We start from the raw sequence: 69,986 nt of genomic DNA, 5'->3' as shown, positions 1-69,986 counted from the left end.
ATCCATCCAAACCGCTGATGGGGGATGACAACCTTGGCATTCTCTTCTGCTGCATTTGTTGTTATGCTGGTTGTTTGCTGAAGGGCTCTGTGGACTTTAGTCTTCTTTTCCATCCAGACCAGAAAAGGGCAGGCTGTGCCAGAGATAAATAGACTCTTACTTTCTTGTTGATCATGCTGCCTTGTTCTTCAGCTGTGGTCAGCAAAGGCTTCGCTTGGGAGCCCCAAAGGACACCTTTGGAAGAGAGGAAAGTGGAGAGAGACATTTTGGGGCGAGCTGGCCAAGGAGAGACCTGACCATAGGCCTGATCCTCGATTCAGGGCCTGATGCTGCAGACAGCTGGCCAAGCCTTACATGGATCTCATATGAAAGAAGTGGCCACGTGAATTCCAGGAGCATCCCATGTTCACCAGATGCTTCACCGAAGCTCTCACAGTGAGCCAAGCTGTAATTCTGCCAAGGATGTGCAGAGCACAAAATGGCATTTCCCCCAGCTGCTGGCCATCACACTGGCCAGGCTACAGCCAAAGCTGTTACACAGCAGCTCTGATCAGTCTAACATCAGCTTAACTACAGATGAAGGGATGCCTCTGCTAATCTCACTGCTGCTGCTCAGAGCAGATCAGGGACTGTTCTCATAGACCCATCCACGAGCTGCCCTCAGTCACAGGAATGGCTAGGGCTCCTGCACATGGGCAAGACTCCAAAGGATGCAGTGCTTTGTACAACATATCCCAAGTGAGGTTAGGGCATGCATGACACCAGAGAACCTCTTGTTGGTCAGAACACTGATAAGAACTAGACCTATGAGAAGGGGGCTGAGGATCCCTGCTAGGCTGCATCTTTGCTGCTGCAGTCCAGCAGGTGCCATGTAGAACTTTATAAAGCATATGAGTCCTGTTTTTTGTCTGCCTTGGTCCTCCTACCTGAGACAGCAGCACTGGTACAACAGGCAAAATCGTCCCAGTCATAGTGGCAGTGTCCCAGACACATGAAGAGAAGCAGCCCAGCCCTGGTGGGAGACTCCTCTGGAGACCAAATGCTAACACATCCCACTCTGGCCTGTGGTTTTGGAAAGGCTCATGGCTTCTCTGCATCAGAGTGAGGATCCCCTGGCGGGATGACAACAACATGCATTCACAAGTATACAACGTGCTGTGCCACACCGTGCTTACAGTGTACCTTATAAAATTTTTTCTTAGAGCCCAAAGTTAGGCAACATGCAGTGAATATAATCAGGAGTAAGAAGAATACTCATTTGCTACACATAAGTAATCCAAATGTAAGATAAAATCACAGCTTTGAAACATGTCATCATTAACCGTTGGCCAAAACAAAATCATAACTAAAATATATATCAAGTCTGGCTGGCCAGAACTCAAGGCCATGCTAATTAATAAAGCTGAGTGGTAGCTCTAAGTAAGCCATGGGCAGGGCCAGGCTGCAGCTGAGTCTGGTTGAAGTCAGGTAACTCATGCAACAAACATTATTGTAGAGCTGTAAAGATGATCTAAGCAGAAACCTATAAGAAAGTGCTAAAATATGGTAGGAATGGTTTCTACTCTGCAAAATGCTCCTAACTCTGCTATGTTGGTAGAAACCTCCTTCTGGAGCAACAACTCTTGTTGGCTCTCCCACAGTCCCCCCTTTTGCTTTACACTTTGGTGCATTTCGGTGCTCCTGGTGATGACAGAGGTACCAGAGCTGTGAGCAGCCAGGACACCAGTTTGACACCTCAGCAAACATTGATGTTGAGCATCTCTTATGTAGGGGTCTCCCCTTTATCTTTTCGTGTCACCCTGATTGCAGCATTCGTTAAGCACTCAGTGGAAGTTGGTTAGGGCTTAGAGTGCGACCACAGAACAAATAATTCATCAAGATAAATGGCAGCATGAACACAAGAATAAATAGGTTGACATCTACCATAAAAATGTGTCTGGAAATACAGCTTCCAGCCATACTGCTGTGGAGGCCTCTCCCCATTTCATGCTCCATAATCTGATGTAGCTGCAATGCAAACTCCTGTGCATAGCAGAAAGCATCTCATCTGTGCGTAGCGGAGCTGCGAGGAAGTGAAAAGTCTTGCCCTTGAGCCCAGACTACGCAGTAGCTGAGGTATTCCAGCAGCAGTGTTTACATTGGAAGAGTCAATCCAGCCTACTGCAACAGTGGTAACAAGGACTCCAGCAGCACTGGAGATGGTGTCCAGAAGTGGAGGAAAATCATATAAAGCTGCTGGGTTTTACTACAGCACTGTCACATCTAATACACTTTCTTTTTGGGAATTATGTATCTGTTGGAAGATGGAAACATGATGTACTCTAAAGAGTACAGGTGATGTACGAGGCAGATATATGGGTGTATGGGAACTGCTGAGTCACGGCCTGAACCTCTGATTGATCACCTGAGATGAGCCATGAGTCAGCCAGAGGAGCACAGCTGAAGGCAATTCACCTGTGCTGCCGGAAGGGGTGGAGCCAGGCTGCACCCCTCCTAGACCTATTTAAGAGCTGGCTACCAGAGGGGAAGGATCTCTTCTGGAGATCACCTCTCTTGGTGTCTTCTGGTGAGCTCAGCTAAAGGGTAAGCTCTTCTACTTATTCTCTTTTGTGATCGTTGTTTACTTTGCCTAATTCTCTTGATTATATTGAGATTATAACATCTTGATATCTATTGATTATACAATTATATTGTGATTATAACATCTTGATTATACATATGGGGTCTTCCCAAGCGAATAAAACAGTGGACAAACTTCTACAAAATGGTGTTTCTCTATGCCTTCTAATCCAGTTTTTGGCAAGCAAAGCTGTAGACTGTAGAAGTAGTCTTAATGCAGTGGCCTTCATGAATAATCAACTAAAAATTAGACCACCCTTTGAATGTTGTGACAGCCCACATGTGGGTTTAAGCATTTTTGGGGTGGGGGAGGTAGTGGGGAAGTTGCTTTGTTTTAGAGAGATCTCACAAACCATTTTCTGAAACCTTTCAGACCACAAATAGTCCTGAGAGTACAGGCTGAGAAATACTGTCCCAAGGACACTTGGGCAAAATAAAATCTCAGAGCACAACTGCATTGTTCCCAAAAGCTGCCGAGTTCATGAGGGAATGCTGGTAGAGCAAGGGTGGTTAGACCTCTCCATTGTTATTCACAGCTCTAATTTACAGCTAAGTAGAAAACAGTGCTCTAATTGTTGTCAGAGTGAAGGGAATATTTAAATCCCAATGCAAATGTAATCCATGCTGTTCTTCTGCAAGCATTTGTGGAAGTCCAGAGATAGATCTCCTGGGTGTTCCCATGAATTAGAGTATAAAATCAGAGCTGATACATTCAGTGCCCTGTGTGGTCTAGATGACTTCAGTTCATCAGTGACCAAAGTGTGTAAGAACTGAGGAGTGCAGTTTTTGTGAAGCGGCCAATATGCAGCAGTGTAAAAGCATATCAAGAAAGGAAAGTAGTCGGGCAACAGAAGACACCTCTGAAAAGCACCAGGCTTTCTCACGGGTTTCTTTCATTTTCTGGGTTGAGCAGAGGCGTTCTGAGAGTCAAGAACATTTTCTTTATGAATGAGAGGCACCTCAGATAAAAGACATAAAAGGAGAGTCTTACTAGAATCAGTACTCCCCGCTACCCCAACAGATTTCCTCTTCATGAATAAAGAAAAAATGTAAATATTGAGGAGTCTCCTTTTGGCACTTACAATGGCCATGCTTTTCTGTTCTTTTTGAGGAGCGCTTAAGAAGGGTAACTCTTCTCCTCTTGTCTGTAAGAAAACAAAAAAGAAATTACTGTCATCTGAAAATACAGGCATTAACTCTGAAAAGGAAAAATGCAAAAGTATGTCAAAGAAAAAAAAGAGAAAATGAATTTTTTGTTATATTCAGCTACGTGATTAAGATGACTGAATTCTTCTAAGTGAATAGAGCATTTATCATCATGACTGTCAAAATTTCCACTGGTAACCTTAAGTCTCTTTAAAAGTCAACCATCAACACCCACGCAGTTTAGGAGTTTGCAGAACAAAACCAATAATAAAGCCAGTAGGTGTAATAATCCACTGTTCCCTCTCCTCATCACTTTCTCTTTATATGTGTGTGCATGTGTACGAAACAGATATAAATCCAGCAAAGAGTATGTCCTGCTTGTCTCTGCACGTATCATGCATTGATGACTCAAAACGATATCATTCTGAAGAGAATTCATCCTTCTCCCATACCAATACTGCCACCACCTCCCTTACTTTTCTCCACCCAAGCCATCACTTCAAATATTTTAGAACTAAAACAGGTTTTAATTTATATTTGGAGAAAGCAATCTCCAGCAGGTTTGCCTGGTCAGCTGTGGAGAACATTTGGCTCCCTTGAAGTTATTTGCAATGGGGGAAAAAAAAAAAGGGATTTAACAAGCAATTTCATGTTTTGTCAAAGATTATTTTCTTGATAATGTTATACAGTAAACCCCTAATAGCTGGTTTATAGGCCAGCTCCACAAGACAAACAGACCAACTATACAAAAGAAACAGTGAGCAAATCAGCCTGGCCAAGGAAAGCTTTCCTAAGCTAATTAAAAACACCTCACGCCTGCCTTATGAGAATGAAGACAGCTTTCAAAATGTTTATCTTAGAGCTAAACTACAGGTCCCAGGTTTGCATTTGAAAAGCAGCTGAAAATTGTTGGCCACAGTGAGGAGCCAATGGCGCATAGCCAAAGTGTTGGGGAGAGGTAGATGGGCTGCACAGTGATCCAGGCACATGGGGCAGGCAGAGCAGCCAGGCTGCTCCTCAGAGAGGTGGGCAGGGGACTGCTCATCTTCTGATGTGCTGTGTCATGTCCTAGAGGCATGCTCCCCTGGCCTCCGGCTCTGCCCAACCACCCCATAGTCCCTCCTCATGTGAGATGCCCCATGGGCTCACTCCATCACCTTTAACCTCTCAGGTTGTTCTTTCCTCTATCTTCTCACCCTTTTGGATGACCATGTGGCTCGTTCTCCTTTCCTACACTTTGTCACTGTGTCTTCCATGGACCATTTCATGCCTCCGAGGCCTCCAAATTTCTGCTGCATGGCAGAAGGCCTGCTGGAGCTCACCTCACACCTCGCAGGCAGTCCCCCATCTCTAACATGCACTTTTTCTCCCAACACGTCCTTCTCCTTGCATTGCTTCTCCTCATGTTGGCTTCGCATAAGTTATTTAGGCAACGTCTTCTGTGAAAAACCAAGGTGAGAACAGAGGTTGATGTGGTAAAATGGCTTTGATCGTAACCTCACTTTCAGTCCCAAACTTTATGGAACTACCACCTCTAGATTCCAGATTTCCAGGCATTGTGGCTACTTGCAGCTATGTGGTTTTGTTTATTTTGGCACCTTTTCTTAACAAGAAGAAAGGAAGCAAAGTTCAGCTGTTGCTGAGTGAGTGGGAAGTGAAAAAAAAAAATCTTTTCCTCATTATAAAAATATACTCAGACCCTTTTCCCTGCCCTCCCCCATGCACCAAGCAACACTTCAAAGCAAAAGGCAGTCCTAAGCAGTGACGCTTGCTATGGAAACACATTCACAGAGTGCAGCACAAGGCTGGGTCCCAGAGGAAACTTTTGTTGTTGTCTTGACAGTTACAGGGATTTGGAAACCACGTAATGAGCATGTGCAGGAGAGTATTGTTGTCTCACGAACTCATTAAACCCACACCTGGAGCATTTATGTGCAGCAAACAGCCACGTGCAGAACTGCTGTCTTCAGCAACAGCCCAAGGAAGCCAAGGGTCTGCAAAGAACAAATCCCAAGAGTAAGGAGAACTTCTGCAGAGTTCAGATGGTACAGCAGTGCTCTCTTCTGTAAGCCACCCCATGGCACATCTGTCCATCTGATTGGAATTGATAGGGATATTGCTGAAGTGTGTGGGCCAACTCCTGCTCACCACGTAGGTGCTTCTGTAGTTATCTGCATGTTCTGCCAAGGTCCAGTAAATGCACGCTCCCAAGGAAAATGAAAGCAAGTTGGACTTCAAATTAGGAGATATAGTGGAACTACAGTTTTGTAAACCCATTTCACTGAGAACATAGAATAATAGGATCCAATAGATACAAGGACAATAAATGCTGGCCACTTTAGCTCTTCAGAGATATTTACAAAAAGAGTGACATCTTCATATAGGGATGAAGATATGTCTCTTATTTTCCTCACTGCATACACGCCACTGAGTGGTTCTGTTCAGCCAGGAGATGGCAAGGCCTCTAAGACAGCACGGTGATACATCAGCTGCACCAAGAATAGCACACGGCATACAAGGGGAAAAGGTTTGAAGGTCATACTTGTGAAAAAAAAAATGTTAAGCAAAAGTTTCATACTCAGTGAGAAGTGTTTCAGAGGTGGAGAACCATCTGCTGGATATCCTCCAGCAGGGAAGAACCATCAAACTTAATAAAAGATGGGCAATATCAGCTATCGTCAGTGATGTAACCAGGTCATTATTCCATCTCTGACCCCAATCAGGTAAAGGTCAGAGTAAAGGGCAGGAATGCCTATACTGAGTAAGTGGAGACACGTGAAAGTGTTGATGGTCTCCTTATCACAAGTCAAGGCTTCTAGGAACACATTCTTCTAGGAAGAGCAAAGTGTTGTCTCATAAAAAGGCAGGGTGGAGAGCTGTGTCACAAGATTGTAAGGGTGAGCACCAGGGCAATGCCTCTACGTGCCTGTGTGCTTACTACTGACCAGTAAATATTCCATAAAAACTGGATTTAAGCCTTGAAGATGCTTGCCACATGAACATCCTTGTACACTTCTGCAGTTAAGAGACAACCTTGCTTGTTGCATGATTAGCAGCTAGGGTTTAGGCGGATTTGTTACAGTAGTTCTGCAGCACTTACCTGCACAAACCAAACAAAACACAAAGACAATTTCAGCAGTATGTTAAAGGTCAGTAAGGCAATACGGGAAAAGGCCAAAATGGATGATGGCAAACAGTGGGGAAAAGGTCATGAGAAAAAAGTAAGGGAAGTAAATTGTATTAGCAGAAAAACAGGGCATGACCCTACCATTTGGCACAGTTACAGAAATCTTAACCTTTGGAAATGCTATTAGTTCATTGCTGTTGGAAAGTTGGCCAGAAATGCAACATTCAGGACTGACTCCATTCTAGGGTTTCTGCTGTGCTAAGCACATGAGCACACCTCCCCTCTCAGAGGCACACTCGTAATGAACAGTCACTAAACACTGTGTTATTCCTAATATTTTGCAACCCTAGGCAACCAACTACTGACTCTGCTCTGCGTGACACAGCCTGGAAGAACCAGATAGACTAGAATCAATTTGCTACTCCAGTTGAGTTTGATTTTACGATCTTAACACTTGTCATTTTGGGAAGGAACAAAACATTCACGGTTCCTGGGGTATGCAATGCTACTGGGAAGCCATAAATTTTAATTCAGTACATTATTTCCCTCATGAAGAGTTGCTGCTCATATGTGCTGTCACAGTTGGGGGTTGCTCATTTTTTCTTCTCTCGTTGCTTGTCCCTTCATTAAGCTGGTGAGTGCTCAGAAGCATGACAGCTTTTGTTTCTATCAGTGATTGATGTTATAGTGAGAGTTTTGGTCTGGTTCCCTTGAACAAGGAATTGTTTCACATGAGTTTTTCTGTGGGATGAGCTGGCACTCCTTGCTCCTGTCTCCCTCACCAAGCTCTGCCAATCACCATTTTTTGTCCTTCAACATCCGGCTTGAATTTAGAGTGGCAGGAAACAGAAATTTATGGTTTTACTTTTTAGAAGGAAACAGTCCAGAGTACATTCTTGCGCCCAAAAAAGATTTAGGAAAGAGAAGTGCCCAGCAAGTTTTCCAAGAGTATTTGAAGGCTTGGAAGTGGTATCCAGTTAGATTTAATGGAAACAGAAAACTTCATTCACAATACTTGCATTTCACATTAAAATTAATAAAGTATTTTAATTTATTGTGAAACCATAATCCTGTTGAGCTTTCTATGTGATATATTGATTCATACTTGGGCAAAAATACCTACAGAGCCTAAAGAGTGAGAGAAAATGCCTACCTTTCATTTTTCCCCCTCCTATTTTCTGCCTGAAACAATTTCACCCTGACAAAAACTGTGAAGGCACCTACAGAAGAAAACATCTAGTGAACTGAAGGGTGCCTACTGCAGCCTATCAGAGAAAGCAGGCAATACACTAAAGGAATGCATCCTTAATGATAGCAATTGAAGTCCAAAGGGGGTACTTTTAATGGTTTTCTATCATTCTCTGTTATGGGATAATCCTGTCTGTGAGGTCAGAAGCCATATTCAGCTCCTGTTTGAGGAGAGTCAAACTTCAGTCAGGAGATTGGCTGAAAATTTTAATGTGCTTCAGTACGCACTGGTCTTTACAGTTTGAGGACTGAAAAGACAAAAACAGATACTGAACTTGTATATTTTTTCTCCAAATCTAGGTCCCCACAGACTAATTCACATCCCTGAAAATATGTAAATTATCTTTATGAATGAATCTGGATGAGAATCAGTTTTTAATGGTCATCAATTTAATGACCTTGCAGATAGAAAAGATTGCCTCTCCCGCTTCTTAAAAAATTCTGAAATCCAGCTGACAGTGGGGCTCAGTGTCGATTGGCAAAGGGAAGTTATTATTTTTGATAGGGTTTTTTGTTCCTGCCCCTGAAGACCATAAGAAACCTGGCTACTGTCCTGGGACTTCTAGTTCAGTTATTGTCTTTGTAGTCCCTGGAGTTAACCTAATAGCCTGGGATCCTGCCTGCAGAAAACATTTGGAGAAAAAATGAATTTATGTTGTATTTCCTGCATATTTTTGATAGCTGCTTGGCCAGACTAACAGCATCCCTCTTTGTACTATGGGACAGTAATCTTTCAGCTTTTGATGGCCTTTTATAAAAGGAAGTCTGAATAAAAAGTACACAGTATTTCAAAATGAAGGCCAAGATTTACTCGGAGCAGAACCAAAGTGGAATTTACAGCACAAACGTGGCCTTTCCCTCCGCTGTGTTCTGTGCTACATTTGAAAATTGTCAAAAAGGAAACCATTCCATGGAAAACCAACTGCAGTCCCACGAGGGAAACTCAGCAGAGAACCTGGAGGATCTATCTGCAGACAACCAGGCCCAAAGCTCCCATAGGCTGAGGTGTGCTTGGTGGTGGCAAGCCACATACTGGGAGTGGAAATGCTTTTAGAAAAAAATAGCATTTAAGTACAGAAAAGTACCTGTCTTTTGAGAGACATGCTGATGCTGTGGGCATATTACACCTAAGTACTCATCTGATGTGTTTTAAAGTGCGCCTCCTATGGAAAATAATGTAAAGCCTTACAGCAATGCAACTTTAATTCAGGTGCTGTAGAATTATGAGAAATTCAGTAGAAAAAAAAGAAAACAGACCGCAAGTGGTTGACCACCACTGTTCCTGCAGAGAACTTCAAGCATCAGTTTTACTGCTTGCCCAGAGCAAGCAGCAAAAGGTTGTGTCACTGATGCACGTGTATATATATATCCTTATGGCCCTATACAGGCCTTGGAAAGAATTCCAAGTGTGAATCCAGCCAGGATGCCTGAGGCACTGCAGGAAGGATACAGAACTTGGAGCATCTTTCTGCCTGTTATAAAAATGTAAAGTGAACTTCCCCAAACAAGACATCGCTATTTTAATGTTTTCATGCTCTATACTATCAGTAGGCCTTTCTCAGCACTCCCATTTTTTCATGTGATCTATACTAATGCATTTGCAACGTTATTTCAGCAGTGTACCCACAAACTGCAGGGATGTCCTCCTTCCACAGGAATGGAACTTATGGCATTTTTACAAATTAAAACATAGCGTGCCTAAAAACATACCTTTCTAAACAAAGAGAAAACTCAAGTTTCAAACCACAGTGCTTTTAGCAAGAGAGATTAAAAACATCTCAGGCTTTGGAGGCTTTAATTTGAAAGCTGCATCAAGCCTCTTCTACGCCTCAGGCAATCAAAGAGAATTATTTGCATAGCCTACTCCAAGGGCAGCAGTGATTTAAATGTACTTTCATTAGGAAGCCTCTTACCGTGCATGGCACGCGTGGTTGCCCATGTGGAAGCATTTGCATGGTAACAACTTGCAGCAGCAGTGAGTTGTTGCTTCACACCAGCAAGCTGTAGAGCAGCACCACAGATTTGAATGCATCTAATGTGAGAAACAAGCCCGCAGGCAGGGTCTTGCTGTTTTCTGGATATTTCTCGTTTTGCTTGCCAAGTTAAAAAGGAATTAAACTAGCCTTGTACACTTCTACTAATCTACAAAATAAAAAATAAAAAAAAAAAAAAGAATTTTTCTTTTGTTCTTTCTTCCTTTTTTTGGCAAATGAACACAGAATGCCTGAATCAGAAGCTCTGCTCTCTTTGTAAAACTCACCCTTCCTTTTCCAACATCAAAGGAGTCAGAAGCTTCACCATCAGCACAGGATGGGTGCGTTTCCATGGCTTTCAGCAGGGAGCTGCTCTTGCTTTGCTCCAGGAGAAACATCTGCAGAGGTTGCTCCATTCTGCTCCAGTGCCCATCCCAGCTGGGCTGGCAGCTGCATGCACGCCAGGCAATGTCCAGGTTAGGCACTGCCTGAGAAACCTCCTCTGTCCCAGAGATGAAATGGGGTGGCACTTCAAGGGCTACAGAAATACACAGATTTGAAGTTGCTGCTTTAGAAGTCATCTCACTGTGTGCTTCCTAAAGACAAAATTTAAATTTTTGAGGGGAACTAATAGAAACGATGGCTAATTTCTTTTTAAAGAATTCACTCTAATGCTTACAAATCATGAATGCCTCAAAGTAGAGTAGCTCAGAGAAGGTCTTAAAAGCACTAACAGAAACTAAAATTTATTTACTTTCAGCACTTTTCTCAGACTACTATTTTATTAATGCACTAATGGCTATTTTCATCTGCTTCTTCTCAAAAATAAACCGATTACAGTTTTCAGCTAATTTGATGTAAATTTTTTGTGATATTATTTAGAACCCCCTTGATATATTTGTCAATGAATTTACAAGAATTACTGCATTGTAAGAATATTCAGAAAACCCACATGTAATCAATTCCCATAAAACAAAGCGTTTTACAGAAAAATAAATTACCTGTAGTTAACCCTTTCATACCTACTGAACTGTACCAAGACCATTTCCACATATACCTTTAAAACAAACAAACAAACAACTATTATGAATCTGGAAAGTGTATTTTTAAATAAAATATCTACAGTTTGCTCCTCTGTGCATGTATTTTGGATTTTTCTAAGGAAAAGCAGCAAACTCTGATGCGTACCATTTCTCTTTCTCACCCAGCCCAATCAAAGCTTTTGAGCAACTGGCTTAGCATGTGGGTAACACTGCCATGAACAACACCTGTTACAGCTCAGGTAGCATTTTTTAGGATGCGTACGTGTAATACAATAACCTGTTTCTGTGGTGAGGATATGTATTTATCAGTGGCCACAACAGTAGACAAACAGGATACAGACACAGCTGTAGGGTTTCTCTCAAATGTGGTGGATGTGGTTTATTCTAAGATAGCTTTTAAACTCACCTTTCAAGTAAATAAGCTCGAGATAACTCAGGTTGTGCCTGCCCTACTTTGCTTTCCCTTCATGCTCTCATAGAATAGCCTGGGTTGAAAAGGACCACAGTGATCATTTGGTTTCAACCCCCTGCTGTGTGCAGGGTCACCAACCAGCAGACCAGGCTGCCCAGAGCCACATCCAGCCTGGCCTTGAATGCCTCCAGGGATGGGGCATCCACAACTTTCCTGGGCAACCTGTTCCAGTGCCTCACCACTGTCTGTGTGAAAAACTTCCTCCTAATATATGACCTAAACCTCCTCTGTCTTAGTATAAAACCATTCCCCCTTGTCACTGTCCACCCTCGTAAACAGCCATTCCCCCCCCGTTTACATGCTTCATTCAAGTACTGGAAGGCCACAAATCAGGTCTCCCTGGAGCCTTTTCTTCTCCAAGCTAAGCAAGCCCAGTTCCCTTAACCTTTTCTCATAGCAGAGGTGCTCCAGCCCTCTGATCACCTTTGCGGCCCTCCTCTAGACCTGCTCTGAAGCGAATCTTTCCAGTACTACCTAGTGACAAAAGAACAAACCCAGAAATTAACAGAAGTGATGTGTGAATGAGTCCCAGTGGGCACACTGGCTTACAGATGCATGAGTTCTCCTACCCATCACAACTGCCATATTATTTCTAAAATAAAACATTCTGTGGCCTAAGAAATAGGATGCTGAAAAAAGGACTGAATAGAAAGAAATGGTCTTTCCCATCATGGCTACTATTTGATCATCTTAACATCAAATGAAATACCAAATTACACCCTCCTTTGTAGAAATTACAGCAAATCCTCAGATATTCGGATCATGAAATTTGAGCTTCTGTCTTCCTTCAGACTGCCTTTTGATTCTTTGCAGAATTCTTGCTCCGCCCTGAACATCTTTTTGATTTCTGTTTGCTAAGAATCGGGTTTAGCTCTGCCTGGCTGTCACATTAGACATCTAAAATGGGTCATGAAAGCTGAATTTGGTACAAGTTTTGCAGGTTGTAGAGTATCTAAAAAAAATTTGTTTTTCATCATTTTCTCTAGGCACTTTTCACGCTATGGAAGAAAACGCTTTTCTTTGAAATGAGACCCAATTTAATAAATGAAAGCTGTGTTTTGCCTATTCCATTCTTTTGTCACCCCACCTTTTGTTTGCAAGCTACACTGAACTCACTCTTATTTTGTCCAGGGATGAGTAGGCTCTGTCATTAACTGCTGCCACAATGGCTTCAGCACATCTGTCCTTTCTCAGATTTCCTCACTCACTTTACTTCCTCTCACAGGGATTTAATGAGACCAGTGCTCACATAGGAGAGCTTTTGGACAGCTGAGCTGTATTGGCAAGAGGTAAACTGTGGGCATTATTTAGATTGCTAACCTCTGGGAAAAGCATTTAGAAATATAGGACTTTTTTTTTTTTTAAACACGTTGTATTTTTGGAAAATAAAATTGAACTCTTGCTTTTCTGCTCTTCTCAGTAATAGTGCTCCTTTGGTAGTTTATTTCCCCTGCAGCTCTGTTCCTGCTACCTACCCCACATGGACATGGAATGAATCAGGTTTGACATATCTGGCTCTTCCAGATTTAGAGCACTGAAAGAAAGCTGTCATGCTGCATTTGAATACCATCTATGTGTGTGTGCCATGATCCCCCAGGGCTTACACCTCCATCAAGTGCTCTGTCACCCTGCCAATTATTTTCCCAGATTTGTTTCAACAACCTGACAGCTTTTCCGTCAGGTAACTTCTCCATGCCTTACGCACTGCTAAACAAACTGACTAGACCTGCTCTGAACTTCCTCAACAAACACACAACAGTCTGGCAGGGGTCCCACATCACCTCATTCCACTCAGTAATCACCAGCTTCGTTTTCTGGATTTACAGTGGTAAATCATGTGCATTTCACAGCCGTGAAGCTCTCAGCAAGGGTAGGTCTGTTAGTCACTGCGGCCTCTCTCAGTGTACCAGGAGACTACCTTCAAGTCATGGCCCACGCATGGGGAGAAGACACTTCAGCCAGGTGAGTGGTTGAAGAACAACGTCTGTTTAGCTGCTCTGGAGGAGCTGTATGTAGAGCTACATGACCAGGCGGTAGCAGTTGAGCTCTTCAGTGCTTCAGATAATGCCAGAATTACCTTCTGTGTTTCGTATCAGTTTCCAAAAGCTCTTGCCAAACCAGGAATGAGAGCTAAGGGTTTGTGCTGGCATCCATTTTGAGAAAGTTATCTGGAGAACAGCATGGGAGCCAGATAGTTTATAGAAGCTTTTTTTTTGCCCTGGGTTGGAGTTTCCTGGGTTCCTGAAAATGCTCAGGTATCAGGGCTCAGGGGAGCCAACCCAGATGCTCTGGGGTAGTTAACCAAAGGGTAGTAACTGCAATGAGATACAGCCTAACAGATGTGTGCCACAACCTACACCTGATCCAACATGATGAACACAGACATACTGTCCAGCTGACACAGAGATAGCACAGGCTTAATTATCCACAGCTTGATTATCCAGTGTTGACACAGTTTTTATGACTAAGTCACCCTTGAGACATTCAGAATCTGGAAATCCCAACCACAGATAAAAATTTCCTCGCAGCTACATAAAATCGCAGTATTTTTCTGACAAACTTTGGCGGGGAGTTTTGAGCATTTTTAACTTATCAGGCTTGCAGTGCATTTTACAAGGAGAGTGAAGACTTAGGGCATAAATCATTGACTTAAAGGAAAACAACTGTGTAACAATATTATAAGATATACAGAACAGGATGCACTTGGATTCCAGTTTCTGTTCATTGGCTCACCAGAGAGAAGGATCATAAATCAGAAATAGAGAATGAAAATCAAAGAAAAGTAACAGGAAGTGTCAAAATGAAAACCTGGCAGAAATTACCAATAAGAGGAAAAGAAAAAAGGCTCCAGATGTTTAAAAAGAAGAAAAAAAGAAAAAAAGAAAAACAACAACCTGGGAGAGATCCAGTGAACAAAAGGACAGAAAAGAAAGAAAAGCAGAAAAGAAACAAGAATTATAGCTTGGGTGGGGGGCTTTTTATTTATTTTATTTTTTTTTCCTCCCTCACTTACAGTCCAGGCCGAGGGAAACAGGGTATCTGAGAAGGTGGGGGAATTGGGGGGGGGGAACATCCATGTAAGCATCACCTCCCCTCCCCTCTTCCCACGAAGCACAGCTCTGGAAACTCTGATCCTAGAAATATTTCAATTGAGCTCACAATTCAAAAGGTTCATTAAGTCCAGCATTATTACCACGAGAGAACTTGATCAGAGCAGCCAGACCGTAACGTTTAAGGGGTACTTTATTTCCACATACCTCCACGCTGCGGAGCTCTCGGTCACATGGCGAACATGTGAAGGCCGGCCCCGCTCAGCACCAAGCCTTTTCCTCTGGGGCCATCTACCGGCCCGCAGGCGCCGTGCAAAGCAAAGCTAGGCCGGGCTGTTCCTGGTGCTTCCGTGACGATTCCTTCATCAGGCACACCGATGCAGTCAGTGATCACGCATAGCTCCTCACGGAGCTGTATCGCAAGCTGTGCTGGAGGCTGTGGTTTCTACCTCTATCCGCCTCACTCGATGCCATGACTCCGGTCAGCGCAGCTGAGAACACACGCACAACGCCCATCCGGCTTGCAAACCCAGCAAGTGGATTTATGGCTCTTGGTCAGGAAAAATTAACAGGAAAGTCCTCAACAAATGAGTTCGAAAGTAAGTGAATTGAGTCGATTCTCAAATCTTCCCATATCTGCCTTGTTTCCCTCCCTTCCCCACATACGTGTCATATTCCACATAATCACAGAACTGTAAAGGCTGGAAGGACCTCTAGAGATCATCGAGTCCAACCTCCCTGCCAAAGCAGGCTGCATACACCAGGTTGCACAGGGAGGCATCCAGCCAGGTCTTGAATATCTCCATTTAATCCAACAATGGCCCTCAACATTAATAATTATGAAGTTAAGTTACACTTAATTCTCCCTGCAGCAAAAGAACTCCACAGAACATTCATTTATTCCCGCAAGGATTTTTCAGACAAAACTGTGGCTGTGGGAATTAAGTTACCGACTGATACTTAGGAAGACAAAATCATCAACTGATTCATATTTAATTTATTACTTCAACAAATCAAGCCGAATCGTTAAGATTCCTGAATCAAGAATAGATTACATTTTTATTTGTCGTCTCATTTTAGGTTTATGTTACCAACTGGTAAATATTTGTACCATGCTCAGATTAAACTACAGTGCATTACTGTAAATTCATTTTTAAGCTGCTTAACTCAAGAATGGCTAGAAGTTTAGGGTTACCATTAACAAAAAGAAGCCCAACCAGCAACAAAACCAAGTAACCACCCTTCCCCAATCAAATTAAATACCTTTCTCCCCATTCTCATACATTTTATAGGTTATATGACTGCTTCAACCTTCATAAACCCTATAGCAAAATGAAGAAAGCCTTGGTCCCAGCACACTCCATACAAAAATAAAATGTTGCACAGAATGAAAATATTCCCACTTACAACAGAAAATGTATGCTGACCCACCAAGAGCAATTTACATTCAAAAAGCTTATTATCTTTCAAAAAGACAGTTTCCTCTCTCAGAATAGAGAGAAATTGATATGCTTTCCAATTTAAGAGCTTTAGTTGCTGTAATTTTAAAATTATGCAGCTGGACTATCATATATTTGCATTTCATTTAAACAGAGCTTTTCCACCAACACACCTTACCTGCTGGCTGTGCTAGAATTGTCTACTTAATTCTATTCCACTGTAGCCACACATTTTCTGACTCAAGGAATTGGTAAAAGCCACTTGCTACATATACAGCCCCAGAGGGCACATGCTTATATGTGAACAGTGATCTGGAAAGCTACAATTTATCAGCCATCTCATCAGAAGATTTCTAAAATGAAAATCTGTAATTTTGTTTCAGAACCCTTATAGCACTGAGGTGAAAAACAGGCTTCTCAGATATAGAATATGATGGTGATATGTATGTTAGTCAGAAATCCTGCACAATGCGGACATCAGAAGTAATACCAGGTTTAAGTATCAGTTATTCCCATTAATAATGCTACAAAGCTTTCCAATCGTCTCATATTCCTCAAGGTTCAGAAATACTTCTTCAGTGGCCTAGCAGAAAGGCCATAGGAGACATAATACATACTTTGGTGTATTTTGCATTCTACTGAACTTCATTGATACTTAAACCTCAATGCTAAGTCTTGCAAATCTGTACTGTAAAGACGCTGGAGTTCTCAGCAAAACAAGCCCTTTTTTATCTGCTGGCTGGCTGTATAACATACAAAGCAACCCTGTCAAGCTAACAAAACCCAGTGCTTCTCCACAGCCTGTAGCTAGTGAAAAGTCCCCTCGAGTTACATATCCCAAGAGAGTTCTGGAGCAATGGGAAGTAACATCCGGGAGAGTGCCTGACCAAAGACCTAGAATGAGGTCTTTACATTCCTCAGTTGTTTCTTTCCCTGGAACACTGGGAGGGTTGCTTTCTTGGGCCTTCAAATTATCTTCCTCTTTCTTCTTCTTTTCTTTTAGCTTCTGTACCTTGTGCTTGAATATGTCACGATGCTTGGGTTCTTGAGGACCACAGAAGAGTCTGTCCTTGCTTAAGTGCAGTAAATCATCTTCTGTTGGGATGCAAATCATGGCATGTAATTCAGGGTTCCCCTTCCTCAGGAGAGACAAGTTGACCCATACCAGAGCCCTGGGATAGCTCATCAAGATTGGAAAAAGGACATCTTCAGTCATTTCCTTTCCTCCAAGCTGAGAAACAAGGCGAGGCCGCCGATCTTTTCCAGAAGTGGGGTAACACCAGGCTGATAACTGCATTAGTAATTTCTCACTCCTATTAACAAGTTTTAAAAAGAAACAAAAAGATAGTTATTAATAAATAGTACAACAGAAATGCAGAAAGTCACTTTTTTGATTAAAGAAGCCTTAGGGCTTCCTGTAACCTTTCAAGCTGATGTCTCTAACTCTCAGCGTAAGAAGAACACGGGCAGGTGAAATTCATGTGTTAGGAGGCTACTTGTTCTGAAGACATGAATATCACTCAGCTTGTTAAAGCTTGTTTTGATCACAAAAGCTGTATAACCTTCAGTGACACAATTCAGTTCTGAACTGCCAATATTTCTTCCCCTGATGACTACTTAAAAATGAAAAGATCTGCATTCAGGCACTTTCCAAACACTGTTGGCACCCACATATGTTACAGTGAAATACATGAGATTCTATCCTCTCTGCAGACCATCTGAGACAATGCATTAGAAAAGGAGAACATGTGCTGATATGCACTGCAAGTTTTAAATCACAAATATGGCCCTCTAAACTCTACACACGTAGAAGCAGACAGAGCACATCAACTCCAAGAAGGTGCTAAATTCAGCCTGTCGTATTTAAGACAATTCCTTACTTCCTCTACTTATGGTGTTTGTTTGAGGAAACTAGGACTTCTACTCAACAGTAAAATTACTTAATCTCCTCCTCAGTGTATCTGAACCAAATCTTTCTCTAAACAAGGCTGAGCCATTCCTTTCCCCAATTCAATTACTCCTAATAAATAATACATCACGTGCTTGTACCTTTTGACATACCTGAGAACAATAAAGTCACTTCTCATAGTTTCACCTCTCTCACCAAAACCTTGGGTGTCTGTATCACCCTCCGTCTTTATAGAATCTTCAGAGCTTATTTCCATGGTCTCCTCTACCTCACCAGTCTCAGGGGAAGCTTCTTTCACCACGTCTGGTTTGGGGTCACAAAAGCCATGTCCTTCAGTTGCACAGTGCTCAGCATGTGGGGAAGAACGATGCACAAATTCTTCTGAAGCTTTCATTCTTCCTTCCCAGCTCTTCACCAGCTGCCCCCAAGGACAGATGAAGGGGGACAGAGTGCCCAGTTTGACATAATTCGCCCTTTTTGCAGGTGGACGTCTAAGCAATAAATCAAGTACAAAAAAGATTTATATCCAGCATTCTTATTTCAAATTGGCACTTAGAAAGGCTAGCTGTCTACTTTGCCATTGCCGTTCTAATAGTAAACAAGCATTTAAAACAGAAAGTTAGGTATGCATTCAGTAATCTCACCAATAATTCTCAAGTTATACTTCTAGACAACGCTAATATATCTTTGCCCTCTATATCCTTTCAGTGATGCTGAATACTACTGACACTACCATCATTTTCTCTGAAATTCTCCTACTTGTTGTAGCTGGAAGGGGAACTGATATCAGTTTGTTCAGAAGACACTTCCAGATGCCCCATAAGCATGGTATTGCATTGACTGCAAGGCAAACAAAGGCAAACTTCTACCTTCTCTCTAAGTAGCTGAGAAGCTTGCCTGAAATAACTTTATTTTTTACTCAGTCTTGTAACGGAGCTTCACTCTGGAAATACAAGGTTTTAGTTCATTGATCGACCTGATTAGCAAAACTTTTCTTGAGTATATTTACTGACATAATACTTTAAAAACAATGGTGAAAGACCTTCCTGAAGTCCAAGTCTAAATGAATGCAACAACAGATAACAAAGGGACTATCTTAAGCACTGCAGTTTGTTTTTTTCTTCCATTCTTGTAATCAAAGTTAATGTTACCGTTTGAATTTGTCAAGAAGACTGCTTTCCAGTTCTTTGGCAAACTGCATTCCCGCCGGGCAATCAGGGAAATCATCTGGAGTGTGAGGTATTCTTTGATACTCAGAATGTTTTGAAGCTTCTTGCAAGCCACCAACTCGTACACCTCGATATATCTGTTATAAAAATCAACCCCCCCCCAAAAAAGCAATATTTGTATTGATTCCTGCTTCCCAACTGAAATAAAACATTAATACTGTTGAAGCCATTGCTGTAGAAAATGGAAAGTCTGTAATTTCAGCTTTCAAAAAAAAAAAAAAAAAAAAGTTAAGGTTTTCACAGTTCTAAATGATAACTTCAATAAAAACATTGCTTCTCTTTAAGCTTAAATTTTGAAAAATAATCAACTAAAATAAACAGAATTTCACAGCTTCTCATCTTGTATGTTCCAGAAACATGCTATTAACTCAACAGTCACTCTCCAACTAATTTGAACTGTACAACAGGTAACACTGCAGTTATTTCCCCTCTATATTCAGCAATGTTAAGAGCAGAAAGGCACTACATCAACTATCTAACATTCAAAGCAGGATACCTGTAAGAGTGCCCAAGATACAGTCAGACTAGCTTAAATCATATTTCAAGCTCCCCTTCCAAATCAAAGGCAGCTAAACTGTTGACAGAATGGCAGAGATAGCCAAGCTGGAAGCAGACTAGCAACTGGCACCAAATCATTTACCATTACAGCCATACGCTCTTAGAAACACAAAATCAAACAGCTATCACATCAGCTTTCTCTTCTTACCCTCTTCTCTCATTTCCTGCTTCAAACTGCCATATGGGCACAGTTATACTCAAAAGAAGATACAGAAAGCTATTGTTTATTTATTTTTAAGATTTTAAGACCAAGACTGTCATCAACCAGTTCATAAATTCTCTTTACAGTGGGATTTTGATACTGTGATGGTTTGATTACACAATGTGAAGTATGCTTAAAATGGTGTTTCAGACCAAATGGTATCATTTGTTAGATTTACTTGCCATTTGTAATGAATGTTACTTACAAAAGGAATCCAGAAAGCCATGCCCCAGCCCTTTGGGAGATAGATATCCCAGCCACTCCCCCATCCTGGTCGATCTTCTCCAGCCATTTTTCCTGGCTGCTGCACCAACAGTATAGGAATTTTAGATTCACAAGGACCCAAATCAAGCTGAGATCCAGGTACCAGTAACTGGGCTCTCATTTTGTTTAATTCCTAAGAAGGAGAATTTTCCCATAAGTTAGTAAGCTTTTCCCCTTTTCCACATATCCTTCCAACAGTAACACTCTACACTTTTGAACTGACTTTCATTGAGGCATGAAAAAAAAACCTTTAGAAAAAGCACTTCAGAACCCTTCGCCTCCCACCCCTTTAAATTTCCATTGTCCTTGATGGACGGAAGGTACTGGAACTCAAGTCCAAAGATGTACAGATGATGAAAAAAAGTAAGCATTCCAACTTGGTATTTATAGACCTGTGCACAAGACTGTACTGAGCACATGCTTTCAGACAGTCTGTCAATACAGAGGGAAAATCCAAACTATATCCAGGGAGATGAAAAGAGTATTCTGTCATGAATCAATTTCACAGAAAGCATGCAGGTACCAAGGCTTTGTCAATCATCACTTGTTATATTTCATTGTACTGCATTACAAATACATGCATGGGGAAAAACAAAACAAAACAAAACAAAAAAACCCAAAACACCAGACTGCAACTGTAGATGTCTCTTCATGTCTCTTTTGCACCAGTTGTTCTGTAAGCTAAATTGTATATTTCACAAGAGGAAGAACGTACGAAGATTGTTATTCATTACTGTAATATTGAGGAAGTATTCTGCTTTTTACACTACGACAGACAGTTTGAAAGAGCACAGAACCAATTTGCATCAAGAGAGCATTTCAAGAAATGTTTCTGCCACACAAACATTTTCTCCTTGATTACAATGGTGTCAAAAGTTTATCACCTCTAGAGGCAAAATTACCTTTTTGCCAGTATATTTGTGGGTTGTCCCTCCATTGCCAATGTAAATTCAAAGTCAGATTCAAAGTCAAATTTTGAATCTGCAGAAGTGCACTTCAAACTGTCAACAAATCACAGATGTCTAGAATGACCACAATAGTGTACTGCAGTTCAGAACCAGAGGGATCTACTTTGTCTCATCTTTTTCTTGTCAGGAGAATTCACTTGGTTATGATTGAGAAGTAAATGGACAGGGCATCTCTGTGGCACTTCATCCCTTTTAAGTGCTATGTGAGTCAAAGTGATGCAGGAAAATCCAATTTCAAATCTCTCAGAAAAATAAAACCACAATTATTCAGTTCAGTGGACAATCCACTGAAAAAAAGCTTTCTTTTAACTGGATATTAATAACTGCTATACAAGAGTATCACATAAAGGCTACAGAACAGACACTTCAACTCAGTCGTGTGCTAATACTACATTAGGAGACTGCTGCTCTTGCATTTATACAAGTTTCAAGATTTTCACTATATGGACCATTAGCCATTTTCTCCATGGCAATCCACCTCATCAGTTACCTGCTCTGAGATTTTATTTTCAGTGACGTTCTTACAGATGTCCTGGTCCCAGATAAAGCTGTGAGCACACTCAGCAGGTACACCCTCCAGGTACAGCTGCCTAACTTTATCATTATCTACAAAAGAAGAGAACCTTCAAACAAAACTCAAATTTTCAAAACCCCTAATGAGCACAATGAGCAATCAGTTAAGAACACAGACTATTTAAAATGTGATCATGGAATGTCTTACCTTAACATATGTTTTTCCAAATACAAAGCATGAGATAAACTACCAGTTACTTTTAGAAGGATTAACCTGGCATTCCCACACAGACAGACAGGTATTTCTTAGTACACATGACATCACCTTTGGCAATGCAAGTTTTAATGCCATCGTTAATATTCTGGACTTGGACCTGTCAGGAAAAGTATGAAGTTCACCAACTTTGGTAAAAATCATGAAGAACAACTTTTCAAAGTCTGGACTAAGTCTACCTAAGCAAACTTACAGGACAAATAATGCACAGACAAGAAATATTTCTATGGGTATGACTACCATGCAACACTTATGTAGCACTAGCTTCCCACTCTCTGGATTTTTTCAGGCTTTGCACTACAAGGAAGACATGTATTGTGTAAGTTTGCACAGTCCAACAACTGTGTGCTTACTGAAGATGAGTAAGACTTTCAGCTTTAAAACTCATCAATAGGGCATTAAAACTAATTCTGCTTCAACTCCTCAGTTCAAACAAAATAAACATATACCTACCTTTTGTACTCTGTGGATTAAAAGCATTCAGTACCTAGCATGCAATATCAATGCATATCAATCCATGTTTTAAGTAAAATAAACTTCACAAATAAAAAACTACAATGAAGCTGTTAATATTTCTGTGGCTGAAACTCACAGGGACTGCTTTGTCATCTAAATGGTCTTGCATGTTAGAGGAACACAATATTTCTTGCTTGTTTTTAAATAACAAAGTTTTGAATGAACTCAGGTAATTTTTCTCAGTTAGCATGGAAAAAGAATTGCAGTACAGAAGACATGAATTATTAAGTTGTCCTAGCAATAGGATAGGTACTGCCAAACATAATTGCAATAATTATGTTTGTGACCATTTGTATATGATTTAAAGTTGTCCATCCTACAAGTTGTAAAATCCTCAGAAACATTACATGTAGCAGCTTTCCTGAGTTTGACAGTGCTATTAAGATGACACTTGCTAAGCATTCTTGTTTAAAGAACATACTTTCCTTAGAATTCCTATACTGCAGAGCATGAGTATTTTTCTTCCACTTTAAAGGGCCCTTTAATGCCTGTCTGTTTCCATTCCCACAGCCCACCCAATGTTCTTCTCACCCTAAAATCTCTAACGTCGTACACTGTTTTTCTTTCATTCACATTCAACCTGGAGAATTTTACCTCTCTACAAAACATACTCCAATTCAAACTGCTGCCCTTTCATTTTCTTTAGTTCACCTTCAAAGAATGCTGGGGAAATAAACCTACTGATGAGTAAGTTGCTAATGATGCAGCAAATAAGATGCTACAGCTAGTACAGGAAACACTAAGCACACAAACTACTGTGCCTATTACTATGCACACAGAAGTCAGCAAGAACCATATTATTACCTACTTCTGTTGATGCCAATGGCTGGTGCTCAGGAAACACAGGGAAAGAAAAGAAGGTTTCATTCTGTTTCCAACAGTTGTTCTGAGATTACCTTAGCAGTGCTAAAAGACAGGCCTAAGATTAAGAGTGCATCTGTTTGAATTTTTTCCATCCCTCTCTGAGGAGCAGCAGTAGCAGAAGCAGAAACATCAACACCATTAGTAGTTTCAGAGCATATATGCAGGTAGCACCAGAAGAGCCAATGTAAGAGGCCAGATATGCAAACTTCTGCAAGAATATGTTTACTGGCAAAGACCCAGGCTCTGTGTTTGCAGAAGGAACTTTAGCTCACCTGTCTTTCATGATGCATTCTCCTCTGCATTTAATTCACTGACTGTTTAGAGGTTCCAACAGACCCCATGTTGAGCAGCAAAATGTGCTAAGACACATAGCATGTAACAGTAGCAGCAAACCAAAACAACAAAAGAGGACTTTAAAAGGAGGGAAGACTAATGCTAATTTGCAATCATGTAAGCACTGACCACTCCAGAAGGCATAAGCTGCTACAAAGGCAGTAAACAGCGATTTACTCATAAACTCTCTATCTTGCAACCTAAAGAAATTAGGACAGCTCTGGGTTAAATTCCCATCAGCACGTGCCCTTTGTGCATATGCATTCGGGAGTATGCCTAAGTGGGAAAGACTGAAATGTCTTCTGATTTCATAACACATCATCCACAGAGGGAAAAAGCACACAAATGTATTTTACAATGTTCAGAAAAAAACAAGGAGGATGGAGGAAACAGATTTCATTTCATAGATTTCATGTATGACAACCCATGGGCTAAGAAGGCTGTAACTTACCTAAACCATTTGCACATTTGACAAATAATGCATCTTCAAAGTAAACACGTTAAGAAAAGCAATTAACTTCTACATAATATTAAAAATATAAGAGAGATTAAAACAAATATGGGATCTGCTAAGATAAGCAGTACCATTTCAAACTTAACATTAATACCAATAGCATTTGAATAACCAAGAAACAAAAAAGGGAAAAACATTACATACAGCAAGAATGAAGGACTAGTCACATTACTCACACAAAGATCATCTTGCCATATTACCACAACTGAGTAAGGTTACATTAAAACCAGGATTCAGAAAGTTTACGTAATTCTAGTGCTCACAAAATGATTTGCTCAAGGGGCAAATTAAAACCAACCCAGTGAAATTACAGACCTCATCTTCCATCAGGGGACCAACTATCTAGAAGAGAAACCTAACTTTCTTTGTGGGTGTTACTGTGGAAACATTGGTAGTACTGCTGCTGTACTAACATCTACAACTTGCCAATATTAAATTCCTTTTTTTTGGTTAAAACAAACTGCCCTTCATACATTTGAAGAATTCCTTTCCTGGTATCTACTGGGCAAAAGAACCAACGAAACCAGACAGAACTGGATGTAAAAAATGATGGTAAAACTGCTAAACTGAATTAGAATATCTCTGGTAATGCGTTGCTTTTGATGAAATTCTTGCTGGATATTCTAATAATCTGACATCAATAGAGTCAATAATAGAGTGCTATGGAAGAATGCAACACTAAGATCAGTGTGCAGTATTGTCATTCCAGACATTCATCAGGAGCCTACAGAGGGGGGGGGAATCAACTTTTTGAAAGGGTTGATATGTGTAGGACGAGGGGAAATGGTTTTAAGTTGAGGGAGGGGAGATTTAGGTCGGACATCAGGGGGAAATTCTTTACCCAGAGAGTGGTGAGGTGCTGGAACAGGCTGCCCAGAGAGGTTGTGGATGCCCCGTCCCTGGAGGTGTTCAAGGCCAGGTTGGATGGGGCCCTGGGCAGCCTGGTTTAGCATTAAACGTGGAGGCTGATGGCCATGCATGTGGCAGGGTAGTTGGAGATTCATGATCCTTGAGGTCCCTTCCAACCCTGGCCATTCTGTGATTCATGGCTTACATTCTTCACCTAGAGGTGATCTTTTTGCACAGAATGACCTTCAACAGCTTCTCCTCCATTTAATGAATGGATTTTTGATTGCCTGCAAAACTGCCAGGCAATCAAGTAGGTTGACAGGGAAAAAAATAAATAAATACAGTTGATTTATAGAGGCAGGGAAATTTGCAATAAGATCATATGCCCTAACAAGATCACAAGCTGCACATACTTCCTTGTCCTGAAATAGAATACAGTGGGAAGAAATCGTAATGCTTGCATAGAGGGAACTGATCTGATTATATATCTATTCTGCCTTCTGTATGCATTTTGCACAGTAACTCATTACGCCTAGGCTTCCTATTATTAATACTGATGCATCTTTTCTTTAAAAAACAACAAAAAAACAGGAATCAAATGCAACTGAAAGCTTTCCCCAGCCTGGAAAATTACATAAGGATGCAAATCCAATATGGATTGATTTTCTAGAAGTATTGGGAAAAAAGCCCAAAAAACAAACAAACAACTTCTCTCACTACTTGAACAAATAAGCCTATTAAGGCGAGATATTGCACTGGTAGTAGCTGTCACACAGTCAATTACAAAATTAAGATAGGAACAACAGGCTTTGGAGAGTAGTAATAGCTTTTCTCTTCAACACTTAGGAATATCAATGAGGCACAGAGAAGAGTGGCAGTTACACCTCAGTTCTAAGGTTCCTAGATAAGAGAGATGAACTACCATGCCGTAAGATTTCCCCACTATGTAATGTAATAGGTACATAGGAGATTCTGAATAATCCTCTGAGTCTTCCCACACAGTATTAAGAAGTCACTCAGGTGGGAAATTACCTCCTTACTGCTCCTTGTAGAAAGACTATTCTTTTCTACTCTCTTTTTATTTTCTGTTGGAAGGAAGTTGTATTATCCTTCACTCTTCTGCCTACTTCTAACTGATCTGACAGTGCTGCATTTGTGCGACACCAAGTCCTTTAGTAGAACTCAAATTAGAAGGCATTGTCAAATTAGAAGGCATTGCATGCAGTTTACATTTTCTTATTTGCTGTTCAAGGACTTTCTCCCTCACCTGAAGAAAAGTCAGAAAAGGCAGATACAGTATTAAGTTTATGATGAAAGAAAATAACAAAACAAAACACCAACTCAACTCAGAAAGGAACCAGAAAGCAAAACCAGCTTAGCTTTTCTGACTATGTGGTTTACAAGATTTCATGCAAGCTGAAGGATAACCACAAACAGAAAGACTTGGAGATGGCCATTTTTAGCAAGTCAAAATACAAAAGGTGTAAGTAACTTCTTTCCCTTGACTCCCTGTCACATATCGTTACCTCTCTATCACAGCCCTACATCCTGGGGGAGGATCACCTTTGCTAGAGGGAGAAAAACTACTACATGGCATTTCCAACGCTTAGAAGACTTCAGCTCATCTCACCTTCTTGAACATATTTTCACAGACATGACAAGCAAAATGAATGTTGACTAATTACTTGTTTTGGTTGCTAACTCCTTTAACAGATCAAACCAGTCTCTGTAAACGAGTGCTATGTAGCTCACCTTACTCCTCAGCAGAAAGGAACCAAAGCAGAGGTCACATATGCAGCAACATTTCCAACATGAACATTAATGACGAGAAAGTAACTGAGCAGAAATGATAATAAACAGGACAGAAGCTGTTTCACAAAGAAAGGTTGGAATAGGAAGACATAAGGAAGTCTGAATAGGAAGAGTTGGTAAGATGGCAACTAAAATCAGTGTTCAATTTGGTTTAAACAAAAGATAAGGGTGTATTATTCTACTATCTTGGAAATACGCAACCAAAGAAACTTCACTTGTCTTGTTTGCTACCTGGCTATTCTGTTTCTCATACTACGTTAGGCAGCCTACGTCCAATCAACCTAAATGTAAATGCATACACTGCACTGTACAGAAATCCCATTTTATTTGTTCTTGCATATTTTTCAAGGAAGTTCAAATCCAACTGATCTTGTACTCTGCACTGAAATGAAAGTCTAAAGTCACTTATGCATCTCCTAGCAATCTAAAATGCTAATTTTGCATTTCCCTACAGCGAAATTGCAACATTCAAATACTATAAACCAAACTCTAGAACTGTTTTTGGAGAGAAGAATAGCACCTGGAAGACGACATACCAAACAGAAAGTCACTGAGCAGCTTTTAGCACCTGGTTGGCCTTGCCAGGATTCGAACCTGGATCATCTGTATGGTCAGACAGAGGCTTCCACTGAGCACAAGACCAGCTATGGTGCATGTCCCTCCCTCTCAATTGCTGTTCTAAAACATATGCAACCTGTGCAATTTTAAGCCTGTTTCTGCTACAACGAGGTATGGGGAAAGAAGAAGGAAACTTCTGAAACCTAATGCTAGAGGAAAACAACAAGAAAAAAAAAAAACAAAAAGCAGTGGAAAAGGACAGTAAGTGAAAACAGAAGTGCAGAGGGAAACTAAATTTCATGCCTTTGGCAGTTCCATGCAAGCACAGTGTAAGCAAAGCTTTTTACCTTGGTATTTTTCCGGATCTGGAATGGCTTTTGTCTTTTTTTTTGGCAGATTTACTCGAGGATCTCCAACAGTGAGGCCCAGTACTGTACCTGGTGGCATTTCTGATGGTGAACTTATCCCTTTAAAAATACACAAATGAACATTGCCATGAAACCACGAATAAAACTGTGATTACTTTTTTCTGCACTGTTATTCTGTACATTTTTGCCTGCAGCGATGTGACACCACTGTAAGCCAGAGTAGCAATTCAGAGTACTCGATTCAACATGTTTTGAAAACTCACCAGTGCTTGTTAAAGAAATTTAAAACAAAATTTTTTAAGTTTTACCTCATCTCTGCTTAACAGCCTCATACTGGATAGCTTGAATATAGTCTGAGATTTACCAGTCAGCTCCTTACCTGTTTCAGTGCTAGAAATGAAATGTTTATAAAGACAAGAAACAAAACGGAATATATCTGTTAAGAGTTTGGCCTTCAAAAAGGACTAAAGCTCCATTAAAAAAAATAAAAAGTAATGTTTCTGAAATCTTCGACATGCCACAGTGATTACTTAAGTATACGCTCAAGGGCATCACTCTCTTGATCAAACACAAACTATGCCTTACCAAACTGAAGCCAACTCAGTTGCATGCCAGTTCTGACCACTAGAACTTAAGTTTCCCCTTCCTCCCCTATTGCCCATGCCCAAATACCTTCTAAGAGCTCAAAGATAGCTGTTTGACGATGATGAAGAGATACTTTTTCAGAGTCCTTGCAGTTTTCTACCCACCAGTTATTCAGTTTCGACTCTGAATCCACCATCTCCTGGAAAACAACATCATCTAATTAACTCAAGTAGTAATTCAGTAACTTCTAATCATATGAATTCAGTCTGTTCACCTTAATCACTATGGTTGCTTCCTTCAAGTTTCAAATCAAAACCATTTTTTCCTGATGAAGCTTATTCCTACATTTCACTTTACAGTACTCTCCAATAAGCATATTCAGTTTGTATCCCAAAAGTAAACAAAGCAATCCACAATTCTTCCTAACTCTGCAATCAATGACTTTATAGAAAACCAGAGACTTCATGGCCTCCTCAAGTTTGCTGCAAGAAATGCACAAAAAAAACCCCACACCCATTAAAACTACACTGATGGAATGTGCTAAGAGGTGGATAAAACACTAAATCCTGGAGAAAGTATGTATTTGATTTAACACACAAATGTTTTCTATACCTTTTATGTCTTGCCCTATAGGGTCCTCTAGCTCGTTGAATGAAAAATATAATATGGTTTCCAAAAAGTACAAATTATTTTTGACCTCTCAATACATTACTGTTGCAAAACCCTTAGAGCCTTAGTAGCATCATAGCTTCCATTTTATTTCTACCCATAGCAGAAATCCAGATACAAACTCTCCTTGAGGTCAGCATTAATCAAGAGGCTCAATATAGAGAAGCTAACAGAGTAGAAATATATAGGTTAACCTTTCATAATTAATGTGCTTAATGATTCTTTCTATCAAGAAGTTTGCACGCTCTAGAACGCTGATATAAATTACAATAATATCCATCAGGCCATTGTCCTTACTGTTTGGATAGAAGCAGCTTTCAGGGTCTCTGTAAGGACAGAGTGTGATAATGGGCCAATCAGTCGATATCTGAGAATCTCCATTGTTTGATCACTGCAAGAGAGGGAAGTTTCAGGTGAGTGTACAATTGTACAGCACACAGTTTTCTGTTATGCTATGATCCAGCTACGTTAACAGGTTAAGGGTCACAGTTCCTAACTCTACTATGAACAAACCTGATCACAATGCCAGTAGTTTGTGAGACCCAGGAGTAGGACTGGAATGGGTCTCTAGTGCCATCACCAATTATTTTCTTCACTGGCACAGCTTTATCTCCTCCTTTGTCCTCTTTCTTTCTTTTTTTGCCAAGACTCTGAACAAGATCCATTTGTTCTTCCTCTTGATTTAGTGTTGCAATTGGCTCAGGAATACAGATCTCCTCAGGCTCTGAACACTGAAAAATTGCTTTCAACTCATTCAGTACATCCTAAAGAAAAGTGAAAAGTTTGAATTAAGAAAGTAAGCAGTTCAGTTAAATTCTAGTGGTTTTGTTTTTCATTTTGGATTATAGGGAATGATCTTCACTCTGTTTAAATCCATGGAGAGCACTGTCACATGCTGAAAGTAATACTGCTGCTAGGGACTTACTGTCACTCAAATTAATGGAAGAAAAAAAAAAGTGCGCTTGCAATTTAAGTTTAGACTATGACTACTTGTGATGACAGGGACCAAACAGCCTGTCACAGATGGAAGTGGGAAGCAAGCAAAACAGGCACCAACATATTGTGAACAAATCCTCCAAAAAGCAGCAGTAGAAAATTTTTAACAAGCTCACACCAAATACTTCAGTTGCATGCACATTCTGCACAATTTCAATAAGAACAAGACGCAGACAGAAATAGAGTGGAAACCTTTCAGAAGGTACCTGCAGCATAAGAAACAGACAATGCATGAAGAAATTTGAGTTCAACTCTAAAAAGCAGGATACCTGCTTGAGAGCTGGATGCATCCAAATCCATAACTGTCTGTTTTCAGACCCACACCTCGGTTTCCAAATGAATGTAACAGGACCAAGCATGTCCTCAGGATAGCGATCTGCTCGGTAAAGATTCAAGGAACCTTCAAGTCTTCCAGACAGACAACTGGCTGCTCCAAACGTTAATCCTGAAGAAGATGCTTATTGAAAAAACAAAATAACTTCTTGTTTAAAAAATAAAAAAAATTTAAAAGCCACTGCCATGATGGCACAGCACCACAGGGTGAGCACAGTACAAGCTGTCTTGGTTCACATGCAACTGGCAGGTTGGATATCTCTGCTTCAGACTATTCAAAAACTTAACCTTATTTCAAACTAGTTAAATCCTTACCTGCATCAACACTACATATTCGAGCAAGTTGTCTCAGAAGCTCATTCTCTTTACCAGTCAACTCCAGACAACAATAATATGATAAATCCTGAAACAAAAGGACAGTGGAAAAGTGAGAACTCTTGAAAGTGAACCTGGCAAGGAAGAGTCAACACAGAGCTTCATAATTTACAATTAAATTTTAGTGAATGAAAAACAACTGCTTGAGTCAAAGAGAAAACATTATTATTGTTATTTTTTAATTAAAGTTTTTTGCTGTAGACAGCTGTCAGGCATTTCTCATTTGGAGAACAACCTGCCCCTTGAATAAGTAGACCAGAGAGTTTACATAACAAAGTGTCTGCCTTTGGTAGCATCCTTCTCTGCAAGAAGATGCAGGAATTCACTGAATCTCTTAGCTCCTATGGCTGACGATGAAGTATTTCAGCTACAGATACCTTTTTAATACATAAAACTCTTTTTATTCTCTCTGATACTGTCCACCTCTCACAACACTCATGAAATTACTCATTTATCACAGAATCGTTTGAGTTGGAAGGGACCCTTAAAGGTCATCTGGTCCAAATCCCCTGCAGTGAGCAAAGACACCTACTCAGGTCTACCTAAAACCTTCTCCAGGCTGAACAGCCCCAGCTCTCTCAGCCTGTCCTCATAGCAAAAGATATTCCACCCCTAGGACCACTTCTGTGGCCCTCCTCTGGATGCTCTCTAACAGGTCTATGTCTCTCCTGTACCGAAGTCTCCACATCTGGACAGTATACTCCAGATGAGGTCTCACCAGCACATAGTAGAGAGGCAGGGTCACCTTCCTCCCCCTGCTTTCATAGCTAGCACTTATTAACAGCTGACACAACATTGCTTTAAAGAGACAGAAACATTCATTAGAATTGAAGAGCTGATTACTTCACCTTAGTAAAAGAACAAGGAAAATGCAAATGTGATACCTGAAGAAGGCAGTGATTTGTCATGGCTCGGTAACAAGCCCTGTAGCACTTCTCTGTAGGGCTGTTTCCTAAACAGTATCCCCATTTCTTTACCATATGAAATCTCTTTGCATGCCAAATATGTGTTTCCAGCCAAATATTTTTCCTTTGCCTGCGATTAAACTCTGCTACCAAATTTACGTGGCGTCTTCGGGCTTTGCGGCATTTAGTCTTGGACTGCTCTTTTTTCTGATGTACAACTTTCTCAGCCTGTTTTCAAAAAAGAAAACACTGAAGTAAATCTCAAAAGGAAAGACTTCTTTTGAGGAAAAAGGTTAGCATATATAAGGATACAGGAAGTACTAGCATAATTTATGCTTTATTTTTATGTTAGCTCTCCATGGCTCTCTCTGGACTGAGGATAATAAACAGATGCAAAGAGTATATGCAAGTCCATTCCACACAACTCCACCAAAGGTTAACTTGAACCCATAAACCAGAGTTCCCAGACATTCAGAAACGTACCAGTGAACTGTAAGAACTGCTGCTTTCGTGTGTAAAGCTTTTGTTCAACATCAGCATATTCCTATGAATCAACGAACACAGCATGAGGAGAACCTGAAGATGTGAGCTCATACAGAAGCAGCACGGACTCTAAGACTGGCAGATGAGACTTAAGGATACTTACAGTATTTACAGCGTGTAGAAGCCAATATGGTGATGTCAGACAAACTCCCTGATAAAGACCTGATCAAGAACAGAATTACTAAGGGTGAATGGCTGAAGAGGAAGGCTTATCTCTCAAGGTTTGACTTGTCTTTTTGAGAAAGGGCAGAAAACCCTACTTTTTAGGATGTCCTCCGGGGGCTCACAAAGAAATGGTTGACAGTAGATCACTGGTTTTAAGAATTAGAGTAGAAGAATTAGAACTAGGAGTTAGAACTAGAATTAGAACTGGTTACAAGAATGAGAATGCTAGATCACTGCCAAGCAAAGTAAACATGGAAACAAACCACGATGTAAAGACAGATGTGCACAAAATAATTTCAAAAGTTCCAAGTCACAATCAGAATAATCATTCCACTATAGATCAGGCAATATAAGCCACCAGGTAAATGGTACATAAGTGTGAAGAAAGGCAATCAGAGAAAAAAGGGATGTGGTAACGTGGACAAAAAAATGTATCTGTCTTCAAGCTTGTGAAGAAGTAAGAGACAGTCATGGTAAATTTTTGCATCAACATGGTCATATTCAAGGATCTAAGAAAAGGAAGAAAGCACAACAGAACCAGAACAGTCAACTTTGAAGAAACAGACTTCAAACACTGAAAACTAATGGGCTGAACCTATAAAAAAGGAAACAGCTCAGGAGACACAGGAGCTCTAAGAAAGCACGAAACAAAACATCCTACATAAAAACACAATCTTCAAAAAGAGAACCAAAGAGAGAGAACGTGGTTGAAGTAAAACAGTTGCAGCAGGGACCATTATAGCACCCCAAAAATCCAAGAACCATGCAAAAGTTAAAGCAAGGACTTATCAATGTGAGTACACACACAGAAGTTGGAAATACTATCATGGGAAAGTAGTTAAAAAAGCAGAACACAAATGGATCAAATACAAACATGAAAGAAATCTAAGTTATTTAACAAGGGCAGAGAGTAAACTATGCAAAATAGCCCATGCTGCCTTCCTCCTGAAGAAGGTGCTGTGGATCATCATGACTAACAAATCAAATAGAATGCCAATTGGAGCAATAAAAGCAGAGATGCAGGTTATGAAGATCCAATAAACCACACCCTTAGACACACGTGCAGAAGTACTTGATGCAATTTCTGAATCTTCAGGAACTTGAGGAAGAAGGGGCAAGTTCTCAGAGAATTCAAAAAAGGTAAAGCAAGAGGGAAAAAGAATACAAGAAATATGTAAATGAATCAACCTTAATAAGCAGAAAACTTACCAAGCAAATTCATCTGATCACTTTAAGTGTCCAGAGAAAGCGATCAATGCCAAGCATCAGACAACCACCTTGTAAAGAAAAGCCACTGAACCCTTTTTTTTTTTTTTTTTAAACACATAGAAATGCCAGGGCCTATAAGCAGTAAGTAAATACATAGAAGCATTCTGGCTAAATGATAAGATGCTACTCCAAAATGAGTTTCATGACCAACCAGGAATGGTCTTAAGCTGTATGCAACCTGTCAGCTACTCCACTGTGCTCACCCTGTCTGAGCTATACTCTGCCAGTTATGAACAAGTTGTGCTGGCTTGAGTCCTGCGAAGTCACAGCTCAAAGCAGTGGTGAGCTGCAAGATAGGCAGGTGTTCCTGAGGACTCCTACATCACCTGAGACCTTGATACACTAGCCAAACAAATGCTCCTGCAGTAGGGGATTTTATCATCATTAGTCCAGTAACTTTTCAAGACATGCAATAGTCATGAAGCAAAGAGATAACTGACAACTACTCTGAGATCTACTAAAATGTAGGTTTTGCATCCAAATGTCAGCCCAAGTTTGTGAGCCTCTGCATATAGGGAAGCTTTGCAGTCAAGCTCAGCTCTGAACGGTAATAAATGCACAGCTGAGCACTGCACAATATCTACATCCACTGTATAGCTCATCAAATGTCATAAAATGCACTTATACCTCTTTTCTGGCAACCTCTTGCAGCCGCCTGGGTAGGCGCTTAATATTGTGACTCATAGCTCGCCTTCGCATGTGCCTGGGCAGAGTCTGGAAGACTAGAGAGTTGGAAGATTTCTGTGCAACTGCTTTCAGCATGGCTTTGATCTCAGCAGCACGAGCTTGAGCAAAGGTAGACACTGGAATGAAAAGAACTCCATCAGAGCACGGCAAACAGCAAAGATTAAAAAAAAAAGGGACAGTGAACATAAATTAGTGAACTCCAGCAGAGTACCTCTAGTGCACCAGTCTAATAACTTCCTGAGATAAAACCAAGGTATCCTCTACTGTCTCTTATGGATGTAATTTCTGTTCTTCAGATATCCTGAAGCTTACCAATATGTTACAGCAAATACTGAAAGCTGAGGTATAACCAACAAGTTCTACTTGCGCAAAGTACTTCTTTACTATGGCAGCAATGTTTGCATGTATTATTGAGACAGATGGAAAAACTTAATCATGGACAAAACAGGAAGCAATGATGATACTACATACAGTTTTAAAATGATCAAACAAAGAAGTCAGAGGTTGATTTTGTTTAATACTTATGGAAGTGTACTCATTATCATAGCACTACCATAATTTGGAAAACTAATTTGCCTCTTTGCTTTCCTAAACAAACGTTCTGTTAGAAGTTCCTTTAACTCACAACATGAGCATAAACAGTTCCACTGACTACATTAAAAACAGATGGCTGTCAGTGTCCATTTTACTGGTAAACCAAAACCCAAATGCATACCCCTTGTTATAAGGAGTGCAATTTTTCAACTCAGAAGTCTGAAAGGACTCACTGAACAATAGCTGGTAATTCACTTTAGAGCACACACTTTTCTTTATTTTGTAGAAAATCAGGAAAAACAAAAGACAACACACACGTTGACCAAAACACCCTTCTGATTTTTGCTATTGCACAAAATCTAAGACGGACAACAAGCAATTTCTAGCAAGTTGTCCTGGAAACTATGATCTTTTATTATACATACAAACCTGTTATGAATCTAGGCATTTCTTCAGAAGAACTCTGATGCTCTCCCTGCCATCCTCCCCTTCCTCTGCCTCTCGAGTCTCCTCTATTTTGGTCTTTCCTGTAGGGAGGCCCAGGTGACTGATGCAAAAATTTCTGCTGTTGATACTGCTGCTCAGAACGAACATCTCCTGAAGGATGTAGAAACAAACACAGATAGCAGAAATACAAAGTCATCCAGGTACTGGATTGTAAACATAGCTTTATTAAGATTGCATTGGACATTCTTCTGACTATTTAACATATATATAACTGAAAAAAAAAGTTATTTTTCATTAAAATTAAAAAAAAAAAAACCTGCATCAAGTCAGCAGCAGATCCGTGTGCTTTTGCACATTTTGAAAACAGTACCCAATCCATACCTCCCATACTCCATTAAGCCCGAAGGGAAAGACCTGACCAATATAAACATATTACAAAGCATATAAACGGGAGGGGGAATAGCTATTTACAAGGGTAGATAGTGATAGGACAAGGGGAAACATTTTTTAAACTGAGACAGGGGAGGTTTAGGTTAGATATTAGGAGGAAGTTTTTCACACAGAGGATGGTGACACTCTGGAACAGGTTGCCCAAGGAGGCTGTGGATGCCCCATCCCTGAAGGCATTCGAGGCCAGGCTGGATGTGGCTCTGGGCAGCCTGGTCTGCTGGTTGGCGACCTGCACATAGCAGGGGGTTGAAACCAGATGATCATTGTGGTTCTTTTCAACCCAGGCCACTCTGATGATTCTGTGATCAAAATCAGCCTACATGACTGCCATCAGCAGCGACTCTTACTGTTGTCTAGTCAGAGCAAAACTTTCCCCTCTTTCTCTTATTTTTTCCCCCCGTAACTTTAGCTAGTTTTTGTATTTCTGTCTTCAGTAAAGTCACACGCATTTCTGTTGCAGTAATAAACAAAGTAAGCACGGACACGTATGTCGGTGCAGTTACAGTACGCATTCCTGGTACAGGCAGCTAAATCAGTATCAAAATTAAGCAACAGATACCTAATCACAGAATCACAGAATGGCCCGGGTTGGAAGGACCTCAAGGATCACGAATCTCCAACCCCCTGCCACAGGCAGGGCCACCAACCTCTACAGCAGGCTCCTGAGTTCCTGGGTTGCATTCAGAGAGCTGCGGCCAACGGCTCCGTATCCCGGAGGAGAGGCCGTACCTGGGGCCGAGCAGGCCCTGTTGCCGCCGCCGCCGCCGGGAAAGGACCCCGGCTCGGCAGGGAGCGTGACGCTGGCTGGCTGGTTCCTCATCTTCCTGGCCCGCTTCTTCTCCCTCGCCGCGGACATCTCGGCTGGGATACGGCGCTCAGGTGAACCGTCCCGCACTCCCTCCGACAGGCCTATAGAGCTGCACGCGATGCGCGGCGCCCCAACCTCGCGCTACACGCGGCCTCCCGAACCCCGGCGGCGCATGGGCGCCGCGCAGCCGCACCCAGCAGGCCTACATTGCCCAGAACGCACCGCGGCAGGCTGGCACCGTTGGAGGCGGGCGGGAAGGGGTGGCGTTTAGGAGCGCGGGAGGGGTGGGCAGTGGAGCGTGCAGTTGGAGCGTGAGGGTGGTTGTCGTCATGGCTTCTGTGGTGAGGAAAATCATCAGCACCGCTAAGGCTCCCATGCCGGTGGGTGCCTACAGGTACGGCCCGGGCGGGAGAGGTTTGTTGGAGGTCTATGGTCCGTCCCGATTGGTGGTGCAATGAGGTGTCCGTCGTGTGTGGTAACAGAGGAGTTTTGCGTTGCCGTGTCTTTGAGAAGCGTGGAAGGTTTCTGTGTAAGCACTGGGGGGGGGGGCACCGGAGTGCTTTCTAGAGGATTTAATAGCGGGCTTAGGCTTCGTTTTCCTGTTACAAATGCAGCCTCCTCAGTTCTGACTTTTCCACCTGTTGCACTTTAGAGCCTTACAAAAGCGTTTTTGTTCCCATCACTTGGAAGTGAAACTTTCTGAACTTCAAACCTGCTGTTCTTTGTGTCTCTCTGTCTTTGTAATTCCAGTGAGGTGTAGGAGCAGAGAAAATCCCATCACTGTAAGGGCACCTTCTGTCAACAGCAGATTGCTGGTGGGTTGCAGCCAGGGCTTGGTATTGCCTGTGGGTAGGGGAACGTCCAAGATGTGGAAAGTGAGGGTTCTTCAGCCACACATATGCACCAACTGGCTTAACCTTTAACATAGCCTTCTGCTATAGATTAACTCCCATGTCCTGTGCTTACTGGTAGTTCTTGATGAAATGCTGCTTACTGTGCAGCCTGTTGTTGAACTCGCAGAGCTAACATCAGTTAAGTTAGTGGTAAGCTTAGTGGTCACATTCCAGTATGCTTTTCAAAGTCCATTGAGCAAAAAAAATTGCGTAAGAAATAAGTGCTACATCTCAGTTCTGAGCATGGGGCTCAGTGAGGGCTTAATAAGGATGGGAGAAGTGCTGCATTCCTGGTTCTGCTACAACCCTTCCGTGTGCTATTTCTACCCTATTTTGCACTTTCTTTACTAAACTCCTCCAATTTCCAGAAATTTTATATGTGTGTGTATGCATCTGCACACGCAACTTTTAAAAAGGTGTGACAGATGCTGTACTTGTGTTAATAACTCTTTGTGTAAAGAAAGTCTGATTAACTTTTCCCCCTTATCGTCACTGAAGAGCCTGTTTCTTGATGCCATCTGTCTGAAGGGGACGGTGTTGTTTTTGCTGAGGTCATAACATCCATATAGCTTTGCACTCCAGTGTACTGAAGTGTGAACAATGTGTGACATGCACTTAACTACTCCTTATGATTCCAGCAGAGATGCACAATTGACCCTTGTTGTAGGGATACATCTGCAGCTAAAGTTTGATCCCAGCTTTTGTGCTTGGAGTCTCTGTGAACTTGGCTCATGCCTTCGACTGCAGCAGGAGTATATTCTTTAGTTAGTGTGTTGTTGAAAGTGACAGTGAATGGGGGATTCCATGGTAACCATACAAGGAGAAGGAAGTCGAGGAACAGAGAAGGCTCAAGATTGCTGAAAATGCTGATCTGGCACTAGAAGGCTTCATTGTGCTTCTCCCTCTGCCTTCCCCACAGTTACTCATGATTTGTTATTTTCCAAAGCTTCATTAGGATAAGCATGTATGTTGTCATTTGCTTTATGATAAGCAGTATAAAACAATGTCATTTTTCCAGAGAGCTCAGAATACTAAGAACTTGTTGCAAGGCTCCCTATACGTTCAATAGAAACATGAGTTGTCATCTGATGGCTTATGCCTCAAAGTATGACATGCTAGAAAAGAAAACTGAAGAATATATTTTGTGTTCATATGTACATTTCCTGTCAGTGAGACTGAGCAATTAAGAGATTTAATGAAGTGTTTGTTAAAGAGTGGCTTTCTTTCAACAGTGATGCTGAAGTGGAGCTAAGATTCTAATTTAGATACATCAGGGAGGAATTTAACCCCAGTTTGTGCAATTTCAGAGGCTTGTTCAACTGTTAGAGAAATGTATTTTCTTATTGGATGGCAAGAGATAAGAAAGGTTATGTTGACACACCACAAACACTTTGAAAAGAGCCTTTCTCTAATTCCTTTGCAAAATATTTCTACCATCTGATGAGATGTATGTTATGTCTCTTGCATAATGTTTACTAGGCGGTTAAAGTCTTTGTTTTAATCTTTTAATCTGTTTGTAGCAATTGTTGACATCTCTAAGTCTACTTTAGCAAAAGCACACTTGATGTACATATAAAAAAATTGCTTGGATTCTTCATCTGCTGAAGTAACCCAGGTCATCCAGGTTAGCTGGCAAGAGGAGAGGCACTGTTCTGGGAATGGAATTGTGCTAACTGGCCACATTCATACTAGTGGAGAAATATTGCCAGAGAATGTTTGTGAGGCTTCATATTGCAGCCTCAACTCATTTATGGTGCCTGTATGAGAATAAAATGCTGACTGTAGTGATCAGCCCTCTTGATTTTTCTTTCTTTTATCTTATTGCACTGCAGCTGAGATGTAAGGTAGGCAAAGAACCACCTCTTAAGCTGGGATATTTATTTGGGTAGATGCGAAGCTGCTCTGTCTCCCTCCCGTGCAGTCTGCAGCATGGAAAGTGTGTAGCTGTGTTTAATGTTGTGTTGCTGTGCTCAGGTCTTGCACCTTCTGGGGAATCAGTACTTATTATCTCAAGAACAGAGCTATGCTCGTGTAGTTGTGTGCTTTTACAATTGTGCCAGTCCCAGCTGAATCAAATATGTGTGGATTGAATGCATGGCCCATGTATAAGCACTGTGGTTTAGTGATGAGACTCAGTTGGTCATGTTGATGTTTGGACTTGATATTAAAGATCTTTTCCAATTTAATTTATGATATAATATCTCAGAAAAACAGATATTCTAAGTGCATTTCGTATTTTCTGCAGCCAGGAGAGTACTTTTGGATAGTTAAATGGTTTGAGGAACCTTTCAATCTGAAATGTCATTTTTCTTTTCAGCCAAGCAGTGATTGTAGACCGGACCATGTACATTGCAGGACAGATAGGTATAGAACCTTCCAGCGGGCAGCTTGTCTCTGGAGGTGTAAGGGAAGAAGCTAAGCAGGTAAGATGTGCTCTAGCAGTAATCTTTTCTGCTATGTTAAATGTGGACTTGTGAGAAATTGAGGAGACTTAGAGCATATTGCATGTCCTCCAAGGTGAGGTAGAAACGAGAAAAAATTCCTTCACTGTCATTTTTCATCCAAACAATCTGGAGGTCAGGGAAACATCTGCATGTCATGCAAGAAGGAATTGATATTTTGAGTCACTGAATCTGTGCAAGACTTGTTTCCCCAGCAGAAGCTGTGTGGGGTAGTAGATAGGATGAGGTGAAGCTGTGTTGTTTTTGCATCTAATAAGTAAATGGTTTAGTATTAGGAGTTTATTAAAAGTTACCTTTTACTAATACACTTCTTAATCTATTTTTGGTTTTGCTCTGACTGCTGAAGGCCTGCTGGGTGAGCTACAATGTAAATGTAGCTAGGTTACAATTCATGTTTATTACTTGCCCATATACAGCCTAGATGATACATACAGATTCTGTCTCATTTCTCAACAGGTGTTTAAAAATTTGGGGGAAATCCTGAAAGCTGCAGGCTGTGACTTCAGCAACGGTAAGTGCTGACATGAAGGTAGCAAACAAGTCATTATTCTTCACTTGGATTTTTTTTTTTTTAATAAATAGGCTGTTTACAAACATGCAATTGTTATCAATAGAAAGAGGAAAAGAATGGATGTGCAAGTCTTTGTGTGATGGGTATCAGTGGGATGCTGCCTCTCTCCTGAAGCTTCTGTCCATGATATTAACACTTCAGTTCAAACTGAAGCAGCTTATGGATAGGTTCAAGCTACAACTGAAACTAGAAAGCTAGAGGCATTTTAAGCATCCTTTACTCCCGATAAAAACGGGTCTGTGTCCGTGGCATTCACGTTACAGGCATGTGCAATATCTTTTTTTCTTTTGTGGCTGATTCTAATAATGGAGCCAAATTTGGAATTGGTATTGGCTTGGGCAGTCATGAGTTTAAAAATAAATAAATAATTCTTGCATAGACCATATCCTCAGATGTTTAATGGACTATTTGGGCAGCAGATATCATATGCTATACTTTGTTTTGCCAACAGTTGACATACTAAAGCTTGTTTTAATCAATCTTCTTCACCTTGGTCCCTTTTAAAAGAATTGGGCTTGTAATGAAATCTAAAATGGAAGAGCTGTTCTCAAAACAGGTCAAGAATATGCAAGTTTTATCTAGTAGATATTCAATTTTTCTTGGTGGTTCTGCAGGTGGCAGCTCTAATGGTCAATATCCGTTCACAAAACTTTTCAAAGTGTTTCAAATATTTGAGATGTTTGGAATAAAAGCAGAACTGCATTAAAGACTTTAAACTTTTGTACAAAAGAGGTACAAAATAACTGCACTTAATTTCTAGTTGTGAAGACCACGGTTTTGATGGCAGACATAAAGGACTTCGGTGACATGAATGATATTTATGGTCAATGTAAGTAGACTTGCTGCTTTCTTACCAGTACAGCTTGCAGATTTGATGATATTCATTATAAGCAGTGTTCCAATGACTCGGCTAATGTGGTCCCAGGTTCTTTGAGACTTCAGTAGAAATGCAACATGAGAACAGAACATCTGTGTGCAAGCAGCATAACAAATAAGGCCAATTAGGTGTGGATTTGTCCTACCATTTCACTAACTTTTTTATATGCAGTTTGAGCTTCTACACCTTCTAGCCTTGAAGGATGCTATGTTGTCTCTAACACCATTCTGCTGTAGTCAGCCTTAAGATGCTTAATTTCAGACTGCGTATCTTCATTTCTTTAAAATCTGTTTGTATCTTTGACAAAGCTTAGTTTCTGTGTAAAGCTGAGCTACCCTGCTGCACTTGGAAATTAAATAGCAACGCGTGGTTAACCAAATTGCCTGTAAACTCAAGTTGGTGATTAGTGAGCTAAGTTCCTTATTTATGTAGATGTGGGTTTTGGTGACTTAGCAGTGTCTCGTGTTGAATGAAGTCTTTCTAGATGAACAACCTGTGTGTCAAAATGGAATTATGTTAAGTAAAGGGAAAACAGACAGGCTGGATACTTGTTGCCACAGAGCCCTCCTGCCTGTTTTTAAAGAAAGCACTTGTTGCTGTTCTTTGGTGTGAGTTATCAGCCTGCCTTATCCCTGCAGGAGCCTGACTGTACCATTTCTGAAGTTGGTGTTAACTTTCACTAGTAGAAAAAACTAGGGGGAAACAAATGAGAGGCATGAGGAGTTGAAGAGGAGAGAGTGTGGACTGAAGGTTATTTGTCTCATATTCTTGAACTTGAAACTTGATTGCGTTTTAGGCAAATGATTTTCTACTCTGTTGTTTATCAAGCAAACTTAAATGATTAGTGGATGTTTTTGTTTCAATTGCAGATTTCAAATCAAACTGCCCAGCCAGAGTATCCTTTCAGGTTGCTGCTTTGCCAAAAGTAAGTGTAACTTACAAAAATGAACACTGAAAGTCTTTGCTTCTGAAACATTATAACAGATTTCTCATTCTGTGGCAGCTTTGTTTGTGATTATTTTATTGAATATTCTTAAGTATTTAATTTTTGCTTTTAAGTATTTCAATCTTATTCCTGCCTTGTAAGAGTTCTGAAAACATGGGAGAACCTGGCAGTATGGTGAAAGATGGCTACAACCCTAGAAATGAGGGTTTCCAATACTTCAGGAAGAACACAGTGAATCTTTAACATTGCTAAATTAGTAATGCAACTGCCAGGAGTATATAATTTCTAGATGTCACTCTTTTATTCACATCAGGTCATGTTATATACCCAAGGGCTTCATAAAATAGGTATTTGAAGTTCCTGATATGTTTCTTCATTGCTTTCTCACAGGGTGCCCAGATTGAGATTGAAGCTATTGCCATTCAAGGACCCATCCAGAATGTTCCAGCCTCTCTATAAGTGAAGACTGAATGTCCTACACTGAGCTTACCTGGAAAGGTGCTTTCTTCTCAATTGCAGCCTTATGGTCTATGAAATGCAAGTATACAGTGACTTCTGCAGGCAAAGCCTGAAACCTATGAGTGCTGTTAAAGTCTGTTGGGTTTGATTATAGAACAGGAGCCTTATTTTGTGGTGGTATTTGGGTGTTAAAGTACACATTTTAGGTGCACGTATGACAGTTACGCTGGGGTGATCAGGACATACAAAAATCATTAATTGCAATAGTAGTTTTTTAGTAAAAATTTTAAATATTGGAGAAAAATGTGAGAAATGTGAAAACAGTAGAACACTTGTCTTGGTTAGCATTCATTTTCACTTCTGTGTTTTGGGAAATTCATTTGTATTCATTTCTAAACTGTCTGAAATGCTTTCTTTGCAGAATGGTTTAGCGCTGAGACTCAATTACACTTTTCATGCTGAAGCAATTGCTAATCAGGGTGGATATTCATTTCAGAAAGAAGAAAGTGATGCTTCTTCAAAATCACATCTTCGTAGTTACAAATCAGCTTCAAATGAATCTCTACCTGCAACATTTTTCATAGTCTTTTTCATAGCCATTCAACTTTGACTGTACTGTGATTGGGGGGAGAAAAAGACATTCTAATTATATGAGGGGGAAAAGCCTGTTTAATGAGAATAAATAATAATTGCATGTTTAGAAATGTGCTTGTCTCTTCTGGGAGCAAACTTTTCTTTTCCTGATTATACTTTGGTGTTCCATTAGGGGAAAAAAAAAACAAAACAACCAAAACCAGCAAAACCCAACATCCCTATCTTGCTTTTTCTTTAAGAAATGATTCAAACCAGAAGAGTAGGTTCATTATCTCTTGCCCAGTAGCTATGGGTGAAAACAGTCCTTCAAGAGAGAAAGCTTTCAGCTACTATGGCAGTGCAGTTCTTGGCGTTTCTCTCTGCTATTGAGAGAGAGAATGAACCTGCTTGGTGTGTTTAGGCAGTACTGAGAAGTCAGGCAAGCTATCCCATTCCTCTGCATTCATCTTCTATCTAAGCAAGCAGAAATGGAGGTTTTTACTTAATTGTTTTAAAGAACTAGTTTGAAAACTAGCTGACTCATGCTAGAGTTGATTCCCTGTCTTCTCCCTGTAACTGCTTACCTAACACAATATTGGCTGTGTTTCTTTCTTGGGGTTTTTTTTAGGTGTTTTTAGGATAAATGAACAATTTCTCTTTACTTTCTGAACTTTGAAGCAGCAACCTTTGAAAAGTATCTGACTGCTACACACAAACTTTCTGCACATGAATGCTATTAGTCTTGGCTTCTCCTTGTTCTCTCTCTGGCTATACTGTCAACATCTTTTCTTTTCTACAGCTTTGATTTAAGAAGTGATCCCACCAAAACAGCATCGGACGTGTTAGGAATTAGTAGTAATGTGAATATAACTTTCTATAACTTTAGAGCAGAAGTTGCTTTGTTCTGTCAGTAAAGAATAACACAGTGAAGTGGAATTAGATTATTTAAGCAGATTCCTAATTTATATTTTTGTATGTTTCTCTGCTACAGCTTTGCTCACATATAACTGCCCTGTTGGAACACAGTTAGCTGTTTTTGTAGCACAATTATAGTTCATCTTCAGCAGATCTCAGTAATGTTGAACACGAGCTAAATTCATCTTTGTACAAGAATGCTGACAGTTATGCCTCGCAACATTTTTCAGTGTAAGATGCCTGCCTTAACTGTTCTGTACTGCTGCTTTGCTGATCTTAACACCTAACACTAGATGGCAGTTTTGATTTTTATTTTCCTTTTTTTTTTTTCTCCTTCCTGCTGGTGATTTTCCATTTGTTCTCACAGAATCACCAAGGTTGGAAGAGATCTCTAAGATCATCCAGTCCAACCGCCCTCATATCACAGTATTTCCCCACTAAACCATGTCCCTCAGCACAACACACAGCAATACAGAACTCCTTTGGGTGTCTTCGTTGGTACAAAGAATGTGAATATATCACTGCTTTTCCCAGAAAGGTTCAGACTGAGTCTGAAATATAACTGATGCCATTCTGTAGTAATGATTTAAAATCACTTTTATCTCTAATATTATCTAGCTTTTAGCTGGAGTCCAGATGCCTAAATATATATTCTTCAGGTACACAAATAGAGCTTATTTCAATTATTCAATAATTTACAGCTATAATGTAGCAGTTAACATAAACATCAGCCTTCCACAGACGTTTAAAACTTTATTTTTTTTTAAAGCAGTTGTTCTATTTCTTTATTCTGTTTTTTATTTCAAAAAGCAGAGCCATATAATTATCCAATATGGAACACAATTGTTGTGAGTACCTCCTTGGTCTTGGTTCAGCAACATATAAAATACTTAATAAATCCAGTTTTAAATGGACTTAAGGTAAGCAAAGCTTTTCTTTGTTTGCTAGACTGAGCTGCCAGCATGAAACAAAATGAGATCTTCTAGTTCTGCAAAAGCAAAGCAGTTCCTAAATTTGCATATTCTCCCAGGGTTTTCTTTTAGCTTTTTTTATCCTAACAATTATTTTCCCCACAGATTAAACAATGCAAAAATAAAGCTTGGTAGGCAATTTTAATAAAACTTTGTTCTCTGTTAAAACATGTAACAAAGCTTAACCTGCCTAATGTTCTGCTACAAGCACCTTGCTCTCAACATAGTATTCATCTGAAAGAAGTTATGCGTTGAGTAGAAGAGCCAGCCTTTCCAAGCTAGATTGCTGAGTACCTTCTGGGATCCTACCACTAGCATGTATATCTGCACAGATCCAGCAGGGTCCAAATTTAACTTCTAGAAGGCTGTGGTTTTCAGTAATTGAAACAAAATGTCTACCTTTCTAGTTAAGAGTGGAGATCTATTCAATGAAGAGTCCTATTCCTCCTAAACAGGAGGGAGAATGACTAAAAAGATGGATAGGACAAGGGGAATGGTTTTAATCTGAGACAGAGGAGGTTTAGGTTAGATACTAGGAGGAAGTTTTTCACACAGAGGGTGGTGACACACTGGAACAGGTTGCCCAAGGAGGCTGTGGATGCCCCATCCCTGGAGGCATTCAAAGCCAGGCTGGATGTGGCTCTGGGCAGCCTGGTCTGGTGGTTGGCGGCCCTGCACGTAGCAGGGGGTTGAATCTGGATGATCTTTGTGGTCCTTTTCAACCCAGGCCATTCTATGATTCTATTCAACACTTACTGTAGCACAGAATGGTAAGTGCTAGCTTGGATGAAGTTTGAGATTTAAGATTGTCTAGCTTTCGATACACACTTATGCCTTTTTATTTTGGTGATGTTTAAAATAAATGCTAAGGTACATTGTACTAGCTCTGCAGGTATATCTTGTAAACAGGTACCAGAGCATATCCTCTTCTGAGCATTCAAGCTGAGCAAGCTGTTTGATCCACAGACCAATTTCTGCCCTTGGCAATCTCTGTGATGTGCAGAGGTTTGCAGAAACAAATAACTGCATGCATTTTGGCCCTTTATGCATGGTACACATTTTAGTAGCTTAGAGACCATAAATACTAGGCCTCAGCGGGATACTGTCTTATTTCTCAAAAGAGGGATGTTCAGCATAAGTCTAGCATCTGAATTCTGATTTTGTAATTAATACAATTAACATTTCATGTTCAGCACAGTGCCAAGCATTACAAGATACATAAAGACTGACGATGACAGAGAAAGGCTGACCTGCTGAGTCACTGGTCGGGTAACCTTCCTCTTGTTTCCAATTAGCATTGCTTCTAATGACTGAAAAAGCAGAATAAGGAGGTAGGAGTGTATACTGTCACCTGTCTTCCTTGTAACAACAGTGGCAGTGAGAGTGATTCTGAGGTGAACAGTTTATCTTGACTCTCTTGTATCTTCCTATTTTATTTCCAAACGCTGTCTCTGCTGGTGCTGTTAATGCTGCTGGTCTTTACAGAAATGCCATCAGTTCTGTTTTTAAATCTTTCAATATATCGAGTCAAACTGCATCTCTGGATCTAACATGTAACTTGCAAGCAGTCAGCACAGCAGACTCCCTACATTTGGGTGGTGCCAGCTCAGGTGCTGGTAGTGAAACCAAATCCCCAGCATACAGAACGCAGCCCAGTCTGAAAAGATTGCTGACTGGCAGAAAACCTTAAGTGCAGCGCTACAGCTAAGGAACATCAGCTAAAGGAGAAAAAGCTGGTAGGCCAAGGATATCAATTAAAATATTTAATAAGGCCAAAGTCAGCTGAAGTCAGGCGTGCATATGCAGCACAAAATTTAGCTTAGAGGGGATTTTGATAATTTGCTGCTGACAGTAACATTTGTTGAAGACCATTTGTACAGTAAAGCTAATGAAAATAGCAACCTTTTCCCTTCTGAGATGCTTGACCTTTCCTTCGTGTTCTACTTCCTTACACCAGAGGGTCTTCCAAACAGTCTCCAATAAAAATAGAGTCCCTTTGCATCACTCACCATCACATGGAAGTTCTACTCTATCAGATCCATAAGACCAATTATATTGGGGGTTTTCTTTCAACATACATTCTGTTTGAAGGTTTTGTCATTCAGCTTCAGCTCTGAAATACTTCCTTAGCATTCTGGAACGCAACACCATTCCTGAATGCATGTTTCTCCTGGAGAAACAGGGGATGGAACAATGACCTCTCCTATGGGAACAGGCTTACATACGTCACTGGTTAGGTATCTGTTTTAGCAGCTGTGAGGGTATGTAAGGAGCTACATAGCTAAAGATGCCCTATTAATCACCATGCATGCTAACAACTGTGGATTTGTATTTTAAGTGTGCCAGACTTCAGAAGACTAAAACATTCTACTCCTGGTTAAAAATGCCTTTTTTTTTTTTTTTTTTCTCCTCCTTTCAGTAAATATGTTTAAAAATGGAGTTAGCAGAAGGCACCTACTTGGTTACTGTACATTGCAATCTGTGTATCTTTCACTGCCTGAAAAACTAACCTTTGCATTCAGTTACACCCAGCAAATTGGCAGTTAGGGTTCCACTCCTCTGAGTGCAGCTCGCTGCAGCAGCTCCATAACCTGGTTGTGCAGGCAGTCGGAGGGGTTACCTGCACGTGCAGGAGTTCTCAGAAGTAGGACTTCCCTTTCTGACTTTCTGCTTATGCTACCATTAAAATAAAACTAAAACCAGTCTACACTATATTCTTTATCCTATGTAACGCTGAAGGTTTCAGAGGTTTGAAGTTACAACCTGGAAAGACTCCTAATTGAAAACTGGATGGTTATACGTCTGTCAGAATCACCCCACAGTGCTGGCGATGTACGGAAGGCACTCTGTGGCAGGGAGGTACCAGGTCAGGTATTTCAAACACTTGAAGTCTTGGCAGCTTGACTTCAAAAACATACATAAAACCTCCTTTGATGCTTCTTATTCTGGTTCGTGGCTCCATCCATAAAAAGCTCTATTTTCCCAACGCAGCGAAATTAAAAAACTTTCATGTGGACAGAAGGGCCGGCCCAACAAGAGGATGTTCATACAGATGCAGCTTCTAGTCTTTGTTACTAGTTGTCTCTGAAACACATGGAAAAAAATAACAATTAATTTAGGGTAAAGCTTGATATTCAAAATGTCCTACAGGAATTCAAGGTGTAAGTTCCCTGAAGTATCACAGCACAAAGGGGCATCTGCTTTTCTCCACGATCTGTAAGGATGTTCTGTCTGGACGTGAAGCAGCCACACACAGCTACCGGCTGAGCTTCCTCTTCTCCCACCCCATTCAGGCACAGCCTTCTAGGCTTCATTCATGTGAAATCCAGAGAGCCACTCAAAACCCTTAGAGTGCGTTCCCTCGTTCAGAGCTGAACCTCAACTACCTTTAAAGCACTGTTTATTTTGTCCTGCAATCAGCTCATATCTTTTCAGTCATATCCTCTCAGAGCCAAAGGCTTGGAATGCTTTGATCTCACAGTGTTCCAATGTTTCCATCCCCTTCAGCAATCTTGCTTCCCTGCCCAGAACCTTTAGTTCTTCAATATCCTTTCAAGATGGAAGAACTGCTTCCTTACATAACAGCATCCCAGATGTAAATGGTCACTGTCCCATTCTTAGTGGTTTGTTTTTCATGCTCACAGCTGTTTGCTGAGCAGTCTGCACTCGCACGCTCCTATCTGAGATGTACTACAGAGAAACAAGTGGGGCTGCTCTTCCTGTGTGCCTTGAAATACTGTTGAGAAAATACTACCAAAGTAAGCAAATGCAGGAAGTGTTTCAATCAAGCTGCAATCGTCACATGATAAAATCTCTTGGTCTTCATTAGAATGTCACTGGGTTGTTTTTTTTTTTGAGAAATTATCTTTCTATACCAGCCCCAGAAGCTGGCTTGTTAAACCTCTTGCAAAACCTTTCAGATGGTCTTTCTAGTCCTGTCCAGCAACACATGCACCCTGCTGGAACACAGAAATTTGTTCTTCCCATTTACCTCCCATCAAACCAAACTCTGTGTCCTCCCAGCACATCAGGAAGGACAACGGGTGTAGAGAGACTCGCTGGCCTGTCACAGGGCTCTATGGTTTAAAGGCCAGAGCAAACACGTAGCAGTGCTAGGAGAGCAAAGACTTATCGAGGTGTGAGGGGTTCATTGGGAAGCCATGAAAGGCAGTGGTGTAAGGACCGCCTGAAGCTGAACCCCAGGAACACCCAATAACTCAGAGACATTAGGAGAACGGTTACATGTACAAGTCATTAGGAGAGAGGGCCCATGCTGCCCCCCCAGCCTTTTCTGCATCCTGGCAATGCCACTGGGCAATGACTGCCTTCTGGGGCACATAGACATCCACACAACTGCTGCCTTATATGGTGAACTCCCAGCGAGTGTAGGATCCTCAGTGAGTGCTGAGGAAGAAGAAATACTTGCAGAAAGAATGTGATGACAGAAAAGTGAATATAATTCCTAAGTCTGCAGGAGGGACAGTCCTAGTCCTCTTCCCTCGCATAATTCCCTTAGCTGCTGTTATGATTCTCCAAAGGCAATTCATTTGCCCTGTCATTTCTGCTTCTCCCCACGCGACTGTGTTTGCTGTGCAACATGCCTTCATCCCAGTGCTACACTGCTGATTTCAGCTGATAATGAAGAAAAGTGGGTTGTTCATCACAGAATAGAATCACACAGCAGTGTTAAGGCATTAACCTGTAAAAGTGAGTGTGGCAAATACTAACGAGCAGTTATGATTTTAACTTTGGATTCTATTTTCACAGACTGCATGTTGCAGTCCAGCACTCTCCTCAGACAAGGATAACTTATCATAGTATCACAGAATGGTCTGGGTTGGAATGTATTCTGTAAAGATAGTTTATGAAAAAAAGCAGAATCACACTTAGCAAAAAGCAACAGTATTTCTTAACGTGAATAAAAATATTTATGACTGTCTTGTCATAAACTGCAAAAAGCAGAAGCTGTATCCAGGGACAGGGACAAGAAGATGTGCACACTAGGGACAGCACAGCTTCTGCCTCCTGAGCAATAACCCATGCAGTCCTTCTCTCCTCTGTCAACATACCTATCTCTGTCGCTGCTGCGCCATCCACTTCTCCTGTTTCCTCTTCTTTTGTTTCAGGCCCTCCACTTACTATCTGACTGAGCAGCTCAGTTTCCACCTGTTCTCCCGTCTCACCTGGGAACGGTAATGATGGAGATCAAATTAGGATCCTCTGTAACAGCACTGCGTGCCCAGCTCCTTCCTGATTTTGCTTTGGCAGCCCTCCAGCTCCCCTCACAGGGGCACTGCACAGAGGTACAGGGCTCAGTGGGTCAGCAAGGAGCAACCAAGATACTCCCCATTGCTTTCTGTCATCCAGTCACATGCCCATAAAATCCCCCCCATGCTTTCACTAATTCCCCATGGCACTCTCTTGATTAAACATAGTAAGTACCAGCTCTGCTCAAACCACTTTTTTCCAAGTTTGGGGTTTTATTTTAGGTATGCAGAGTTTTATTTGCAATGGGAACAAAACAGTAATGTGCCGTCCAGCCTGCAGCAGGGAAGCTGCTACATAATTCATCTTTACTCACGCAGCTACTAAAGAAGAAAAGGAAACAAAACAAGTCCTAAGTATCTTATACACCAGGGTGTAAAAATGGAAAGGCAGTCACACACTTCATGGAGATAAAACACAAGTTAACATGCCATCATTCCACATTATTTCTAGTTTGATCAAATAAAAGCAAAACTCAATTTCTTGCCCTGCAAGCAGCATGAGTTGCTTGGTGGCCAAAGTCCTGCGACTGATGTCCAGGCAAACATTTAGCTCCAGGTGTCTGTGTTCAGGAGGTCCCACTGCATCGCTCAGGTGGTGCTGTGCTGCCTCCAGTGCTGCACCATGAGGCTTGGAAATGGTCATTAATGAAATTGGAGTTTTCAGCTGGGTGAAACTCCATTTTATACAAGTGGGCATCCCATCATTTACTTCTTACATAAAATGAGACCTTATTCCAAATGACAGATCTCCATTTTATGTAGAAGAAAACCTCAAAGCTCTTTTACAAAGAGACACAGTGGAAGACAAGTCAACGCTCATGCTCAGCTACTGGAATGCAGTCAAATTTATGCAGCCAGCTCGTGCACAGCAAAGCTCCACAGTTAAGAAGCAGGACATGCAATTGGGCTCCCCATAAATCAGTCCATCTGCATTTTGCGCTTCTTCAGGGTGGATGTGGAGTGAGGAAGTCTACAAATAACACATTTCTCTGCAGGGAAATACTTCTGGTGTGCTCCATCTGCTTATTCTCAGAAGAGCTGCTCCCGGAGGAAGTATCTAATTCCTTACTGGGCTGTTTTGTACCATTTAGGAGAAAGTTGATTTCTCCTGTGAAGTGTTCACCTTCTACAGACAGACATATGTTCTCAGGGCACCAACCCAAAGAGCACAGCCTGCAGCCTCAGGCCTACTTCCCAAGCTGGCAAGCCCCAGGGATCTTTGGGGAGCCCACTCCTGGGGTCCTCCACCTCTGTCTCCATTATGATTATTTGGTCACCAGGCCTCCAAAATGGTACATGCCAGGGGCACATCTAAGAGCTGCTTCTTCCTCTACAGCCTAGTCATCTACCCTCCAACTTCATGTGATTAGGGACAGTTGCTTTATGATTAATAAAGGTAACCATGTATTAGAGCTTTTGGTCTCGGCAGATAGGAAGCATTGTGACTGAGATGCACAGAAACACAGCCTCTAAATGAGGGGTATGGTTCTCACCAAGAACACAAAGGGTATGAAATGAAATAGCAGAGCTAACGACTGATTTATTACAGCTTGCATTTGTGAGCCTGAGGCTTCCCCAGCCACATCCTTATGTTCTCTGCATTGGACAGACCCCGTGGCCAAAATTCTGGCTCCAGAACTTCTCTAGTGACTCTCATTAAACTCAAAAGGACCCCCTGACAAGTCTCTGGAGACAGCATTTGGTCTCCTGAGTTTACAAAAGCACAAATATTACCCTCAATGAAGTGGTCCTCTTCAGCAATATGCACATTCTTGATGGTTTCCACCACAACGCTGTCAGTGCCTTCCACCAGCGCACTGTCACCTGCCGGTCGTGGTGCTGGTGGCCCACCACCGTCCCTCAGTGCTGGCGGTGAAATCCCACTGCTTTCCTCTCGCCACACAGATGGCAGCTCCGAGCTCTGCTCCGGCGCTACACGCGGCGGCTCAGTACCCTCCGGCTCCTCTCTCTCAGGGATCAAGTCAATCTTTGGCTCCAAGGCGGGAGTCACGGCTGTGGCCTCTTCCCCTGGCAGGTGGTCGCCCAATTTCAGCTCCTCAGAGGCCAGGCTCACACCCTCCACTGCATCCAGCTGTGTTTGGTCAGCTACGGTTTGGTAATCATCAGCAATCGGGGAGTTCTCCCCCGATGATGCTATCAGTCGTGGCAAAGGAAAGAAAGAGAAAACAGATAATTCAGTGGGCATTTCAGTTAGGTGAGATGGGCCCAGCTGGGCCTGCACCTCACAAGCACTGCCTGTCACAGCTCACACCTGGCTACCAACAGTACTCACACACTCACACGTAACCCAGACAGGCTGTGGACTCTCCTTCTCTGGAGATGCTCAAAACCCACCAGAACACCTACCTACAGTAGGGGTTGGACTAGGTGAGCACCAGAGGTTCCTTCTAACCCTTAGGACTCAGTGTTTCTGTGAAACACAATACAATTTTACATGAAAAGAGTTGACATTTCACCTTAAGGATCTGAAGCGTGCAGCAGTTTTGCCAGATGATGGGCTGCTGTTCCAGGAAGCAACCTTTCATGCCCAAAGCAAGCACAAGGTCAACATGCTGAGCATTAATCGCTGCCCCATGAACATCTGCTGGTGCCTACAGGTGGGCTACACAGAAAACTCTGGAAATACCCTTCTCACTCAAAGCGAGACCACGGCTATTTCTTAAAACAAACATCAGTGTTGGTTTTTTCTTTAATTTCTTTTTTGTTCCGTTGTTAAATACTAAACTACCACTGACATGACTTTGTACAGCAAGCCATTCAATGACAGGAATACTCACCTAAATAAAACTTCCTCTTCTTTCACATCTCGTCAACTTAATTGAAGCAACAGGCCTTCTTGACAGGCAAAACTTATGCACAAAGAAATGCCAAAATTGCTCTGACAGGTATTCAGTGATAAATGCCGAAGACTCAGAATGAGCTCTACCTACCTATCAGGTCAGTTTAATCACTTTCTAATTAAATTCAATTTGATGAGAACTTGAGCTTAACCTTCTCAAAAGGAATGTCAGGACTGAAAGACTGGGAGGTCATGCACAAAATTTGTTATGTAATAATCATGAGATCTGTCTGAATTGCATTTTCTGGGGAAATTATTACTATAGTGTCAAAGCTTGTGAGCAGAACTGCATGGCAATTTGTACACACATGGATCAGCAATGAAAATAAATGTAATACATCTCACTTTTGAATAGGCTGCTGCAATACTGCTGCTTTTTAGATAAACTCACAGCTCTTTTGAGGCACCCAAGCAAAGCAGCTCCCCAGCAAGCACCACCAAGTCAGTGTCTGCAAGCACAGGGAAGGGCAGCTGAACCGGGAAGGGGGCAGGACCAGGAGATACGAGGTGTACAGAAAGCAACTTGGACTATGGGACATGTAAAATCTTGTTTGTCCTGGGAACTGTAAAACCACCTGAGGAGAGGCTAAGCCCCCACCAAAAAAACATGACAAGGAGCCAGGCCTCATGCTGAGCAGTGGCCAGCAGACATCTCAGGTGCTTTGCTCTCTCAGCTGCCTCCTGAGCTCAGCAGAGGACCAGAGGAGACCATGGGGACACCCAGAGGAGGACCTCTTCAGCCCACTCAGCTCCTGTGGTGACAGTCAAAGTGGGGCAGGCACCGAGCTGCTTTGTGGTCCTAGTCCTCCTCACAGTGCCTCACTGGCACTGTAATTAATCTGTGTGCCAGCTGGATGTCAGCAAGGCTTAGAGCCACGTGGTGAAACCCCAGGTCTTCAATGCATCAGTTATAAGGTATTGCCACGAGCTGTATTATGGCTTGCTTATAACATTGCATTGGGATTATACATGTTACAGCATGAGCAGGCAATAGCTAAATCTGTCAGCTTAACTTCTCTGTGTGATTTTTTCCACCTCATGATGCTTGAAAAACAAAATCTGACAATTCTAAGAATTTGAGGCCGTGACTTAAAGAAGACAGCACACCGGGTTGTAACACCCCTTAAAGGCCTGAGAAGCACACACACGCAGTGAAAGGCCACTTACACATAGATCTGCAGCTGTACAGAGGTGCAGTTACAGCACATCAACCATGTGAGACAGCCCACACTGCACCAATGTAGCAACAGAACAAGGGGAAATGGTTTTAAGCTGGAAGAGATTTAGACTAGATACTAGGAAGAAATTCTTTACTGTGAGGGTGGTGAGATGCTGGAACAGGTTGCCCAGCGAGATGGTGAATGTCCCTTCTCAGGAGGCACTCAAGGCCAGGCTGAAGGGGGCTGAGAGCAACCTGCTCGAGAAGGAGGTGTCCCTGCCTGTAGCAGGGAGTTGGAACTAGGTAATCTTACAGGTTCCTTCCAACCCAAACTGTTCTATGACTCTATGACTGATCCAAGGGGATCTGTGACTGTGTGTGTGTCCATCCACTGCACAAATTTCAGCAGCTTCTAGGGTTGAGTAACACTCAGTGAAAGTTACACACCTCCAAGAAGTCTCACTGCAGCCACAAAGCACACAGTGCGCTAATAGAACAGATTTGATTTTTTCCTGCATTGTTTTTTATCCCTTTAGACACTTCTCATGCCTTCACCTTGCTTAGCATCAGGTGAATGGGGAGCACTGAAAACCTAAAGGGCAGAAATAGTTGAGCATGAGCCACAAAAATGAGCATGTTATACAGAGCTTTGAATTGGTACTACCAGTAACAGCAACACAACTCTAAAAAATTAGTACTGGGATTCTGGATGAACACCAGGCCTCTAATTATATGAATTGGATTATAAAATCCTCTCATGCAACGAGACATTTGCACTGCTGGAAAGCCTTGAACCATTCCTCTGCTCTCAACTGAGATGCAAAGAATTCTCTAATACGGAAAAAACAAACCCTCCTGGTAATCTGTTCAATACCTTCATCCTCAAGAATGAAAATCACGTGGCAGCCAGCATTCCTACAATGCCTTATTGTTTCCTTTAGTTTATCGTCTATAATTTCTGATTTGGCCATCATTTACAATTTTTCTTTTCCCTGCCACAGACAATTTCAGCAAATCGCGCATTGAATTTAAGCAGACCATGGTTACAATGCTGTGACTTTTCTTTTTCCTTTTCAAAAGAGCCTCAAGACTCTGTGAGCTACAAATCCATAGAAGGAAATGATATTTTTTTTTTCTGTTAACAGCACACTTAGAGGCATCTATTTCAAATTCTCCTCTCCTATTCAACTCAGTTAGAAAACAACCAACACATCTGGCTGGTAAGAGCCCAACTGGCAGGTGACCACAACACAGGTAGGACACGAGGAGTATTCTGCCCATCTCTGCAGTGGGTCTGCTCCGTGCGCTGCCTTCATAGCAGCACATTCAGCCTCCCCTCACACAACCCACAGCACCTCAGCGATCACAACAAGCTGTAGCATTCCAGGACAAGAACTAAAGAATAAATTGCAGGTGGAAAACTTGGGTGCCGCAGCCGGAATATGGCAGCAGGGAGGTATTTAGAACTGCAGGATAGAGGAAAGAAATGCAGTAAGTTGAAAAGCGAGCAGGTTTTCCCATAGCATTGCTTCGGGATGCAGGTTTTGGAGAGCTCAAGGTTGTTACCTGCAAGTTGCTGTAAAAACGGTTCCCAAACTTTGTTGGGGAAAAAATAAAAAGGGGAAACACTGCATTCGCAAGATATTATGGAATCTTTGCAAGGCGTTACCTGAGAGGCTGCCGGCTCCCAGCAGTGTGCACTCCAAGGAGCCGAGAGCCCCTCAGGTTTTCCCCAGCCCCTACGGGGCACGGGGAGCACCCGGCACGGCCGCCCACCCACCCCCCGGCCCCGCTCACCCCTCGTCGGCGCCCCGCTGCTGCTGGGGGGCTCCTGGGGGCGGCTGCGGGCGCTGCTGGAGCAGCCCATGGCTCGGCAGCTCCGAGGGAAGGCAGCGGGCGGGGCCGGGGGCGGGAGGGCGAGGAGGGGCTGGGTTCCCGCTGTGCGATCTCTCGAGGGAGCACGAGAGGTTTTAACACGGGGGTGTCCGCTCTTTAGTTCTTCTGAAGTACAGGGAGGAGACCCCACAGCCCCGGGCAACCTGTGCCAGTGCTCCGGCACCGCACAGCACCGCAGTGCTGCCTGGTGCTCAGAAGGAGCCCCTGTGCCCACGGCCTCTTGTCCTGGCGCTGGATCCCACAGAACTGAACCTGAGACTGCAGTTACAGGAGTGAGAATCACAGCACAGCCCACATAGGAAGGGACCTCGAAAGATCATCAGGTTCAGACTTCGTGGGAAAAAGGAGTCTGGATGAGATTACCTGGCGCTCTGTTCAACTGTACCTTCAAATCCTCTTGTGATGGGCATCTGATCAAGTCCATGGGGTGGTTGTTCCAGTGATTCGTAGAATCATAGAATTATTAAAGTTGGAAAAGACCCCAAAGATCATCTAATCCAACCTCCAAACCATTTCCACCATGCCCACTCACCACGTCCCTCAGTGCCACCTCCACACAGTTCTTGGGCACCTTCAGGGACAGCAATTCCTCCATCTCCCTGGGCAGCCTATGCCCATCCCTTACCATCTTCCTGTGAATAATTTTTTCCTAATAACCAACATGAATCACCCCTGGTGCAACTTCAAGCTACTACCTCTAGTCCTATCACTGTTACCTGGGAGAAGAGGCCAAGCCCCGTCTCGCCACAGCCTTCTTTCAAGCTGTTGTAGAGGACAATAAGGTCTCCCCTGAGCCTCCTCTTCTCCAGACTGACCAATCCCAAGTCCTCAGTTGCTCACTCTAAGACTTGTGCTCCAGACCCCTCACAGCTTCTCTGTCTTTCTTTGGACATGCTTCAGGGCCTCCATGTCTTTCTCATAGCAAGAGGCCCAAAGCTGAACACAGCACTCAAGGTGCAGCCTCACCAGTGCCGAGGGACAGTCACCTCCCTGCTCCTACTGGCTGCACTATTTCTGATTCATTGCCCTCACAGCAACCTGATCTAGCTGTAGGTGTCCCTGTTCACTGCAGAGGAGTTGCACTAGATGACCTTTAAAAATTCCTTCCAACTCAAAGCAATTCTATGTTTCTATGATAAAAAATTCCTTTTGTAGTTACTGTTCACAAGAGCAGTTCAGTTCTGACTGCTGTCTGCACTTATGCACTTATCCTCCATCTCCATGTGTCTGTGTGCACACACATGGGGCAATGGCTCAGCCTGCCAACCCAAAGGCATTTCTTGGTGGCAGAGCCCTTTGGGGTCGGTAGCCACTTGTAACATCCTTGCCATCAGCCTTACGGGTAAAACAAAGCTAATAGGATTTTAATATTTGCATACAGGCAATTCAGCTGGAGTCCACAGAGCTTAGTATTTTTGTAGAGAAAGGATGAAAAATGTCATATACTTGCTTGCATAAGCAAGTCCAGTGTAAAGCGTCATTTCTTAGAGTAGGTGGCCAAGCCACCATAATAGACTCATTATGTATGGGCACTGAGAAAAAGAAAGATGGAAGCTACATTCTGCTCCTTTTCCTTCTTGAGAAGTTTTGTCCCTGCTTCTCTCCATTCCTCAACCAAAGGTAAGTGGTGTAGAACACACCTGCCATCCATCTTACTGAAACTGTGAAGAAATGAATTCCAGATTACCTGGGCCAGAGAGAGAGGACACGTGTGGGTGTGCATCAGAGTGCTTGCTGAGAGGGACAGGGCTGCTTCCGCACTTTGTGTTCTCTGAACAGACCCTGGGTAGAGCACAGAAACAGTCCTGGGATTAGGAATGGCTTGGACCGTTTGGCAGCAGCTCCTGAAATCACTAAAGGACAAGCTGGTGCTCTTTCTCCCTTTGTCCCAAGTAATGGGAAAGTTCCACTTTTTCAGCAGGAAGATGGGATGTGAGGGCCAGAGGCGGAGGCAGGCAAGACAGGGTTGCAGCTCAGCATCTGGCTCCTCTGGGATGAGGCAAACATGGTGAACCAGCTCTGGGATACATGGAGGCAGGAGCTCCAGTGACACAGCACTTGAGGGGATCTGTGCCACCGCCACTTACTGCCTCAGGCCTGGACAATACGTGCCCTCTGCAGATCAGCCAACACGAGCACATCTTGCTGCTCTGTGCCATAGTTTGGCTGGATAAGACCCTGAGCAACCTGATCTAGCTGAGGAGGCCCCTGTTTTGTGCAGGGGAGTTGGAGCAGACGGCCTCCAGAAGTCCCTTCCAACTCCCAGGATTCCATGATTGTACGATGGCAGGTGTGCTGCTCATTTTTGACTGGCATTACTCAAGACATCACTGTGCAAACAAGAAGTGGTGCACACCCCCAAGCAAGCCCCACAGAGGCAAGACAGGGCTGGGGCTGGTGCCAGATAGGCTCAATCTTCTGATTTCTACTTTATATACGGCACACAGCTATATTAGCATGCTTATCTGTTGGTCTAAGTGGCAGGGATGCGTACCTGCTAGTGAAATAGAAAGGCGGAGAGCTTTGGAAGTAGGAGTCTCAGGAATAGAGAGACAGAAATATGGAACAGAAAAGAATACAAGGTTCCTGGGTGTGGTGGGTGGTTGGAGAAGTTGAAGGCAGGAAGGGGAGATGGCATGGGAGCATGGGTTACCGCAGCAGCAGCAACAAGCTATGCTTGTATTTGTTCTGAGCCCCAAGTGACCCAGCAGCTGCAGCACTGTGCTGGCAGATGGAAGTCCTTCACTACCTTCCCCCAGCCAGGGCAACTCCCCACAGCCTTCCTGCCACCTCCAACTTGAGCCGCCGTGCTTTGTCCCTAAATGAAGGCAGTGCCCAAGTAGCTAAAAAAATAACCTTTGGCGATATGCAAACTAAACAATCACCTCGAATAACTTATTTTTACAAAGGAAAATAATGTGTTTTATTCAGAAATACATATCAGGGAATTAAAATAAAATGTAAGCCGTGAGTGTTCAGTGACAACTATAGCTCCAGAGGTAAAGCAACAAATACCTATATATTGTCTTACTCGAGTAGAAAGACGCTGCTAAAAGCAATCTTTGCAAAGATTGACAACAAGGTCCTGGCGATTTTTAACTTCTCCAGGCCAGTGCTTCATGATCAGACTTGTGTCACTCATTCTGGAGCTCACAGCTGTTCACAATTTTGAGTATTTTAGACAAGATTCCTACTGCAACTGTAAATCGATGTCTATCTGTTGATCCCTGAAACAACACAGACACATCCTGGGACTTAGTAAATTACTGTAGACTTTTCAAAACAACATATTAATAATGAGATTTCTTTTTTAAACCATCTCCTTTTCTCAACTCTTTGGCTATTCTTTCCCAGAAGAACAGTGCTGAGCAGGCAATAAGATATTCTAGATAGTTACTGTGGCAGACAATTCAAGCCAGATTTTCCATGGCTAGAGATTTGTGTAGCTCCACTTGCATCTGCTCTGTGATGGTCACTTACACAGTGCAGAAAGCTGCCTCCTAAAACACAACTCTTTATTTTGCCTGGGAAGGCAATGGCTGAGAATCTAAAGATCTTCTTATCAGACTACCTTCTGTTTTTAGAAATCTGCATATTTGGATTTCTGCACAATTATGCCCTTAGAAAAGTAAATACTTTGTTTTAGTGGCACCCTTTTTAAGATTGCTATATGCTTATCTATTTATGTATGCATGTGTATATATATGTCTGCATATATACACTTGTGCATACACTCCTTAGCATCCTTTCACAGACCAAAAGCATAACCAAGGTGTATAGCTATCCAGAAGTTCACGATAGTATTTAACCTCAAGATTTTCCCTGTAGTCTAATAGGTAACCTTTCTTTGCTCAGCCCATTTTCCTCTACAGCTCCTTTCCTTCCTCCCGTCCATTCTCACAGTGAAGTCAATGGAAGGATGTCTGAGCAGAGATTTGAATACTGACTCCACAGACCTCTACATTACTTGGATTCCAAATTCCCAGCGGTCCGAAATGAAGATCTGTACGTATTTGGCTGACAATGAAGGGGATAGTTCAAGTGCATGACCCTGTGAAAATTGAATGAACATGTTTGTATTTGCTATAATATGTGATTTTGATCAGACAACATAGTCTGTCACTTTTAATAGCCCTGATGAGTGCAAAAGAATGCAGGTGTTCACACAAAGTTGTTGTATAATTGTGCAGAGATTTTGATAGGGCTAAAAATGTAGGAGAGAACAGAACTATATTTCCAGACTATACCTTTGCATATTTTGCATTATTATTCAGTTGATGACACGCTGCATACAAGAGCATACAGAATTACTGCTCTGACCTTCACTTTACTGTCATAGGATTATATGTAACGTTCAGAAAAGCAGGGCAACTACTCGACTAGAAAGTTGATGGTATGATTATCACTGCATTGGAGGAGGCAGTGTCTCATGTTCTACAATATGGGGAACAAGTTGCTTTGGGATCTCTGTGCACAAACGCATGTGCCTGTGCTGCACAGACAGGTCTGCCTCCACACAGTGTATCCAGTACTTACTGACTGCAGCTCAGCTGTCGCAAGAGACCTCATCCATGACCTCAGGCAGCTCCATCTGTGAAGGAGAACTTGTTAATTTGCCTGTTTCCTCAAGGATCTGTACACTTTGCTACCATTGCTTGCACTGCAGTGTTGTGATATGCCAGTGTCAGGGGCATACAACCTCAGTAGGTCCCTGCCTCACTCTTTTGCCTCCCTCCCCCCTGGTGCTCCTCCCACCCTCAGCAGGGCATCCCATCACTGGTGTCAACACCATTGTGCAACAGCATTATGGAATGATTACTGGTTTCAGCCAAAAACCTGAAATCTGAAAAAAAGAAAGGAAGTTCAGGGTGGGACCTCCTTTTGCTGCCATCTCTACTGAAATTGATGCATCATGAAGTTATGACTCCAGGTAAAATACAGCAATGACTCACGACAGTAATTTGTGATCACAAGTCCAGAATCAAAGAAAATGACAGGTTGCCCAAGGAGGTTGTGGATGCCCCATCTCTGGAGGCATTCAAGGCCAGGCTGGATGTGGCTCTGGGCAGCCTGGTCTGGTGGTTGGTGACCCTGCCTGTGGCAGAGGGTTTGAAACCAGATGATCTTTGAGGTCCTTTTCAACTCAGGCTATTCTATGATTCTATGAAAATGAGGTTTTGTTATGCTCATGCATAGTTTTCTTCTTTTAGATTACTCAGAATTGCATTTGTTGCATTTTCCTCCAGGAAATGATAAAGGCACTCTCCAGTTTTTTAGATAGGTCAATGTGACTGTCCTCCATCTTCCACACTGCTCATTTATGTCTCCAAATACCTTCACCTGGTGTTTTCTTACACAGTCCCACTATATGTGAAGATGAAGTTGGTGAGACACCTTGAGGACCATTGCCATCAGAGTACTGTAAATGCCCATCTGCTCAAGCTGCTGACATTTAGTGAAAGAGTGAGCGTACAATAAAGAACTTTCAAGATGTCAAAGCCTTTCCTTACTTTTCATGTTGCCTTCACCTGACTTGAAACAGCCCTGTGGATTTATAAAGGACATTCTATGGACCACAGACTCTCAGGAGGTGCCTTTGCAACTACACAAGGGAGATTTGGGGTGTGAGGCACAATTGGAAGCACCTGTTTCTGCTCGTGTTTCCCCACACATACAGATTTCTTCAAAGTCCCTTCTAACCTAAGCCGTTCTATGATTCTACATTTAAGGCCACAATTTGGGTCCCAATGACTGAAGTCTCTGACGGAAAGTTATTCCAGAAAGGCATTTTTTTGTTTGTTCATTTGCTTTCTTTCAAAATGTGACACAGTTTTACAAGTTCTTAAGTATTACATTTTCTCCTAATTTGATCTCAGGATGCAAAGGGCACATTTGCAGACAGCTCCCTCTCCAGGAGATGGAGGGCTTCCACATTTAGATAACATAACACGGGTGACAGCAAGATAACATAAGCCATGGGTGCCCGACCTTTTGGCTTGCCCAAGCAAGTCATTACTTTTCTATTTGCTAACCCTTTTACAACTGTATAGGCAGGTTTAGATGAGAACGTTTTGAAATTATTTCTAAGTATGAAATATACATGTGTTTCAGATTGTATCCTAACACACTCAACTTATTATTTTCACATGAAAAGAAAACGCGGCAGCTAAATACACGATTCAGTGAACTTACAAATTCTGAAACAAAGTAAATGTAGGTTATAGTGCGAGTCCTTTGGAAACCTGCCTTGAGCACGGTTGGATTAGCGCACTGATACCCGTTTGTTTGGGTGATTATTACTTGCATATCGCCCCCGCGTGGTTCAGCTGGGCAGCGTGCCACTGAGAAGGCGGTTCTTGAAGAATTACTTGGTGAGATGTGTAGGCTTACACCAGAAAAAAATCAGTGCCGAGGTAGCTATGCCAGTAGAAAGGTGCATCAACGTATTACTACAAATGATTTCAATTTGTTAATTAAGATAAGCTACATTAACAGTAACTCAATGCAGCTTGTTTTCCCTTTGCTTTTTAGTTAGTTATTACATAAGGCATATTGGTAAAAGCATCAAACTTCTTGAACTCAGCAAATACAATGTTCTCCCATGCTAATGCAAACTTAGGCAAACATAGAAAAGATTTCATGCTAGTTTTGTCATTTCATCCATCATAAAGTGTATATGTTGGGGTTCATATAATAGAATCACAGAATGGCTTGGGTTAGAAGGGACCTCAAAGATTATCTAGTTCCAACCCACTGGCAGGGCTGCCCCCCACAGCTCAGGCTGCCCAGGGCCCCATCCAGCCTGGCCTTGAGTGTCCCCAGGGATGGGACACCCACAACTTTCTGGGCTGCCTGTGCGAGGGCCTCACCACAGTGTTGCACACGTTCCAGTACATCTTATGAGTGTGAAGTTTCAACAGCAGAATCATAGAATGATAGAATTATTGGAGTTGGAAGGGACCTCTGAAGGCTGTCTAGTCCAACTCCCCTGCAATGAGCGGGGACATGCACAGTTAGATCAGGTTGCACAGGGCTTTATTCAACCACACCTTGAAAGTCCCCAAGAACGGGGCATCAACCACATCTCTGGGCAACCTGTTTCAGTGCCTCACCACCCTCACTGTGAAATATCTTTTCCTTATATCTAACCTAAATCTACCTTCTTTGAGTTTGAAGCCATTTCCCCTCGTTCTATCACCACAGACCCTGGTAAAGAGTCTTTCCCCTTCTTCCCTTTAGATATTGGAAGGTCTCTATCAGGTCACTTTGCAGTCTTCCCCAGGCTGAACAGCCCCAGCTCTCTCAGTCTGTCCTCATAGGAGAGGTGTTCCACCTCCTGGATCATTTTTGTGGCCCTCCTCTGGACACACTCCAACAGGCCTCTCTCTCTCCTGTACTGAGGACTCCCCATCTGAACACAGTACTCCAGGTGAGCCCTCACCAGAGCAGAGGGGCAGGACCACTTCCTTTGTCCTGCTGGCCACGCGCCTTTGGATGCAGCCCAGGATACGGTTGGCTTTCTGGACTGTGTGGGCACATTGCCGCCTCATGTCCAGCTTGCCATCCACCCCTCTAGGGACAGAGACAGCACTGTGCCTATTCACGCAGCCCCATGGAGAAAGCAGGACTGGAGGAACCTTTGCCTCGAACAAGAAGCCAGCTTTACGAGACGTGCCCAAATCCAAACCCGCCCACACGAGCAGTATCTGTCCCAGAGCTGCCCGCACGCAGTAGCACACGTACAATCGTAATTCAGCACGCGGCCAGGGGCTGCATTTCACCAGCCCCAACCTCACAAGGAAGGGAGGCAGCTGGGGCTCGGCTCCGCAAGGGGCTTCCTGGATTGGTGCTTAAAGTCTCCCGTCGGGCTACGAAGAGGCAAAATCGCCCTGTGAAACGCAGCGCACTGCAGGCAGGGGAGACGAGCAGAGACAGCGCCAACGGCCGCACGCCCACAACCCCACCCTACTAACGGCGACCGTGCGCAGCAGCAGGAAGGTGCGGGGAAGCTCTCGCGAGAGGCGGCGCGGAGACGTTCTCGCGAGAGGTGCAGCGGGGATAGGCGGTGCCCGCCGGGCGCTCGCTCCTTTCTGGCGGCCCGGCCATATTGGTGGCGCGTGTCCGGTGAGTGGGGCTCGGCCGGGCGGCCCGAGGAGCCGCTCTTGGGCGCTAACCCGACCCCCTGCTGCTCCTGTCTTCCAGGTACCGCCCGACTTAACTGCAGGCAGCGACGATGGTGGCCGCAAAGAAGACGGTGAGTGGGAGCGGGCCGCATGTGGCCTCACGTGGCGGCGGCCCGGCCTCCGCCGACGGCGGGCGCTGCGCGCTGCGGTGCGGCCGTGGTGCCGGGGCGCTCCGCCGGGCCTGAGGTAGGGAGGAGCGGCCCCGCGCGCGGTGTGAGGCGGGGTGGCGGGGGGAGCTGCGCGCAGCTTGAGGCGCCCGAAGTGGTCCTTGGGCCCGTAGCTCTGAGCACAGTAGCGCGGCTCCTCGTTGCCGGCTTCTCTGTACTCGGTTCTCTCCTGTGCAGCATCCTGGTTGCTCCTGGGTTCCCTGCCCCAGCCGGAGGCAAGGGAGGCTGCAGCTGTGTTCATAGCGTGGTTAAAGGGCCGCAGCGCTCGGGTTTTGTGTTTCCTGATAACTTTTAGTTTTCAGTCTTAAAGCTGCTGCAGAAAGTATGAGGTTCGCTTGAGATGGCGGTGTTCGTTATTCCTTATTGGCTGTCACGCACCTATTGGAGGGGCTGCACCCGCTGCGTGTGGTTATTTGTTTCTGTCAACCAGAGGAACGCCTATTAGTGCATGCCCTGCAAAGTGCCAAACTAGGAATGCGGTCAGGTTTGTGGGGTAGAGGTAGTTTATATTTGAACATGACTGGCTGAGTTTTATAAAGGTAAAATAAGAACTCCATGATGTGACTGGGTAACATAGTTGGCAGTGGCAATGCTTTTAATTACAAAGTAGAATCACAGAATCGCAAGGTTGGAAAGGACCTACAAGACCATCTAGTGCAACCATCCACCCGCTACCAGGTGTAATGTAGTAATTACTACATTACCAAAGTAATGGATAAAAGGTATTTTGTAAAGTTGGCAAACAGTACCAGCATCTTGCTTACCTACAAGCTTTCGTATAACCATATGGCGTGCTGGCTTTTTTATTCTGCCTTGCAAATAACTGGGACAAGATTGTGTGTGATTGGAGTTTCTTCACCTTACATTCTCTGTCACCTTGTGAAAGGTAAAATAACATGTAATGAAACTCTTATTTTTGCAGAAAAAGTCCCTGGAGTCCATAAACTCCAGGCTTCAGCTGGTGATGAAAAGCGGTAAATATGTGCTAGGATACAAACAGACTCTGAAGATGATTCGTCAAGGCAAAGCCAAGTTGGTCATCCTAGCCAACAACTGTCCTGCTTTGAGGTAAGCAGGTGTACGAAAAAAAATTGTTAAAAACTAAGGCAGGTGCTTTGTAGAACTGCAGATGTGATTCATGCAAGCTGGTAATGCAGAGTAGTTTGTACACATACTCCATAGTGCTGTGAAATAAACATGATGAGTTGTTTGGTGTATACAGATTGTAGGTCTGGATGTGTTACAGTGCTTTCCAGCTGTTTTATAGCTTTCTCATACAAGGAGTTTGCCTTGCAGAAGGTTCTGTAAGCTTTTTCACACTGTGAAATCAGCATTTCATACCTGGTCTGGTGGGAACTGTCCCTGCACACGGTGGGGTTGGAGCTAAGTGATCTTCATGGTCCCTTCCAACCTAAACCATTGTGTGAAAGTGTAGTAAGACTCAATTCCTGATTTATCGAAGTTGGTACTGGAAAATAATTTTACAAGTAGGAAAAACTAGTAATTGATGTCAATTTAAAATGCTTGAAGCATAGAACTGCTTGTAGAAATGTTTGAAGCTGTTCTAGGAGAATGAAGTCTTCAGTAATCTTCATCTCCTGACACAGTCCTTACTGAACTTCTGGTCCCCTTCTGTCAGCAGTGAGTATCAACAGATTAAAGGAACTGCAGATACAGGAAAAAGAACCAACATAGATACTTGAGAAATGGGGAGACTGTTTTATTCTTGGCAGGAAATAAATGTGTTTTTCTAGGCAGAAAGATTCTGAATTGAAGTACAATTGGGAATTCAAGCTGCTTTTGTTGTACAGTCAATCAAATTGTTTGTCAGTACTTTAATACCCAGTTTTTGAATCTTAGAAAATCGGAGATTGAATACTACGCCATGCTTGCAAAGACTGGTGTCCATCATTACAGTGGCAACAACATCGAATTGGGCACAGCATGTGGAAAATACTACAGAGTGTGCACGCTGGCTATTATTGACCCAGGTACGTGTCTCCTGCCATATAATGAACAAATTGGGTATGTAGCAGTGGTTCTTGCATTCACCTGTGAGTAGCAGTGCTTAGCAAGTAAGGTGCAGATGTACGGTTATATTTTGTTGGTCTCCTTTGGCTTAAACTAGTGCCAAGATCTGTTCTTACTTTGTTAGTCCAAGAATCGGTTTCTTACATTTGCACACAGCTCCTTTTCCTGTTCAGCTTTGTTAATGTAGGATCTTGGTAAAACAAACGGCTGGATTGTGAGTTGTCTTATATCTACAGAAGGAATAAGCTATATGCAGATGGATACTAATCCAGTGCCAGAGTTGAAAATCATATTAAATGTCAACATTTTAAATGTGTGCATAATTACTGTTGCTTGGTAGCACTCTTTGTTCCAGAGAATTGTTCAAGCTCATTCTGGAGAACTACTGAGTACGTGATTTCTTACCTTTCTTCCAAAATTTTATGACAAGAATCAGATTTATCTTACATTGTTCAATTTGACCAAAGGCATTCTAATTAAATGCATACGTGGATTTCTGTTTTAGCTACTCCCAGATGTTGTCCAAGTAGCATCAGTTTAAATTCCCTGTTTCTTTAGAAACCTTTATTTAGCTTGTTGGTGTTCTGATAGTAGCTGTAAGCTTATGTGTAAGCTAAAGAAGTGGAGCTTAGGCTTTCTGCTGTGCAGTACCATGCGAATATTCTCGCTGTCCTGATGCTGTGGTGATCAGGGGAGGCTAGACATTCGCTATATTAAAACTGTGCATTGTGTCCTCCAGGACTGGACTGCTGCTCTAGTACTGGCTTTGGAAATGCTAGTGACATAATTATCATATTTTAGCATATTGTGCATAGATTAGCAAAAATGCAGTCACAATATTTTTTAAGTCATCAAAATTACTTCTTTTTCCTAATTAACTGTCTTTGCATTGCTTGAGTGCTTTGACTGTAGAGTCACTTGAATTTATTTTGCCTATTTCTGGGAATGGATCTTCTTGCAATAATGTATTTTTGTTTTACAGGTGACTCTGACATCATTAGAAGCATGCCAGAACAAACCAGTGAGAAGTAAATGCTGTAAAGGTGGTCTTTCTACAATAAACTGGTTTCAGATCTGTTTTAAGAGAAATTTGTATTGTATTATACTTCTGCTGGTTTTAGAAAACAAACTATAAATGAAGATTCGTTATCACTGCTGTCTGTCTTGTTCTGTTAGAAGTAACCTTCACAGGACAAAACTTGCTTGTTGCCTCCTGTAGAAGTTGAGCTTCAGTAGTAAGACCTGACCGTGGTAAGTATCAAATCCCAGCAGGCTGTGGCTTTCTTAAGTGTTTTGGTTTTGTTTTGTTTTGTTTTTTTGGAGTGCTCATAGGAAAACAAGTTGTAATGAGGTAGTGGCAAATTTGGGATGTTGGTGGGAGACTCCACAGGATTTACTTACACTTAATTTTTTAACACTTTTTTTTTAAACTTAGTCACAAGCTCTTAATGCAAATTACTCTTCTTGTCTCTTCTTTCCAAGAGAATATGTATGTCAGGTGCAAACCAGCTAACTGCTAGACGTGATGCATGACATTACCCTTTCAGTAAGATACCAAATTGAACATCTCCAAACTGGTCTGAAGTCAGTACCCTTTTTTTAAGAAAGCTTTCTGAATGCACTGTGGTAGAGTGCGATTGAGGTGATGTTCTCAAGTCACTGTTGAGGAGGATGGTGCTATCTGCTGGATTTCTGCCTTTTTTTTTTTTTTTTTACCACAATTTGAGGATATTTGTTAGTGCACACTACATGGCATATTGCATTTTGCTACATGTAGTTAAAGGGATGCTTAATGACAATCATTTGAACCAGCAGACCTGAAGAACTTGCATTCTGCTTTCTGAAGTGAATTAAAATACAAGGTGCTTCTTTGTACACATGCATGATCATCAGATCCATAATCACTTAAATCTAATTTTGCTGCAGCTGTGTTTCTGATATGGAATGGATGTGGTTATATATTTCAAGTTGGAGACAGTAAAGAGGCAAACACATGTGAAGCAAAGAAGGAATAGCTGGAGTATGCATCTACTGAGGTCTGAATTTGGATTAGTTCAGTACAGTTCAGGTACTGTTGTGGGCATGGAAAATAAAGCTATAAGAAGAGGGCTTTTGCTGTTATGAGGGCAGAAGTAAAACTTCAGTTGGCCTTAAGGCACTTCCAGAATGGCTGGAAGCAACTTGCTGTTTCATTTTCATATTAGCACTTGATGAACAAATGTGCAGCTGGTTTTATTGCCCAAAGAATGTCTTCATATTAAAATGCCAGTTGTATTCTGGGAAGTTCAAGAATTGCTGAATGCTCACCAAGACCAAAGAGGGAAACATCATCGTGTCTGAATCTGGCAAGAGAAACAGTACTTGGAATTTCCAGCTGTGATGCTCTGGTAACTCAACAGATTTCCCACTTCATTTACATTCATCACCATTCAACAAAGGTGTATAAATGTGTATTTCTACTTCCAACTGATTTCTGCAGTCTGCACGTGTTGGAAAGAGTGTGTGAAACCTAACTGCTGTGAATGCAGTTCTGTTTTCACATATGTGTGTGTATACGTATACACCGTCACACAGATAGAATGCTTGAAATAGCAACAGAGTGAGTGGAGGAGGAAAGTACAGAAAAGCAAGCCAAATAAATTCACAGCTTAAAAATACTTCAAAACGTGGAGTTTTCACATGAAAAAATAACAGCATTTTAATGTTTTGCATAGCTTCTTTTGGTTAAGTTCTACTTAATGAGGATTTCTGCTAGTTGCTAAATTGTTTTTATATATAAACTTTCAAAACTTATCTGCAGTCAATGCAAGACAGAACACGTATAGATGCAGGGCTCCAAAATACTTTTTAACTTTAGACAAGGATTTGTTATTTTACTTTGAACTGGTGTAACAAAATAGCTCTCACAACATTGTATGTATAAATACACAGTGTAGTATAAGCTTTAAATTTTGATCAGTATTTTAGTCTGTTTTCCAAGTCTTCCATCCTCTTTGTCATTTCTTCCAGTATATAGAAGTTAAGGAAAGAGCTGGTGATGGTGTGCAGTAATATTAAAAAATGCCAGGTGTCTGAGTCAGATATTGCTGAGCATGACATTTCTGCCAGGGCCCGGACATGTGCACTGACCTGACATGTTAAC

At 42.2% G+C, this 69,986-nt stretch overlaps 5 protein-coding genes, 1 long non-coding RNA gene and 1 other non-coding gene across 13 annotated transcripts in view; 3 read left to right on the top strand and 4 right to left on the bottom strand.

Moving 5' to 3' along the window:
- Positions 1-14,647: 14,647 nt before the first annotated feature.
- Positions 14,648-36,738, bottom strand: POP1 (POP1 homolog, ribonuclease P/MRP subunit). Its single transcript, XM_042869599.1, has 15 exons — positions 36,536-36,738; positions 35,339-35,506; positions 34,316-34,491; positions 31,691-31,939; positions 30,747-30,834; positions 30,368-30,543; positions 29,616-29,866; positions 29,400-29,493; positions 28,521-28,632; positions 27,828-27,947; positions 21,738-21,853; positions 20,221-20,412; positions 19,178-19,332; positions 18,179-18,517; positions 14,648-17,430 (listed from the first exon to the last, which is right to left on the bottom strand). Exons 1-15 carry the CDS (start codon positions 36,660-36,662, stop codon positions 16,773-16,775), a joined length of 3,021 nt encoding a protein of 1,006 aa, XP_042725533.1. The 5' UTR covers positions 36,663-36,738; the 3' UTR covers positions 14,648-16,772.
- Positions 36,739-36,896: 158 nt separating this feature from the next.
- On the top strand, positions 36,897-43,522 carry RIDA (reactive intermediate imine deaminase A homolog). The gene is made up of 7 exons (XM_042870203.1): positions 36,897-37,008; positions 39,825-39,930; positions 40,426-40,480; positions 41,301-41,369; positions 42,287-42,342; positions 42,754-42,861; positions 43,244-43,522. Exons 1-6 carry the CDS (start codon positions 36,944-36,946, stop codon positions 42,820-42,822), a joined length of 420 nt encoding a protein of 139 aa, XP_042726137.1. The 5' UTR covers positions 36,897-36,943; the 3' UTR covers positions 42,823-42,861; positions 43,244-43,522.
- Positions 43,523-45,953: 2,431 nt separating this feature from the next.
- On the bottom strand, positions 45,954-56,443 carry ERICH5 (glutamate rich 5). The gene is made up of 4 exons (XM_042869775.1): positions 56,365-56,443; positions 52,283-52,702; positions 50,351-50,464; positions 45,954-48,365 (listed from the first exon to the last, which is right to left on the bottom strand). Exons 1-4 carry the CDS (start codon positions 56,432-56,434, stop codon positions 48,343-48,345), a joined length of 627 nt encoding a protein of 208 aa, XP_042725709.1. The 5' UTR covers positions 56,435-56,443; the 3' UTR covers positions 45,954-48,342.
- Positions 56,444-60,414: 3,971 nt separating this feature from the next.
- On the bottom strand, positions 60,415-64,436 carry LOC122179106. Its single transcript, XR_006178538.1, has 3 exons — positions 64,207-64,436; positions 61,000-61,054; positions 60,415-60,514 (listed from the first exon to the last, which is right to left on the bottom strand). It is a non-coding gene; the product is annotated as an uncharacterized LOC122179106 (long non-coding RNA).
- Positions 64,437-64,513: 77 nt separating this feature from the next.
- RPL30 (ribosomal protein L30) lies at positions 64,514-67,996 on the top strand. 2 transcript variants are annotated; one of them, XM_042869776.1, is made up of 5 exons: positions 64,514-64,587; positions 64,666-64,717; positions 65,736-65,881; positions 66,674-66,804; positions 67,827-67,996. In XM_042869776.1, exons 2-5 carry the CDS (start codon positions 64,697-64,699, stop codon positions 67,874-67,876), a joined length of 348 nt encoding a protein of 115 aa, XP_042725710.1. In that variant the 5' UTR covers positions 64,514-64,587; positions 64,666-64,696; the 3' UTR covers positions 67,877-67,996. The 2 variants fall into 2 exon arrangements, with proteins under 2 accessions (XP_042725710.1, XP_042725711.1); XM_042869777.1 differs by lacking the exon at positions 64,514-64,587 and having other exon boundaries at positions 64,594-64,717.
- On the top strand, positions 67,497-67,631 carry LOC122179471. The gene has a single exon (XR_006178702.1). It is a non-coding gene; the product is annotated as a small nucleolar RNA SNORA72 (small nucleolar RNA).
- A 1,528-nt stretch (positions 67,997-69,524) lies between the features above and the next one.
- The window catches only part of MATN2 (matrilin 2), a 65,989-nt gene continuing 65,527 nt past the window's right edge, over positions 69,525-69,986 (bottom strand). For all 6 annotated transcript variants that reach the window (XM_042869769.1, XM_042869768.1, XM_042869770.1 and 3 more), the window contains one exon: positions 69,525-69,852. In XM_042869769.1, coding sequence (XP_042725703.1) covers positions 69,800-69,852 — 53 coding nt within the window. In that variant the 3' untranslated portion in view covers positions 69,525-69,799. The remainder of the gene's footprint in view (positions 69,853-69,986) is intronic.

This window comes from Lagopus leucura, unplaced genomic scaffold (assembly GCF_019238085.1).
Source record: "Lagopus leucura isolate 7727_CA_CO unplaced genomic scaffold, USGS_WTPT01 Super-Scaffold_100002, whole genome shotgun sequence".
Taxonomy (NCBI): Eukaryota; Metazoa; Chordata; class Aves; order Galliformes; family Phasianidae; genus Lagopus; species Lagopus leucura.
The sequence above is the reverse complement of the archived record's forward strand: the minus strand, read 5'-3'. Positions and strand labels throughout refer to the sequence as shown.

Excerpts from the sequence above, each read along its gene's own strand:
- POP1 (XM_042869599.1), bottom strand. The coding sequence starts at position 36,662 with ATGTCCGCGGCGAGGGAGAAGAAGCGGGCCAGGAAGATGAGGAACCAG. Across the intron at positions 35,507-36,535 it reads CAGGGCCTGCTCGGCCCCAG|GAGATGTTCGTTCTGAGCAG; the intron begins GTACGGCCTCTC and ends TACATCCTTCAG. Across the intron at positions 19,333-20,220 it reads TGGCTTTCTGGATTCCTTTT|ATATATCGAGGTGTACGAGT; the intron begins GTAAGTAACATT and ends TTTTTATAACAG.
- RIDA (XM_042870203.1), top strand. The coding sequence starts at position 36,944 with ATGGCTTCTGTGGTGAGGAAAATCATCAGCACCGCTAAGGCTCCCATG. Across the intron at positions 40,481-41,300 it reads AGGCTGTGACTTCAGCAACG|TTGTGAAGACCACGGTTTTG; the intron begins GTAAGTGCTGAC and ends CTTAATTTCTAG. Across the intron at positions 42,343-42,753 it reads AGGTTGCTGCTTTGCCAAAA|GGTGCCCAGATTGAGATTGA; the intron begins GTAAGTGTAACT and ends GCTTTCTCACAG.
- ERICH5 (XM_042869775.1), bottom strand. The coding sequence starts at position 56,434 with ATGGGCTGCTCCAGCAGCGCCCGCAGCCGCCCCCAGGAGCCCCCCAGC. Across the intron at positions 50,465-52,282 it reads AGAGGACCACTTCATTGAGG|GTGAGACGGGAGAACAGGTG; the intron begins GTAATATTTGTG and ends TACCGTTCCCAG. Across the intron at positions 48,366-50,350 it reads CGCAGCAGCGACAGAGATAG|AGACAACTAGTAACAAAGAC; the intron begins GTATGTTGACAG and ends CATGTGTTTCAG.
- RPL30 (XM_042869776.1), top strand. The coding sequence starts at position 64,697 with ATGGTGGCCGCAAAGAAGACG. Across the intron at positions 65,882-66,673 it reads AACAACTGTCCTGCTTTGAG|AAAATCGGAGATTGAATACT; the intron begins GTAAGCAGGTGT and ends TTTGAATCTTAG. Across the intron at positions 66,805-67,826 it reads GCTGGCTATTATTGACCCAG|GTGACTCTGACATCATTAGA; the intron begins GTACGTGTCTCC and ends TTTGTTTTACAG.